Genomic DNA, 72,089 nt, shown 5'->3' with positions numbered 1-72,089 from the left:
AGATGCTGTTTCTCGGGCTAACAACGTCTTGGTCAGGAATGCCAGACCCAATGGGTCTGGGATGAGGGGGGCCATGCCACACACATCGCAATGGAGGCAGCTAAAGGGCTCGAAATAAGGTAATTCCTAGTTGGATCAGGGGGTGGCAGAGTGCACTGACCCTTTCTCTTTTTTCCCTGCAAACCAAATGCAGGAAATTCCACCTGGGCCCATGAACATCACATCTGGTTCCACTCTTGAACATGTGACTTCCGGTTCCATGCCTGAAGATGTCACTTCCTCCCTCCATCTTTAAACCTGCCATGCCTGTACCAAACCTCAGTTCTGTTTTGGACTCTTGTCTGTAAAGACATTTTTCTTGCAATCTTTTCGCTTTAGCAGCCATTTTTCAAATATATGGGAGGCTGCCCCAAACCTTATTTTGTGTCAAGGCCTAATTATTTTTCACAACAACACCTAAATCTCAATAGTAGCAATGTGCAGTAAATTAACAAACTAATTATTTTATACTTGTTTTAGTGCTGCAACATGCTGTATCAGTACATGCTCCTAACCTCTCTCTCTCCCCTCTATCCTTAGAATAGCATGACTAAGGATTGCTTACTCTTTACTTTTTGTCTTTACCCCTATCATGCCTTGCAAGTGAAGTTGAGGTTTAACTCCTCAGACTCCATCTGCTGTGATATGCACAACATATCCAAAATATGCAGATTTTCTTTGAGAACAGTAAACTAATAAGTTGCTGATATATCAATTATTATCATAAACACTCATGATAAAATAGATAAAGAAAATAAATGCAAAAGTGAACAATTTATTATCATTTGGAATTGAACTATAACACCCTTCAGTAATTACCATTAAACTTAATTCATCTTAAAATAGAAGAGAAGGCAGGAAACTGGGAGATATATTATAAAGGATTATTAAGTGCATTTTTTTTGTCAAATATGACACTGATGTTAAGTTTTTGAATAGTGAATGATTAATCCCATCTTTCTCTTATGTTTTGACAAAGGTAAAGAGTGAGATATGATTTGTTTCATTATTATATTTTGTGATCATTTTACTTTGTGTTTTAACCTCTCTACTGAACTGTTTTTGGACTGTTTTGCCTAGGAGTTGCCTATGTTTAGATCCTCCTTTTGTGTCTTTGTGCTCCTTGTAGATTTTTGATAAGAATGTTTCTGATTAATAAATCTTTTATTTATATGTCTATGCATGACAGTTTCCTCTGCCTCTAGTGGACATTTTGAGTGATTTTGGGACTCGACTTGCTTTCTTTGATGGCCTCATGACCTTTCGGTGCTGCAGGAGCAGAACTCTTATTTTTCTTTTCTTTGGCACAACATAAGATATTTTCTTTTTCTCCAAATTCTGACAATGAAAGCCATTGGAGAACATTTACAAGGTAAATAATGTGTTGTCTCTCAGTTTCATAGTTTTCCTTAATTATGTCTCCAAAGGTTTTAGTGAAGAACTATCACATGAATTTAACAAGATTTTCACATTCAATCCTTTCAGATATTTAGTACTGAAGAATTTTAATTGTTTTCTACAACAGTCATCCTTTCATCTGTCTCCATTGCCATCTACTCCATCTTTTTAATGAAGCATGCTAATGTGTATTTCATGGCATCACATAGCAATCATGCTTATTTCACTCTCTATTTTAGATTCCATTTTTCCCAGTGTTGCTCATAATGTTTACCTCAGAATTTTATGTTGTCCTTTATTTCCTGTTTAGTATCATTCATACCTTTTTTTTTTCTTTCTCAATCCTTTTCTTCTAAAAACAGCATGATCTGTTCTGTATAATCTTTTGAGAATTGCCCTGGCCAGGCAACCTGTTTCTGTGTTCACTTCATAAATGTGGCCACCCTGTGTCCAGATGTATCTTGTCACTCTTTTTTTTTTTGGTTTTGGCAACTTTTTAGGAGGTTCTTATTTGAGGAACATAACATTCTCTTTGCCATAGACTATTCGAATGTAGCAATATCTATTGCAGGATGTGATGAGTGTAGTGTTGCAGTCAGTGTAGCAGCTTACATGGAAAACTTCACATTTGCCAGTAGCCAAGCTCCTTGTAGTCACCACTTAGAACAAAAGCAAGAAGAAATTTACATCAAGCTGGTATCCATGATAAATGTAAAAGAACCCACTAGGACATTAGGAAAGCTGCATTTTTGTTATACGTTTGCTCTCTGATTCTCAGCATTTGTATTTGTGTGACATAATTACATCTTTATTAAGTGCTTTTATTGTAATTTACATAATGTTTTTAACCTCCTTGGTGTTAACCTCAGCCCTCTTTCAGGCTTAGAATTCTATATAAATACGGTTAATCTGGAATGCCTCTCAGGATATACTGTAGCAGTTATAATACAATGTACAGCGTTAATTCATGTACTGAATAAAACAAGATTATGTTGCAAAACAATCATAAATATTTATATGTATTTACTATTAGTTGAATTAAGCAATAGTGATGGCAATGTGAATTGTTCATCAGATGTCGACTGGGATTGTGAAACTGATGCATACGGCACTGTAGAACCAAACTGCATTGATTTGCCTGATGAATTTGGTTGTCTGAAGGCTTACCATGGTGCAAGTATATGTGTGACACAAAGAGAAAAGGGTTGTAATCAAGTAGAAAGGCAAGAAAGACATCTGACTCAGAGGCACTGTTCACAATGCAACAACATATATATGTGTCGAGAGAAATGTGAAAGTCACTAAGCCTTATGCTGTGGTAGCCTATAACACAAGGGACTCGTCAATTGTGTGGATCAGGCACTGACATTCCACCCTTTCATTTTCAAACAACAGAAAAAATATTATAAAAAAGTGTGCAAAGAAACATGCTTCTGATGTTCCAAATGCAAAATCGGGTTGTATCAATAAAACAGCGGACACTAGATTTGCCTTTCCTACTGTTGACGTTTTGGTATTTACATGTTTCTGTTACATGTAATACAAAATATTTTTTTTCTAGGGGGTAAACATAATGCTAAGCAGGCTACAGATCAGTTTATTTAAAGTATATTTGAGCAGTAGTAGTTATACCCTCAAGAAAGTAATGATTAAATAAGCTTTGCACCATTTATATTACCTGTAATTATTCATTTTATGCAAGATATAAAATAATGCTTTTTAATATAAAAATTATTATATAAAGTACATTATCTATATTTTGTTGATTCTCAGGTAAGTTATAAAAGCATACCATGTAGTATAACTTAAGGGATAAAGAAAAGAATTGTTTGAAACCATATACTGTGTATTGAAGTCCATAAATCAATTTAATGAAACAGTCAAGTCAACATTACTACTCATTACTATCTAAATTACAATGAATCTAGTTAACAATCAAACACTAAGTGTGGACTATATTGTTTTTTATTTTTCCCAAACAATATATTAAAGACGAACAGCACCCTAATGCTTAGATTCTAGCTTCTTATGAAACTGTGTTCAAATTGTTTTTCTCCTGTATCTTAAAGACATGAAGTTTTGCCTGATTGGCCTTTGAAATGGCTGAATCTGAGTGTAACCTGTGACTATCTGGACCCATCGCTAAGACTAGTTGCAACTTTGTTCTTGCTGTTGGTAAGATGGGCTCCAGTTCCCCAAGGAATTGGGAGCTCATTAATTGTATTGCAATGCCACTAGACATGTTACATTATCCAGGGATGAGTCACCAAATGTATGAGCTGGCATTAGATCACCAGTGACAGGGGCACCTATAAAAATGATGAGAGGATGACCTGAAAAACATAAATCATCTTTAAAAAAAAACAGTGTAAAAATATGGACAATACAGATGCATACACCTTTTCTTTTTCTGCTTTTAGTACAGTATAAGAAGTAGGCCAATGACTTTAAATTGTTTTAAATATATTAAGTGCAATCAAAAATATAGGAAAATGAAAGAAATAGAAAATATACATCAAATAATATGTAATTTTCTTGGTTTTGACATGAAATAGTATGAGAGCTATTTCTTTAGTAAGGTCTCCTGAAGGACTTTTAGAAAAGAAAATATTGGACCTGGAGGGCACAACAGAGCAAAAGATGATTTGTCAATTTATTATTGTCCTTTCTGTGATAGCACCATACTACAGTATATTGAAAATTGATAAGAATATGTGCAAGTGAAAAAATAAACTATTAGTAATGAAACAGTCCAACATATAATCTATATAGAATTTCAATCATTCCTTTAATTTCACTTCTGTTAAATGTAACTGCTTTGCTTGGGTGTACTTCACTACTGAAAAGCAAAAAAAAAAAAATTGAAAATAATAGGAGACTCATTTATATATCTCTTTTTATTGCTTCGGTATTTGTCACATCTTTTATTAATTTTTTTAAATGTTTTTTATTCTTTGGCAATGAAGTGTTTCAAAGTATACATTGAATTATGCTGTATCTACTGAGTGTCATCTACTAGTTATGATTTCTTCTTTTCCCAAATACTGTGTCTATTTTATTTATTAGTTGTTCATAACAATCTATTCATATAACAGCCTGCTGCTGGGTGCTTAGCTCTTCCATAATGCTGAATGTTTAGCCTCAAAGTCTTATACAGTATGAAGGACACTGAAAACTTGTACTTGGTCTCATTATTGCAATATTTTTCCTACCTTTTACAGTTGTCAATTTACGAGAAGATTTCATATCAGAATTTTCCCTCCAGCGAGCTTCTTGTCACTTCAATAAAAACATCATACTGATCTCACCATGCCTGCAGGAATGCACAGATTTTAATCTGCATCAACTGCCAACAAACACAATTAAAATGAAGCATAATAAAATGGCCCTATTTTAATAACAATATTTCAAAAGATGTTAACATGTTCATCACCAGATTTAGCAGAGAAATATTTTAATTATTGCATATAATCTGCTATATTTCCTTAATCATTTTCAACTGGGAATTCAAAGTAATTGTTTATTCATCAACATAAAATAGATTTTGCAGTATTTTACTAGGTGAAAGTAACAGGCAAGCATAGTACTATAAGAATTTCAGTGCTAGCAGAAGAAGTAATAACAGCCCTGATCATTAGTTAGAAAGGCTCAAAGAGGGGGTAATTAAAAAAACAATACCATTAGGCTTAATGTCAATGCAAATTACCAATATTAAACATATTGTAACCCTAGCGGGTTCTACACAGTTGGATATAACTGTGTAAATGGGTTAACTGCAGGGTGAATGCTGGGTGCCAAAGTAGGGGGTGCACTAGCTGTCATTATAATGCTATCTTATGTGCATGAAAATTTGGTCTGAATTAGATCTAGCACCTTATGAAAGCTCAACAGCTGACACATTGTTTTTAGAATTATACTGTTAAAAGACTCGAAAACTGCCTAAAAAATAACCATGGCATTTGCTTGACAGAATTGGCAACAAACTAAGAACAGTATATTTGGGAATGGCATGACAACCAGTTTGTGCTGTAAGCAAATAAAGCAAACAAAGCACAGCTTTTCCATTTAAGCCATTGACAGGAGCACTGATACTGACAGTCTTAGGAGACTGGTAGGAAATTTTTACTGGAACATGAAAATGGATGTATTATTATTAAAGTATAAATTTTTGAATTTCAAAAGGAAAAAGTATTTATTTTTAAACTTTATTAAAAATCTAAATTTTTATTTTGTACCAGAACATTGGCTAATGTCAGACACTGTACTGTCAAGATGTTAGGAGCAAGTCTGTTCCACAATACAGGGGCAAATTAAAGATACAGTAAATCTCTTCTGAATTAAAGGAAGTGTCTGGAGAAAAATTAATTAGATGTCATGTAAATGCAGATGAAGGGTTGTTTGGGGAACAGCAGTAAAATGAGCTGAAAGCAAAGCTTAAGCCACATAAGACATGTTGTGTCTAGGTAAAAATGACTGCAGTACAGAAACAAAATAATCGATTATTACTCTATTTAGTGAGAGAAAAGAACTAAAAATGACTTTTAGCTGACAAGATGGTTAGTCTACATAAAAATATGTCCTGATGGTATGCACTGTCTTTAGTTTTTAAAACTGCTGTCTCATATGTTGGTATCTCTATGTTGTCCTTGGTATGCGTCTGTGTGAAGCTGTGCTTGTACACACAATTTTTCATAACAAGGAGAAAACATAAACTTAAAATTCACAATCTAATCATTATGGGGTGGAGATTATCCCTGCAACATTGGGTAAAGATAAGAACAAACTGCATAGGAGGATGTCTTGCAGACCCAGGGTTCTTGGTTTGAGTCTCAGGTCCTATTGTTGTCTGTGAGGAGTCAGAACATTCTCCCCATGTCTGCATAATAATGTAGTTTCATAAATTTAGAGATGTGTTCAGATATATTTGCTCATTTTTAGCAAGCAATATGTTTAATAATGTATGCATGAAAAGTTCTTCAGACACTTCTTTTATAAATTACAAAAGTATGCTGGCATGCTGGTAAAATCTGAATGTGCCTCAGTGTACATTTGCCACTTTTTATGGTTACTTTGTGCACTGGGTGAAACGTTTCTCACATGTTTAAAACATTATCTTTGCTAGAGCAAAATTTAAAGAATAGTAAATAAAAAGTCTATGCTTGATTAAGTTATTACTGTTGACTTTTTTGTGTTAACCATTAGTGTTACAACATTTAATAAATGTATTAGCATATATCATTTGGAAGACATATTTATAATCGACTTACCAAAGGCCTTGTGCTTCTTGTGCTAATATTTATAAATTTATACCTGGGCCTAAATTAAAGGAAATGTTCAGAACATGGATGGCAGTAGTATATACAGTAACTGTCGGTTTGCTACACAGTCCAAAAGTTATTAATGCAAAAAAAAAAAGTAGTGACTAGAACCTGCCTGCATGCCTACTTATTGTCCCAGCATTATAAAGAGTTTCTAAATTGTTAACACTAGAGGAATAATAACATGCTAAAACATTGCACAACTACTATGTCAGCCTGAAATGACAGTGTAACTTGGAGATAGCCAAAAGTAATAGTATGAGGCAAGCTGAGGTTTGTTTGCCAAAAGAACAGACAAGAAAATAACTAGCAAAAGTTCATCATGTAAAAAAATAGTCAAGTACTGTAGGACAGACTGGCATTACCCACTTTGCTTTATTTTGACACACAAGTCTTTTGCTTAAGAGGAAGCTGCCAGACCCTCTTAATTTCAACTTAAGTGTAGATCTTTATTTATGTACCAATGACAAGCAAATGTAGGCAGTATTAATACATAAACATGCTTTCAGACACAAACTAAACACCTCTCTAATTGTGTCAATGGCACAAATTTCAATAGAACTCAAACACAATTTCACAAATGTATTTTGTAAAACAAAACAGTTTCACTGGGTAATTTGTTATGATCCTCACTGTTTACTGTGTGTGTAAAGGTGGTCTGGTCACTCAATGGTTTCAATTTGTGCAAACAAATTATGGGAATGGTTTTGGTTGCAAATTCTCCCAGCCTCTCTGAAAAGTATACTTGAAAATCTTGCTGAATTAATTAACTATCATTTTGACGTCCGAAATGGAATGATCTGCCTGTTTATATTACAGATGTCCCTTTGGTCTCAGCTTTTAAATCCAGGCTGAAGTCTCACAGTATTAATCTAATATACCCTGACTAGAGATGCTAATTAGCTGCGCACATTGTATTTTTGTTTTTTAGTCATTTATATAAAAATATAAGCAATACAATAAATATGAACCCTTACTAATCTTCCTGTATGTTGTTTCAATTCTTTGTGACATCTGAGATACTGGGAGCCCTGGAATCAACATATGAAAAGATTCTGTTGTCATATTAGACAGATCAACACAGATACAGGTCTCTTGCAGAATGCCCAGGAGGAAATGGATGTTATTGAGAAATAAGCTAAGCATACATTTGACTATATACTTTTAAGATGAGCACTGATTTAAAGTAATGATTAAGACTGCAAAATGACATTGGAGATCCTGTATGTGAAACTTAATTTCCTGAATATACATACTTAAATGTATTGTTTTATTTGTTATATATATTTTCATACATGTATAATTTTATACTTCACATTTGATGCACCTATTTAACACTTAATTTTCCACTCTTGAGCACTTGTTATAGTTTAAACAAAAGAACCTACTGTGTTTAGCCACCAATATAGTAAAGCCTTTAGAAAGTGGTGGCACTAGAAATAATATCCTAAAATATTATCCCAGAGGACTGGTTTAATGATTACCAATAAGGAAACACAAGTTGAAAAGGGTAGGAGACAAAGGTGGTAAAATGCCAAAAGGTGTTGGCTATTATCATAATGAATAATGAGTATAGATAATCTATTGTAAAGTGGGCTTGACTGGAAGGTGACCAGACAATAGTGGTGAAATGCCATTAGGTGTTGTCCATTACAATAAGCAGGAGTGTCTAAGTATCTTATCTATGGCAAGTTTTGGTTAAAGATGTCTCTGTGCCTAGAAATAGCATCTTTCTCCACGGACTGAGCATGTGTTTTTTATCTTTTAAAAAAGTCTGACTAGAAGCAAAAGACTTTGGACTCTGCATGAATTCCTGGCTTAGGATAATATTCTGTGACAGTGGCCAGTTATCTGTAGTCTCCAGGGGCCCCATGTATAACGCCGTGCGTAGAACTCGCACTATAACATGGCGTAAGCACAAAAGCCGAAATGTGTTTACGCACAGAAAAATCCAGATGCAGGAATCTGTGCGTACTCCAACTTCCACGTTCTTCCGTTACATAAATCCCGATCAGAGTGAAAACTAACGCTTGTGCACGCGCATTATGTAACGCCCCAAATCCTCCCAGAATTACGCCTATTTGAATATGCAAATCAATATAAATCGCCCTTAAGCACAGCCTTCTGTGAAAAGACAATGGGAAAAGCGCGGGGAAAATATAAGAATTTCAGCGAATACCAAGTGGAGGCAAAGGAAAAACATACTATTTGTTCAAATAAACCGTGGTATAATCAACAAAATGAAGTTGATTTAGTGACATAGCGTGTTGGAGAAACTTGAAAGCTCACATTCACAAAATCGCACAGTGCCGGAAATAAAAAAGAAGTCACATATCAAAGTTGCCGTGAAAAGAAGAGTTGTAAGCCCACTGTCTGAGTGTCATATGAAAGTTTATTAGGGTACAGAGAAAAAAGGCACATGGTGGGGAAAAAGCACGAAATGTCAACTTCAATCTCGACATTTCCACTTTAATCACGTAGTTTATTTTGTCATTTAGTAGAACATTATAAACTTAATCTTAAAATCGTTTAATCAACCAGTTTCTCAAATCACATCGTAATTAAAGTATAGCACGTTAATGCTTTGTTTTGTATTTGATCTTCTACTCGTATGTGATCTATGTGTGTGAATCACTACTTGCTTCTTAAACCGGCTCTCTTCCTCCAACTGGACACAGAATCAATTACATTTGTGATATTACAGCTCTCTGAATAACTAAAATACTGAGATGTATACGTGATGTCATTTTCATGATGATAGGAGCTAAAGCACATTATTAAACATGTGTTTCATGAGCCTCGTGCTCACGACAAGCATTTATCTTTTGTCGAAATTTGTCGCTGCGTTTTTAGCTGTGTTGTTATTTTCTCTTTCTGTTTTATATTCAATATATATTGGCGTGGCCGCCCCAAGAGTCCTTGCTTTTCTTTCCCCAAGTAACCTATCGCCATACAATCAGCTCTGTAATAGACGTTAAGCCATCTGTAAGCTTGACGCCGATTCTTCAAAACGTTTAAAGAACATTGAAATATCTTCCGTAGTACATGTTTAATTATTCTATCCTTCACGACACTCCCAGTGAAGAATATAGATTATTTAAATGAAGTTAAAGTTTTATGTGTATAATTTAACAAACATATTTTGCTGCATTTCACCTTAAAAATGATATTGTCATCTTATGTAAATACGCGCTTTATAAAGTGGCTCAGGTTGTGAGATATTATAACTGTAGTGCAAGTTTACAGTGGGGTGATGGTACTTATAAGTACAAACAGTTCTACAAAGTGCAATTGATTGAATGCATTTAAAGTTCTTGGGATTAAACTGTTTCTGAACCGCGAGGTCTGTACAGGAAAGGCTTTAAAACGTTTTGCAGTGGCTGAGACAGCGTGTCCTTAAAGCTGTATACCGATAATTCTCTTTCCGGTCAGCTGCTGCTGTGATTCACACTCAGATACAGTGATATAAATACTCTGAGTCGTGCAGTGAGAGTAATATGGAAAAAGATGATCCGCTGTGGCAACTCCTAATGGGAGGAGCTGAAAGAAGAAGAAGAAGAAGAAGAAGAAGAAGTGAGAGTAACAACACTAAAACAGTTATGGTATTTGGAATACTATGGCTATTCCCTGGACCATTATATTGTTACAAGTTAATTACAATCAGATGCATTAATCCAATAAACAATATGCGGTTAGTTTCTGTGTATTTATAAAGCCGCGTCATGAAAATAATGAGTAATCACACAAGAACAGTACCATTGCTTTGACGCTGGGTGCCGCCAGTTTGCAAAACCGAGCGGAGAACTTGCATACGACAAGCTATGAGGTACCGTGGAAAAGTGCGTGGCTTTACGCCAAGTGTAGGTTTTATACATCGCGATTTGAATGTGGAAAAGTTCTTACGCAACATTTCTGTGCGTACGCACCGTTTATACATGAGGCCCAAGGACTGTGACCATGTCTCACTTTGTGTGTTATAACTGCTTGTGGATCCCCCAGGTGTTAGTTTTCTCCAGGAACACTGCTGACCTGAATTTTTGTTTTGCTTTCCTTCATTGTTGACCCTAGATATTCCATTTATGTTAATCACCCTGGAACTGCTTTGTTTGACAATGTTTATTGGGGTGGCCAACTCTGACCTTGGAGAGCCACAGTGGCTGAAGGTTTTCATTCTAACCATTTTCTTAATTTATGACTAGTTTTTGCTACTAATTAACTTTATTTAATGTATTTGCTATTTAAGATTCAGACCCTTTAAATCAGGGCTGAGCAACGTTGGTATTGGTGGGCCGAAGTGGCTTCAGGTTTTTGTTCCAACCCAATTGCTTCATGAGAAATTATTAATTGCTGATGAAGCACTTACTGCTCAAATTACAATTTTCTGGTTCATTTTTGTGGTCTTGCTTGTTAATATTTTAAACCCTTAATTGGTTATTTTATTCTTAAACAGATGTATTCATTGTTTTAACATTTTATTAGCAATACGATGCAAATGACAAAGAAACCAGCAGTTCTACCTCTAGCTTGTGTATTCATCATTCATTCTTTGGTTTAATTACGTACTCAGAAGGAAACTAAAGAGAAAGTGAATAACTGAAAATGACTCCAAATCACTTGGATGATACATGTATCATTAGAAAGGGAAAAAAATCTATGATTTAAGAATGAACTGACATGGTAGAGTCTGTTATTGGTAATAATTGCCTGTTAATTAAGCAACTGTTTTAGAACAAAAACCTGCAGACACTGCAGCCCTCCAAGATCAGAGCTGGCCACCCCTGGTCTATATCTTTATGTATATGCATTATTCAATTAGTAATTTGTAAATTTATAATTTAACTTTACCTGTAAACTTGTTACAGCACTCTGAGCCTGCACTCTGAGAAATTAGTAACTGGGAAATGCCCATAAGAACTTGGAGCCTATTGCTGGTCTGACCCACTTATTCTATTACTTGATGAGATGAGACATTATCACTTGTGTAAAGCTTAGCCTAATGGCTGTTAGTGCCCTGATAGGTTTATTCCAACTAGGATAGGGTAGTAACAGGAACTGGATTGGTTGAAGTAAAAATGAGTAACAAGAGAGGGGAGAAAAAAAGTTTGGAGAGCACAGTTGGAAAGAAGGGGAGAGGAAGAAAACCTGATGTAGGAAGAAAGGAAAGGGACAGAAGGAGAAAGGGAGAGAGACCCAAAAAGAGATGGAAGAGATGAAATGGGAGACAGACAGGCTGATTGGTACAAAATGAAAACCCTAACTAGTTCAGGCTGACAGACACTATGGGCTGGTCAGTGAAATTGTATTTTTGCAGAAAGACAGAGTGGCTAGAAGGGGTGAGAAACAGTAGTTTGGCAGTCTACTTAACCGATAAAAGAAAAAACATTTTCTGCTGAGGACGTGAACAGCACTGTAAAGATGAAGAGACCCAGTACAAGTTAGCGAAAAGCATAACTAAACATGTTGAGTCAAAAGTCTACTGTCAGACAGAGTGAAGGATAGACTTAAAGGCTTACCGGTTTAAGAAATGGCTGTTACGTGGGTTGAAGCCAATAGAGTTGCACAGTCAATTGCTAGAGAAAGTGCTTTTCCGATGACATGAATGTAGCATACAGTGTATGAAGGAGCTACATGTGGTGGAGGCCAAATGGGTAAACTGGGTTGGAAACACTGAATGAGGGAAAAGCCATTCGAGAATTTCTGTTCATGTGTTTGTTTTTATTTCTTTCTTTTCTGATACCTGGCTTGATGACAACTAAGTGAAGGGGCCAGTTTAGCTTTTCTTTAAAGGCAATGACAATTCCCAACTTCAACTGGAGCTGCGATCTGAAACTTTGCGAGACTGACGTTCGTGATAAATGTAGGTGAGGAAATGAGGAAATAAAAGAAGCTGTGAATATATTTTTTTCATCATTTTATTTTTTAAAATGTCAGTTTCTAATGTAATTATCTTTATAATGTGAGTAAATATTAATAGGAAAAATAAATATGATTCGTTTCATTTCTTTGTAATTGTGTTTGTTATAAGGGTCAAAAATATATAATTTAAGAAATTAGTGGAAAGTTAATTTTTAGTATACGGTATATTTGAATAATTGAATAATTTAGACAGAAACACCACCTTAAAGAACACATGGTTCTACTCATTGTGGGTCTAAATGGGGGCAGGGGTTATATATGTACTAAAAGATGTTTAAAATTTTCAAAGATGCCTCAGAGTAAAGTTAAAAATGTTGCTATTTCATTAAATATTGCAAAAATATAAAAAATGTGCTTCAAAGTTTTCAGCAAATGGATGAATAAATGATATTTATGTACCATATAGGCTATAATAAAGGGATGTTTATTTGTTTGTACCATTCAGAGTTGAAGAGAAAGTACACACACTTTTATCTTACCTTTAGAATAGATGAAATGTGCATGTCACAGAAGATGGACATATGGAAGTCCTGTTCACCCTGCAAGTATCTGAAAAAGTGAAGAATGCCCTGCTATCAGTTTGACAGCCTGGAAATGTCACAGCTTGGCATTAGGGACTGAATGAAATATTCTAAAGCTAGAAACACAAAGAAGAAAGAAAATGTGGAATGAACTGGACTTAGTGAGATAAACCAGGATCGAGTCATAGGTAATGCGTTTCAGAACTGGGTTGCAAACGCAAGCTGATATGTCTCATTCTTATAAAGTGCTTTTCCTTGTTTCATAATGCCAATAATAAGAGCCAGTCCCCATAGGTTGAAGCATTTACATCCTATTGCCACTTTTCAACAGAAAAAATCCAAAATATTTTGCATCCTGACTTAAAAGTAAGTATTTTCTGCATTTTTTTTTCTAATAAGTTTTAATGGTAACAGCATACCAGGTCTTTGTACTATATCAATATTGATTGACACACAGTTTTAGGACTTGGGCTTTGCAGTTTTTTTTGTACTGCTAGTAACATTTATTTTTTTTTCCTCAGAGAAAAGAGAGTTTGAAAGGGTCCTTGATGTCTCAGCTGTTAATTCTCAGTTGAAAAGAATATGTCACACTTCAATGACTTTGGTACTATCCCCAAGTCTTTTCGCTGTGAATGGTTCTGTAATACCCTGCTAATGCACTGCATGAAGCAAAAAGTTTTATTTTTTAAGATAAAAAAGAATCGCAGTGTTATTAATGGATTTGCCAGTGACTGCAAAGTTGCAACAAAAAAGAACTGAAAACACCTGCTATATTCTTGACCTGACAGGTTGTTGTTTTTTTTTTTATTATTTTATTGAAGTGTACTTCTATTGGCATTGGCTGAGATTATGGTATATGTGCTGTAATATTTTATTTGTTCTTCATGTGAATGCAAAATTATTCAGTTTAACTGTACCTATCCTAGGAAATAAAAATAATTTTATGGGCACGTTTATTAGACTTCCTAAGCAATTAAAAAAAAAAAAAGAGTGGGGACATTTGGCAATGTCCAGATAGAGACCTGTGCATATAATACTCAAGGCTGGAATGGCAGCCAAAGGTACACCTACTAAATGCTGACCAATTATATTTTGTGTTTTATATTTGTAATTAAGCTAGATCACTTTGCAGACACTAAAATGCCTTTTACTGTTGATCAATGTTAAAAAGGCTAACTTAAATCCATCGTGATTCAATGTTGTATAACAATAAAAGCTTCCAGGGGTAAATACTTTTTGTGGGCACTATAAAACATACAGACCTACAATATATTAACATCCTTAGCATTAGACCTGAGCGTTACTTGTTGTAGCTTCAGGTAAGTAAGGAAGGATCAAGCACAGGTCAAACACGTACCAAAAGAAATCTCTCAGTCCAAAAGTTTGTTTTATAAGATTTAGTGAAAATTCAAAGCAAACAGTCCACACAAGAATAAAGAATAAAGGTTGTTACACACCTTGAATAAAAGGCAAAAAAAAAAAAAAATTGGAATAAAAGTCTTTTTTCTAATCTTAGCTTTTCTTGTCAAACTTCAGCTGTTTCTATACTTAAAGATGCTTTACTTTGTTGTCAGTACACTCTAAACGTATAACACTGCATGTTCAATAGAGCTTGTTGCGTTGCAAACTATTGGGAACGTTAAGGCATGGTTTAAAACCATGTGCCCTTTATGCCTTACTCACGGCAAGGCAGGTCATTAACTGAGACTAATCTGTAGTCAAAGAGACAAGAAATAGTTAGAATATACCAATTCAATTCAGCTTGTGGGGGTTATAAGAACCTCCCATAGACTATGCACTAATATACAGGCAAAGTTTTAACATAACTTAAATAACTAGCACATGGCTCTCACACTCGGGCTGCGAAAACCGTGCTAAAAGCTTTGTGTCTTGCATAAGTGTTAGAACCAAGAATCATTCGGGCTGTAAAAGTGCTGTCAGCATAAGTCCTGAGCATTACTTGGGCAATGATATAGGGATGTCTTGCGTAAGTGTTACGTTTTGTCACACACGTGTGAATAGGAGGCAGCAGAAGGGCTTGGAGAATAATGGTAACACATTTGCCCAGGGGGTGGCGGGGTTCACTAATGCTCTTTCAAAGTTCCCTGCAGACCATTCCTGGGAAATCCCACCAGGAGCCACTGCCTCAACTCAGGACACGCCACTTCTAGTTCCAGGCCCGAGGACGACATCACTTCCGATCCCGGCCCAGAGGACGACATCACTTCCCCAAGACTTCCTATAAAGCCTCACTCCCTTCCTCTGGAATTCAGTTCTGTTTTGAACTCTGTCGTGTAAACTTTACTTGCTACCAGCCTTTTTACTTTTTGCAGCCTGGAACACGTTATATGGGTGGCTGACCCAAACCTTTACAATGTCTCGGGTCTCTTCTTGTCACAGTGGCGTAGTCCGAAAGAAACCGGGACAGGACCCTAAAACAACCCAGGTAGGAAAGTACCAGGGCTGAGTTTCTGGGTGGGGAGTGTGTCGAGAGGTCAGGAAAGACCCGGTGCAGGCTCCGCTCCACAAGAGCAAATCCTGGCTGAAGCTCTGTCTGGTGGAGAGTGTAGAAGGGACCCACAGGCATGGGCTGGTTTCTGGGAAGAACGCAAAAGGGGCTCATTATGCTCTCCTGGGTGGGAGAGCTGAGCTGTCCATTGGGACAAAGGTCCCTGATAAGGATGGGCCTTCCCCGGGCCAGCAGGTGAAGGAACTACAATACTGGGAGTTTAATCCAAAGAGGTCACTCCCCAAGCAAGCTATCGCTCTCTGGGAGCAGGTGGGTCTGTGGCTACGGCCCTTTAGTGGAATCCATGGGAGCTACGTCTCACTTAAGAAGTCCCTCCCACACAATCTGGAGCCTGTTCCGAAGTCCCCGGACCACCTAGCATACAACCTGTCTGGGAACAAGGTGTGCAGGGAGACACGGGGAGGTTGTTTGTGTGCCCTTAGCGATTCTCTGGCGGATACCCATACGGGGGAGGTACTCATTAATGTGTATAAAGTGACCACCTTGTTTGACTCCGACAGTAACGTGTCCGTCGTTGCTCGCCGTTATGTTTTACCGTGACAGTGGATTAAAAGAAAAACCACTCTTAGGTGTATACACTAAGACATCCGCATGTATAAATCTGCCCGGTGTTATATTTGTCTGGGAGGAACCCTTGAAAGACTCACCATGGTGGTTCTTCCCGATCCACCTTTTCCAGCAGTCCTAGGGAGGGACTGGTCTAAAAGTAACTGCGTTAGACTATTGAGTATTCCTGGACAAGCTTTGGGCATAGTGTTAGATGAGAAAGACTCGTCTAAAGCTGCCTCCACACTGTGTAAACAGCAGGCAGAGAGTGAGACAGAGGGCCAAGAGGGTGACGTAGAAACTCCTGGACTGTCGAGGGCTGCTACGTCATCTACCAGAGTCCCGTCAGCTCGGGAGAAATCTCCACCCCTTGAGGTCTACTCAGACCCTCTCTCTGAGTTGCACTTTTAGTTTAAAGCAATGTCGGCTTCTTTCAAGAGAGAACAATGGAATGACGACTCTCTGAAACACACAAAGAATGCAATGCTTCTCATCAACGGCCAGCGCACGCATCTGCACATGCCACAGGGACCTCGTTTCATTATTGAAAATGACATATTATATCAGGTTTGCGGAGCATGAAGGGAAGGACTGGACGATGCTGCTAATCTTGCGAACCTACCGGCGGTAGGTCAGTGTTAGCACACTTCCACCTTTTTGGAGGCCATCTCGGCTCTGACAAAACACTAGAGCGGGTCAAACACCAGTTTTTCTGGCCGGAGATTAATGAGGAGGTTCGCCGTTTTTGCACTTCCTGTCTGGAGTGTCAACTGCAGTAAATTCCCAGGAGGGACCACGCTCCTCTTGTCCCCCTTCCCCTGACTGATGTTCCTTTTGACCTTTTTGGGGTCGATATAGTAGGACCCTTGGGACACTCAGCCCGAGGACATAAATATATACTAGTCCTCATGGATTATGTGACCCGATACCCAGAGGCCATTCACTTGCACTTGGCTACTTCTAAAGCAATCGCATGGGAACTAGTAGGGGTCTTTGCGCGAGTTGGCTCCCTAGAGAAGTCCTAACGGGCCAAGGGACGCCTTTTACCTCAGAAATGTTCAAGGAGACTGGCAAGTAACTGAAGATAAAGCACTTAAAATCCGAGGTGTATCATCCTCAAACCGATGGGTTAGTTGAGAGATTCAAATAGACTCTCAAGCAGATGCTTCGTAAGATGGTCAGCGAGGATGGGAGGAATTTGGATCAACTCCTCCCCCTCATTCTCTTTGCCTACCGGGAAGTCCCCCAAGCCTCTACGGCCTTCTCACCTTTTGAGTTGTTATACGGACGACAGTCCCGGGGTATATTGGATATCTTAAAGGAGGGCTGGGAAGGAGAGGCTCTTACTTGGACAAATATTCTAGAAGCCGATCCAGGCAGCATTTAGCACAAAGCAGAAAACAACCCAGGGATGGCACAAATCCACTGAATGGTATGACTAATTTAGAGTCACTAGTTAATGCACATGCACATGTATGGGATATGGCAGGATAAACGTATGTAGAGGGACCCTGGAACAATTAAAAACCTGCATATTTCATGCTCCACACAAACAGAACCTGAGCTGTGAAAGAGAAGGTAAAGGAACTTTGGAAAAATAAAATTTTAGCTGTACTTATCCTTCACACCTGTGAGTACATGTTTGTCAAGAGAGAAATGCAATTTTAAGTGAATGGATTTTTAAAGCTTTCTATAATTTTAACCCCAAATTAAGTGAATTTGTGGGACATAGTCAAAGAAAACATTTTTTAGTATTATTTGACTTGCACTAGTAATTATAGAAAATAATAATTTGTTTATTATTAAATTCACCTTGAGCCACATAATTATCTAATGTTGCACATGTGAAAGTGATTTGTAGCCACTGCACATACAGTATTATTAATCACATACCTGTAAACACAGAAATATTTTGAACTGAGTTTCTGCTAACATTCATATTTATAATAAAGGACAGCAATGGGTCTGGTGTGGGCTCCTTTTAAAGAAGTTAATGGTGGACCAGATTGTTACATAAGAATTCCATTCAGTGTAGTAATCCAAAAGTGTCTGATGTATTTCACCACAACATGAATAAGGTCAGATTTTAAAATAGAGCCAAGTGCTTTGGTAGATATGAAGAACTGCCATTATTACATTCAGGTACTGAAAAAACCAAGATGCATCCTTAACTTCCAAATGAACAGAAACCAAATAAAGATGATGGAGTTTTCAGAAAAGTTGTGTCTATCGGCACTTACCAGCCTCAGTGATTTTTTTCCCAGTGATTAAAAGACATCATAGAGTATATCCTTCAAACAGAAAATGTGTTTCTGGCCTGTTTTTGGAAAGAAACCAATTGAATACTACAAATTTCTGGAAGTCGTTTTTCTAGTCTTATTCTAGAGAGACTCCAGACAAAATGTAGCACAGCGAGCTTCCTTTACATATCCTGACAAGCCTGTACTGGTAGTTCTATTTCTTTTAGTGTTTTTTATGTTTATGTCTACTGCCTTGAATAGTTTGATTGTCCTGTTTTTGTGTTCTAAATAATTTCTGAGGATATTGGAAATGTGTCAAAACTACCTGTGGAGATACTGTACATCCTTAAAATAAGACACTTATTTTCTAAACTCATCAAGCCTACAGCTAAATGGCTGTTTAATCTTCTTCCGGTTAGATCAATAAGCAATTGAATAGGATTTTTTTTACTTTTGTTAAAAACTTTATAGTTTTTTTTTTTAATCTTCTAAGAGTTTTACCAGTACACACAGTAGACTCAGTTACCATCATACTAAAACAATAATAATTAAATGGCAAAGAGAATTATGTGGATAAATCTATACTAATAAAAGTCAAAGCCCTCACTGACTGACTGACTCACTCACTGACTCACCACTAATTCTCCAACTTCCCGTGTAGGTAGAAGGCTGAAATTTGGCAGGCTCATTCCTTACAGCTTACTTACAAAAGTAGGGCAGGTTTCATTTCGAAATTCTACGCGTAATGGTCATAACTGGAACCTATTTTTTCGTCCATATACTATAATAGACTTCTGCTCGATGCCTGTGGGAGGCGGAGTTACGCCTCCCACGTAATTTAGTGCCTGCCCATATAAGGCTGTCCGTCAGTGGCAATCCAATAGAAACACTGCCGCTAAATATTCACGGGTGAAGGACTGTGCTTATGCAGAAGAAGATGAGATGGTCAGGGTGGTGTTTGGCACAAACTCAGTGAAACTATGAGAGAAACTTTTAAGTGCGGGTCTTAGCTAACATTAAATATAGCCGTGGACGCCATGCGAGATGGCACCAGCACAGCTGGGAACCCGATGAATGTACACGAGCGGCTCACGTGAACTGGCGCAGTGCACAGACAAAAGCAACAGTTCCAAAGAGTGCTGAACAAAAACCGAATTACACAATTGAGAAGGCAGCAAAAAAATATGAAGCGTGTGATACATAGAATCATATTCATAAGTGCAGCTACTGCGGAAACAAAGCACACGGTGGAAAAAGTGAATGTCCCGCTAAAGGAAGACAGTGTAAAAAAAAACCCGTGCATGCAGTTTGTCCGTCTCAGATAAAGAGGAAGGCGAGCTGTTTATTGATGTAGTAAGAAACGAATCGATGAATGAAACCTGTTATCTTTACAACAATTGACAAACACGGAATGTAACTTGAACACAACACATCCTACAAATACGAACCTGATTGAAAGAAATAATGATAATCAAATCCTTGATGACAGCAACAATCATAACACTCACAAAACAATTACTATATACAATCATGTTACGTCCGCTGCAAACGGGTATATATATAAATAACATATATATATATATATATATATATATATATATATATATATATATATATATATATATATACCCAAATATACATACGCTCAAATAGACAAACCACACGCCGTGGCCAATGGTAGAGGCTTTGCCTCTAGTGCTGACATCTGAGGTTTGATTCCCGAGAGGGGGTGCACTGAGTATTTACGCGCGCTTCCCAATTCATTTTACCCTCGCATCCCCTTGGTTTGATGTATGTAAGGCGAATTTAAGGCGAATTTACTCCATTCACCATTTGTATGGTGAAGAAAAATTTATGCAATGATGCCTACATTTAACTTACATTTCAACCAAAGATATTTCTGTCGACTATATATATGTGTGTGTGTTTGTGTATATATATATATATATATATATATATATATATATATATATATATATGTATTTGTGTGTATATATGTGTGTGTATGTATGTATGTATGTGTGTATGTATATGTATTAAATATACATATACATATACTTCATGTTAAAGAAGTTATGAAAAAGAAAAGGGAACATTTTAAAAATAAAACAACATGATTGTCAATATACAGTAATTGTTTTGTGAATGTTATGAGTGTTGCTGTCATCAAGGATTTGATTATCATTATTACTTTCAATCAGGTTCGTATTTGTAGGATGTGTTGTGTTCAAGTTACATTCCGTGTTTGTCAATCGTTGTAAAGATAACAGGTTTCATTCATCGATTAGTTTCTTACTGCATCAATAAACAGCTCGTCTTCCTCTTTATCTGAGACGTGACACACTGCATGCACAGGTTTTTTTTTTACACTGTCTTACGCTTCATATTTTTTTGCTGCCTTCTCAATTGTGTAATTCGGTTTTTTTTTCAGCACTATTTGGAACTGTTGCTTCTTGTCTGTGCACTGCGTCAGTTCACGTGAGCCGCTCGGTGCATCGAAGGTTCCCAGCTAGTACACTAGTATAGATGACAGCAACACTCATCACTCACAACAGTGACAAAACAATTACATTGACAATCATGTTACGTTATTTTCAAAATGTTTCCTTTTCTTTTTCATTACTTCTTTAACACACTACTTCTCCGCTGGGAAGTGCGGGTATTTTGCTAGTATGTAAATATGAGTCACCTATGTTTAATGTAAATAGTGTACAAGTGATAGTTTTTCTAAAGTGGTTGCATGTTGTGACAGATAGGGGGTGCTATCGCTCCCTTGAACCCTTGTTTAAGACGCCAGACACCAGATAAAAAACCAAAAGTAGACCTCTCCTCCACAATACTCATTAAACCAATCAATAACAATATAATAAACAATCCTCCACTCCCAGACATGTTGCCACCCTTCCATCTAGCTCAGCTCACCATCTGGGAGCTCCCACAATCCTTTTATACTCCCTGACATGGAAGTGTTCCACTCCCCAGTCCATGTGATCTCCTATCATTTCGGGACAGATCAAAAGTCGTTTCTTAACCCCAGAAGCACGTAATTCCCCTTGTTCATGTGACTCGGACGTACTTCTGTAAATAAACGTCAGGTAAATAAACACTGTTCCTCCCTGCAGCACCTTCTAGTGGCCCCTGTGGTATCCAGCAGGGCTGTAAAGGAAAACTCCAATGTCCATAATTCCCTGCTGGCATTCGGGGCACCTCCATGCTGCAGGGAGGGCTCCACCTGTTGGCCTGGGGGTATTAGCCGGGATGAATGGCCGGCCATATTCCACAATGTAAAGGAAAACACTTGGTCCCTATCTGTTTTTACATAAAGAGATGTTTTCACTCCTTAAAAGTTGAGTAGTTTGTTGGCTAGCAAATCATCAAATCATTAGCTAGGAGTTATTTCACCAATTAATGTATATCTTTGGATTTATAATTAGATTTTTTTCATGTTTTGTACAAACTTTTAGCACTACATACAATAGGTTATAGTCTCATAACCTTTACTTTAAAACTGAGCTGGTCTTGAAAAAAACAATGTTTTAAGATCTTAAATATCTAATACAATATAGAAAGCTGTTTACCGGGCAGTGGTTACCAAAGTGGTTAATGCTCTTGCCTCATGGATGCAGTAGGGTTAAAATACTTTCCCTGGTTTTTGTCCAGGAGGAGTTTGCATGTGTTTTCCACGTTTGCGTAGATTTTCTCCCACATACCCAACAACTTGTGCGTTTGGTAAATTGTCAGTTCAAAACTGGCCTTGTGTGTATGTGTGAGTGAGTGAGTGAAGTGATGTGAAGGACTGGTGCCTGTCTTGTGTTGCTGGGATAGACCTGTCACCACCAGCACTCAATGTTATGCTACACAATGACATTTTGTTTTCTGCTTAAAATTAAAATCATCTTGATTAGTGTTTATTCAATGAACATGATTATAAAGAATATATACAGTACTGTCAGTTCCTTTTTCAATTAATGTAGTTTTATAGTTTACAATAGGTTTATCAGTGCCAGTATAAGTCAATAGTGCTTTATGTGAACACAAAAACATGCCATGAATGATAAATGAAAAAGTCAGAGCAATGTCAAGCATCTCAATAAACAGAATTTCTTCTTAAACAGAAAGAATCTGCTATCCAGCATGCACAGATTTACAATGACTGTGGAACAGACACATAGGAAAATATGAAACAGATGAATCATTGCTTCATATTTCTGTACTTGTTATCAATTTCTTTCTGAAAAACAATGAAACATTAGTAGTATGTGTGGCAATTTCTATCACAAAACTATTTGTACATAGATGACCCTATATTAAATCAAGTTCAAATATTGTAGCTATGCTGGACTCATTACTTATTCAGAATAATGTAAATAGAGTAATGTGTATAAATTACTCAGTAAAATTAAGCATGAATGAATCAAACATTTCATGTGTTTGAATAACACCAAAAAAGTAGCTGCTTAATGCATGCATAGAAACATACATATCCAGTATATGTATTCCTTGTGTCTAAATCACAAAAAAAACAGATGACTTGTATTTATTGTTAATTTTCACCAAATCTGCTCCATATCAAACAGTACAAAGGTAAATTAACAAAGATTGGATTTCTCTTACAATGGAGAAAGAGTAGACAGGTGACACACAGAATAAGACAGCAGGCAATATGCCCCATGCAGTGCCAACAAAAACACTCTTCTACAGACTCTGCTGGTGCAGCTTACAAAAGAATTAGTACTGCTGAGCTGCTAATAAGAGAATTTGTTTAACCAGGCATTAAAAGGTCAAGACATTGAATGGATCTTAACGTTCATTCTTTGCTGAAATTAAAAAACAGGCCTTTGTATCTTCATAATGCACTTTGTACTGTAAGTGTTGCAAGATGAGAATGACATATTATTGTAAAAAAAATGTTTATAGAGCAACCAATAGGACCAGCAGAAACCAAAATTAAAATAATATTCAAATCAAATATGTGAATTCTAGTAAATTAGCAGAGATGTCATGTCATGTCATATTTTTGCTGCTTAAAAAGTAATTGAAGCTTTTTCCATAAAAGAAAGGCACAAATGTATGCATAATGTAATAGGCCCGGTAATGATAATAGACAGGAGATGGTGGCATGCAGGTTTTACTTTTTTTTATAAAAGGAAGGAATTAAGAATATTTTTTACAGATGTCTAACAGAAAAGATTTATTTTATATTACCTGTTATAGAGAAATATTCATATAAATATTTTAGGAATTTTCTATATCTGTCTTTTCACCATACAGAATATAAACGTTGCATGTAGTTATTATCCCAATTTGGTTATTTTTTTATCCACTAAGGGAAAAAATAAGACTAATCTATTGTAAACAAAACACATTTCAAACTAATGAAGTACAATCTAAAAATGTGTTTAATCTATAACTATATGTGACATTTCAATATAAGAATCTGTAAAGTAATGTAATCATGAAAACATCTATTATTAAAGTTTTGCTCAACCTGTTCTCACAACCTCAGAAAAAATACATAAATAAAAATGAAAGCTGGATGGGAAACTAACATCTGCATATGAATATAAAAGGAGTTCTTGACTGAAGAGGAACACATTTAAATTATTCTTCTGATCCGCACACAGATGCATCCACACCGTTTGTCAAGGGCACTGATTTTATGAGGTTGTTCAGGATAAATTAGGTAATATTTTCTTAATAATAACATTCTGTGATTGGTAGCAAAGTGGGCATTACCCCTGTTGCAAAGTGAGAGTTTGAAGGAATGTCAACGAAAATTACATAAAGAAGATATAAACTTATTTAATTATAAGTGTACGAAATGTCAGATTGATGTCACGCTACTCTTGCTTTAGAGACTTGGAATGACATTTCATATGATACACTGCATTAACATCTATTTTAAGGGAGGGAAATATTATGTTAGAGCAGTGATGCTCACAGTTCAAATATTTTGGGTTGGAATCAAAGCCTAGACCTGGTCTCTGTAGAATCTGCACATTCTTCCTACGTCTGCATTGATTTTTTTCATGGGGTGTTTCAGTTTTCTTTCATATTTCAAGCACATGGGGTTTAGACTTTTTAGAGATTTTAAACTGACCTGGTATGAGTAAGTGTGCATTACTGTGCTCTTTGTACTGCCCTACCATTCATGGTTGGTTTTTGCCTTAAACCTAATCCTGTAACGGAACAGGGGTTTTCTGAAAATGTATGGTGTGAATGTTGCGACCAAATTGCACACAAGATTGTTACTATTGGGCCATGATGTTGGATAAAATTTAGCTCTCCAATTGAATACAATCCAAGTCTGAGTGAAAATTTCACTGTTAAAAGGTTGATTGTTCTAAAAAGTTGTATCAAATCAGACAGTTGATGTGTGGTATGAGCAGGCAAAATCTCTCAGCTGCTAGACAAATTTTTTTTAATTGAAGAGTAAATAGAAAATATGTGACAATTTACAATACAAAGTAAATCCATAGTTTATCTGGTGTTCTATTGTGAATTAATTTATTGATTTGTAACTGCTAATCAGTTTGTATAATACTTTGTCACATACAAACTGACTGATATTGGTAATTTTTGTTTCTGCAAATAATGAGTTTGCAAGTGGAATCATAGCACATCCACTGTACTTTTGCATATTTTCTTGTGCATGATGACAGACATACAATTTGCCACTTAGCTTCTCTGATGTATATACATTTTTGTTTTGATTTTCCACACTGGTTTCTCACGTAATCATTAAAACAATAATCAATAGGGGCTTTGGTCTCGTCCGATGCGAGAGATGGACGTCTGAAGTGGAGCTCCGCTAGCAGTGGTGCTATTTTTCATATTATTTGCTTATTATTCTGAGATATCCTGTATTTATTCAACCCGAGAGGGACCGCTACAGTATATGTAAACACATATAAACATGGCCAACAAGAAGGGGGGTCCGAAAGAATCGAAGACTAAAGCTACATCCAAGCTGCGATCAGCAAGCCCTAGTTCGAGATACGGCCTCTCAGAGACAGACCTGGATCAGATGGGCGAAAGTACAGACTCCTCGGGACCACGGTCCGCTACATCGCGCCTGCTGAGAGCGAAAAGGGGAGCGAAGGTGCGATCGTGAGTGCAGATGTGGATAGCTCGCCGATTGGAGAGGATTACCTGAAACTGGAAAAGGCCGGGAGGTCCGCGGCTTCAGTTACGCAATCACGCGGGACTGGAGCAGCGGGGACACCGGCTTCAGCAGAGTCTGCTGCTTCATCTACGGTACAAGAAGGCACATTTGAGCTATCTGAACTGAAAGTGTTGCTCGCTGAGCTCAGGCAAGATATAAAGAAAAGCGAGAAGGCTAATGAGAAAGCAACGGCAAAGGCACATGAGAGACTGAAACAGGAATGGAAACAGGAGATGAAACAGGCCAATGAATGTCTGCGACAGGAAATCCAACAGGCAAATGAAAGGCTGCGTCAAGAGGTACAACTTGAACTTCGACAGGTGCTGGGTAAAATTGAAGAGCGCATTGAGAAAAACTCGGCTAAACTGAGCACGCTTGCTGATCGATTGGAGCATCTTAGTGAGACATTCACGAATCGGATCGAAATAGCCGAACATCTAGCTGCCAGTGCCGAGGAAAGAGCAGTAAATGTCAGTTCGGAATGTAAAAAACTCGGAGAAAAACTTGGAGACAGACTGGCTGCTTTAGAAGATGGGAATAGAAGGTATAATGTCAGAATTGAAGGCCTGCCGGAGAATCGAGAAAGTTTAAACCCGTGAAATTCGCAACTGAACTTTTTCTAAAATAATCGGGGCGACTTTAAAGCAGAATCTGAGATAGCAGCGGCTTACAGCGCTGATCAAACACCGTCAGACCCGACCAAGATCTTTTATAGTTCGTTTTGAGCGATTATCATTTAAGTTAGAGGTGATGGAACTCCTCAGGAAAAAAGGAAGATATTATATATGAAGATTGCCACATTCGTCTTCCCTGACTTCTCTCCAGCAACAGCTATCAAGCGCCGCCTTCTATAATATTAAACAGCTGCTACGGCAAGCCAATGTCAAATCGGCCTCCTGTATCCGGCAAAACTGAAAGTGGAATGGCAGGGTCATTTCTATGTTTTCGCTAGCAAGGAGGAGGCAGAAAATGAGTTAAGAAAGCTGATCCCGGGACTATTCTGATACATAATTGTGAGTCATGGCGGTAAATGATAAAGCTAGGATTAATAATCTACTGTCTGATCTATTTGTTTTAAAATACGGGTTTTTATCAGCATATATTCTCATATTCTTATATTATTATTACTTACTTATTACTTATCATTACTTAGTATTACTAGGGCTAAATGTTTATGTTTTATTGTGCTTAATTACGTTTTCCTCCTCTTTTTTCTTTTCTAATTATTTCATGTGTACCCTAAATGAGACTGTTCAATATCATACCCTTGGTTTGCTGTTATTGCTATTACTGCATTAAGACTTGTTATGCTTGTTTTGGACACATCTTTAACACCATCACCTGGGTTTATTATCTGGGGATATCATCTTAATGCACTAAAATTGATGAAGATTATATGTATATATGTGTATATGTATGTATGTATGTATATATATATGTATATATATATATATATATATATATATATATATATATATATATATATATATATATATATATATATATATATATATATTAAGTGCAAAATTCTTTTTTTTTTTTCTTTTTCCTCTTTTAAAGACTATATTGGTAACAGATATCTCTATCTTTTAACCTTAAAGCGCCACTGCATGGGGGCTTGATGTGCTTTGGACGTGCTCTGTCTCTGGGTATGTCAGAGGACTGGGACTGCATGAAGTGGGTTTTAGCCTCACCTGGGGAGGCAAAAAGGGAGGGTGGGGGTTAAGGGGGTAAGAGAAAGAGAGCAGGCTTGATCTATATCTAATCTATCATCTCAATCTTTATAATTATAACTATCAACGTAATAATAAGCTGCATGGCAACAACTCTTGGGGGAATAGGAAATTAAGACCTAAACTATTTCACTTCCAGTTAAGACTATAATATGACACCAAAAACTCAGAATCAGTGTCTCCATGATGGGACAGTTAACTTCGTAAGCTGGAATGTTAAAGGCCTGAATCACGAATTAAAGAGAAAGAAAGTACTTTCTCACCTAACAGGTCTAAATGCTAAAATAGTATTTTTACAGGAAACCCACTTACTAAGTAAGGATCAGTTCCGGCTGCAAAAGACTGGACTGGCCAAATGTTCCATTCTAGTTTTACAAAGAAAACTAGAGGGGTGGGAATTCTCATACATAGAACAGTACCATTTGTAGCATCAGATGTAGTATTGGATCCTGAAGGGAGATATGTGATGGTCATGGGAGACTTATCTAACTGTAAAATGATTTTGATAAATGTTTATGCACCTAATGTTGATGATAAGGAATTTATACAAAATTTATTTGCATCCATTCCCAATCTGAACACTCATAAACTTATAATGGCTGGGGACTTTAATTGTGTTCTAAATCCACTTTTAGATAAGACTTCCTCCACAGGGGGAACGGCAACTAACACCGCAAAGATAATTACAAAGTTTATAACTGATCACAACTTATCAGATCCCTGGAGGTTTTTAAACCCAAATTCAAGAACATATTCTTTCTACTCACCAGTACATCATTGCTACTCAAGGATTGATTACTTCTTTATAGATAATAACTTCTTGCCTAAGATTAAATCTTGTAAATACGATGCTATTGTTATTTCAGACCATGCTCCGATGATCTTGGAGCTGAAATTACTAAGCCCCATACACTCACCCGCAGATGGCGTCTCAATCCGCTTCTATTAGCTGACGAGAATTGTACTGAATTTATATCCAAACAAATTGAATTCTTTCTAGAGACAAATACATCCCCTGAGATCTCTGCAGGAATACTCTGGGAAACTCTTAAGGCCTTCTTAAGAGGACAGATTATCTCATATCTTTCCCACAGAAATAAATCCGAAGCGAAGAAAGTAGCAGAGATAAAAAGCGAAATTACTAAAATAGATGAAGAACATGCCAGACTACCAAGCGAGACTCTACATAAGAGGAGGCAGGCTCTACATTCAGAATTAAACCTCTTGACAACTAAAGAAACCGAACAACTAATTTACAAATCCAGACATCATTATTATGAACATGAGAGAAAGCTAATAAGCTTTTAGCGCAACAAATTCACAAGCAAGAAGCAACGCAATCTCGTAATTACTAACACGAATGGAGATAAAATCATGAACACAAAAATATAATGTACACTTTTAGAGACTACTATAAATCCCTATATACTACTGAGTTTAAAGAAGACAATATACAATCTAATGCATTTCTGGATAAATTACAGATACCACAAATTGACGCTATTAGTGTGGAGGAGCTCGATAAACCTCTGTCATTATCAGAATTACTGGATGCTATAAAGTCACTCCAAGGTGGAAAAGCAGCAGGCCCTGATGGCTACCCTGCAGAGTTTTACAAGAAATTCTCCGCTCAGCTAGCTCCCTCCTATTAGCAACATTTACAGAAGCCAGAGATAACCAATCTCTTCCACAAACCTTTCGCCAAGCACTAATCACTGTCTTTCCAAAACAAAATAAGGACTTATTACAATGTGCATCATACAGACCAATTTCACTTCTGAATAACGACGTTAAAATACTCTCTAAAATCATAGCTAGAAGGATGGAGAAAGTGCTCCCTCAGTAATATCACAAGACCAAACTGGATTTATTAGGGGCCGACACTTATCTTCAAATCTTCGACGCCTGTTTAATGTAATATACTCACCAACTAAATCAAACACCCCAGAAATATTATTATCATTGGATGCAGAAAAAGCATTCGACATGATTGAATGGAAATACCTTTTTACTATTTTGGAGAAGTTTGGGTTTGGCCCGAACATTTGTGCATGGATTAAATTACTGTATACTAACCCAGAAGCTTCAGTTTGCATCAATAACATTTGCTCAGACTACTTTAAACTAGAACGTGGCACAAGACAAGGATGCCCTTTGTCACCACTGCTGTTTGCAATTGCCATTGAACCACTGGCAATACATTGTCGAAATACTGATCAGATAAAGGGGATTAGCAGAGAAGGACTGGAACAGAAAATCTCATTATATGCAGATGACATGGTACTGTATATATCGGACCCAGAAAATTCTGTGCCTGCAGTCTTAGCAGCACTCACAGAATTTCAAAAGCTCTCTGGTCTCAGAATTAATCTGAATAAAAGTGTACTCTTTCGGTGAATTCGCAAGCATATAATATTAGATTAGACACCCTTCCTTTTATCATTGCAGAACAGTTTAAATACCTCGGGGTAAACATCACAAGTAAACATAAAGCTCTTTATCAACAAAATTTCGTCTCTGTATGGAAAAAATTAAACAAGACTTGCATAGATGGTCAACCCTTCATCTCACACTAGCTGGAAGAATTAACACTGTTAAGATGAATATTCTTCCTAAGCTCCTTTTTTTATTTCAAAACATACCAATATACATTAATAAATCGTTCTTTAAGCAATTAGATTCAACAATAACCTCATTTATTTGGAATTCTAAACATCCACGCATCAAAAGAGCGACCCTACAAAGACAAAAGGCAGAAGGCGGCATGGCTCTACCTAACTTCCAGTTTTATTACTGGGCAAATATACAGTCGATAAGAACCTGGACACAAATAGAAGAACATACACAGGCATGGACCGCAATAGAAGTAAAATCCTGCAGTACTTCTTTGTATTCCTTGCTTTGTGCTCCAATAAACACACGTTATCGGCAATACACTAATAACCCAATTGTGCTCCACTCACTTAGAATCTGGAACCAATGTAGAAAGCATTTTAAGACGGAGAAGCTTCTTTCTGTGGCACCCTGCAAAAGAACCACCTCTTTCAACCCTCACAAACATATGCAGTTTTAATATCTGGAAAAATTTGGAATTAACTTGCTTAGAGATCTTTATATAGACAACGTCTTTGCATCCTATGAACAATTACATTCCAAATTTAACATTCCAGCTACAAATTTCTTTCACTATCTTCAAATCAGGAACTTTGTTAAACAGAACCTTCCAGATTTTCCTCATCTTGCACCCTCATCCACGCTGGAAAAATTATTGCTCAATTTCAAGGAGTTAGACTCCATCTCTACAATATATAAAATCCTTTTACAATCCCTTCCTTTCAAAGATCCAAGAGGACACTGGGAAAATGACCTCTCAATTAATATATCAGAAAAGGAGTGGAAAGTAGCAATGCAGAGAATTCACTCAAGCTCCATAGGCGCAAAGCATACAATTATACAACTCAAAATTATATATCGAGCACATCTGTCTCGACTAAAACTCTCCAAAATGTTTCCAGGGCATGATCCAACCTGCGAACGTTGCAACCAAGCCCCAGCCTCACTAGGTCACATGTTCTGGGCCTGCTCCAAATTAACATTATTCTGGACAAAAATTTTTAATTACCTCTCAGACAGTCTTGGACTCACAATCCCTCCTAACCCATTAACAGCTGTGTTTGGGGTTCTTCCAGAGGGTCTTAAAGTGGAGAAAGACAAACAAATTGTGATTGCATTCACTACACTGTTGGCACGCAGACTTATTCTGATAAACTGGAAGAACCCAAACTCTCCTCTTTTAAGTCAGTGGGAAACTGATGTGTTATATTATTTAAAATTGGAAAAAATCAAATACTCAGTTAGAGGATCTGTGCAGACTTTTTCAAAACATGGCAGGATCTAATCAGTAATATTTTGAAATGATTTTATAAAGCACAGAGAATTTGTTGATTTAGGTATTTTTAAAAGCCTTAAATTTTACACGTTTGGCTTGCTCTCTCTCTCAAGGGTGGGGATCGATCTGTTCTTAGCATAATTCTTTTTTTTTTTGAAAAACTTGATTGCTATGTATTGATTGTAATAAAATTAATAAATAAATAAATAAATAAAAAAAAAAAAAACAATAATCAATAAAAGTAATAGATTGAAATTTTTAAAATTCAACATGACAACATACCTTATTTTTATAGTCAATATTGTTGCTAAGCAGTTTACTAAAAAAAAAAAAAACTACAGAACAGTTGTTTACATATGTGGGCAATGGGCAGTTCCTGGTTAAGTTAAATTCAATTTTTGCCAATGCATTCTTCACAGAGTGCCAGCTTACAGCACTTACATGAGAGCGTTGACCAAAATGTTTTCATTTTAAACTTGCAAGTGGTATTCTAAGGTGCTGATTTGGTAGGAGGCCAAAGATTAGCTATTAAGTACTAAAATAAGTAAATTCCAAATTTCAAGCTATTTTAGGGTACAGGTGTTTTTGAGTGGGTGGTCTGTGAAATTGTTGTGCACGAAGCACAGAATACTTCCTTCACCTTTCATCTTCCATCCAATGATCATTTGCTTGCTTGAATGTACACTTGCCAGATGGTTCATTGTGAGGCCACTTTAAATCCCTGGTAAGCTTACGGAATGAAATGTACTGTACAGGTATATGAGATTAAGGTGAAGAGTGGGAGGTTTATTGTAATTGAGATGCATTTTGAAGAATAAAACAGTTTCTAGTTTTGGAGGTTTATCTTTATTCATTTATTTAAAGTCTCAAACTACTTGTTGGAGCAGTGTACCTTAAATGCAATATTTTGAATAAATGTTCCTTGTGATATGTGAATAGTTTATAAGATATGAGCAATAGCATGCTCGTGGGCTTTTATTAGTGCAAGAAAACTTATTAATGCAAAGGAAACAACTGCATTTATCCTGCTGTCAAACCAAATGTAGAGAAGTGCATGATTTCCATTTTACTAAACTCGGAAGAACATTACCAGTGAAAGTCAGACTAAACACACTAGTGCACATCTGTATGAAACAGAGTGAATATCATTTGCCTCTTAGAACCCTAGGTTCGTTTTCCATCTGAGCTGATATACAGAACTCCAAAATTAGTTAAATCCTCTTCCTGTGGCCACATCTGCTCAAACCCTGGAATTACTCCTGCCATTAAAGGACCAGGTCTTCAAGACAGCCTCTCAGGCGTATCTGAGACAGTACATGGTCCTGCATGTTTCCCCACAGGATTGCATGCCTTTCAGCAGCCAGGAGATGTTTCCATCTCTGGAATTCCAGCATTAGCTTTGTACTGTTTCTTTATAGAGGGTCAGACAGCCTTGGCAACTGCTGGGTCATCTTCCCTGTTGTGTCTTGCAGGAACATTACATGCTTCCATTCAGGCTGCTTCACTCCCTCACATATGACAGCTCCCCCTAAATGGAGAGTATTTGTCAGAACTGAAACAAGAAAGCGAGGAGTAAAAGCTATGAAACAGGGCCATGAATACCAAAATCAGGCTCACAAAAATAACAGGTACACAGTGATAAAAATAATGACAGGTAGCCTGGTGAATGGGAATGTAAGTATTTAATGAAAGTAATGCTCAATTCCAAGAGATGTTATGCAGTATTTTATAACTGTACTTCAAGTGGTTCTAAAATCTATATATATATAACAGTCAATGTGTGTATGTATGTTCCAGCATTATGTCTGAACGGCTGGAGCGATTTTCATGAAACTTGGTACACATGTTCCTCATTGGTTGACTAAAAATACTGTAGGATGAAATCAGCCGTAACCCACCCCTTTCTGAGTAGGGTGAAGGTGATCTTGCAGTCTTTTATGTTTTCATCAGGTTGACACTCGGAACGACCACCAGAGGGAGAACTGGAGGCGACTCCCAGCATTCTTTATGTTTGAGCGTCACCGTGCCCCTGTTGCTTTTGAAATTAAATAGAGTTCTATGTGTGGAAGTGTGTGTGTCTGTTTGGCCCGGAAGTGAGACGTAGAGTAGGGGTGAGGGCTCCAGCTCCGAGTATACACAAGCGAGGCTAGTACACTGGCAAAAGGAAACCTCCTAAGAAAGACAGTTGCTTAGCTGCTAATGTACAAACGATGCGAGCATTTCGGCAACATGAATCCTTCTAGCAGAGAGATGCCAAGAGTAGTTCTGAGGATATAAATACTTTCTAGGATCACGTGCTTTAAACAGCATGGGCTTACACAGTTAGTATATACCACGTGACTGTCAGCATTCTTTATTTTTGAGCAGCACCACGCCCCTGTTGCTTTTCAAATTAAATAGAGTTGGCCAGTTCCAAGCGTCAACTAGATAACATACGTAAAAGACCGCAAGACAAGGACATTAGTGAGTCTTTATTCATCCAATCATTATTCAACCCTCTATATCCTAACTACAAGGTAATGGGGTCTGCTTGAGCTAATCCCAGACAACACAGGGCACAAGGCATGAATCAAACCCCGGGCAGGGCGCCAGCCCACCGCAGAAAACCCACACAGACACGGGGAGAACATGCAAACCACGCAGTGAGGACCCGGAAAGCGAACCCAGGTTTATTGTTTGTTAAGTTATTTTTATTTTTAAAGTTGTGTTTTTTTTTTAATTATGCTTTTCTCAAACCTAAAAAAAAATAATTTTCCTCTCGGGCAATGCTGGATATTTCAGCTAGTCTATATACAGTATATATAAAACAAAAGACAATGTATGTGTGTGCATATTATTGTATGTTCCGAATGGCTTCAGCGATTTTCATGAAACTTGGTACACATGTTTCTCATTGGTCGACTAAAAATACTACAGGTTGAAATTAACCCTAACCCACCCCCTTCTGGGCAGGCTGGGGGATGATCTTCCGGTCTTGTATGTATGTTATCATCCAGTTGGCACTCTGAATGACCACCAGAGAGCGAGCTGGATGTGACTGCCAGCGTTCTTTATGTCTGAGTACCACTGCGCCTGCCTGTTTCTTTTGAAATTAAATATACTGTAGTTTACTGGTTCTGAGCATCAACTGAGCGGCCAACACCCCCAAACCGCCAGATGGAGCCCTCCTTGCAGCATGGAGATACCCCGAAAGCCAGCAGGGAATTATGGACAGTGGACTTTTAATGCACAGCCCTGCTGTATACCATGGGGGCCGCCAGGAGTCGCTGCAGGGAGGCCCAGGGACTATTTTCCCAAAACCCCGGAAGTACGTCCCAGTCACATGGACAGAAGAAATGACGTGCTTCCAGGATGAAGAAAAGGAGTTTTTACCTGACCCGGAAGTGAAAGAAAGTCACAGGGACTGAGGGACAAACACTTCTGGATCATGGACTATAAAGGACTCTGGGAAATCCTAGATGGACGAACTGATTTGGGGGGCAGGGTGGCTAAATGTCTGGGAGTGGAGGATTATGATCATTGGTTATTGTTATTGGAGAATTGTGGAGAGGAGCGTGCTTTGTGCACTTATTTATAATAATAAATATTATTATTGGACTTTTACCTGGTGTCTGACGAGTTGTCTGAGGGTTCAAGGGGTCGGGAGTGACCAGAATCTGTCACAATGATAACATACATACAAGACTGCAAGACATGCACATTAGTGAGTCTTCATTGTTTGTTAATTTATTTTTTATGTGTAAAGGTGTGTTTTTTTTCAATAATATTTGTCTCAAACAAAAAAAAAACACTTCTGGGCAACGTCAGGTATTTCAGCTAGTTGGCTTATAAAATGAAAAAAAGAATTTATTTCATTCAGAAATTTAGCCTGAGCTGTGGATTTTTAGTGTTTGTAATAGTTAAGACACTCCTGCCTTTAAGCAAGTGGTAAGGCGTACCTTGAGACATTGCAGACCTGACACTTACTTTTTCATTGATGGACAAACCTTGAATGAAAAATATAATTGGGGCACTTAGGAGACTTTGTTGTTGCACATAATTATACAGCAGTCCAAACTGTGGCAAGCTTTCATTCATTCTGATCAATAAGCTTTATGTGACATTAAATGTTGACTTTACATTTTATGCATTCTCAACTTAGTGGGAAATTAGAAAAAAGTTCTTCTGTCCACATTTTATTTGTTAAATACTGTGAAATTAAACAGCTACAGTGTTTAACAAGATGAAAATGAAATGATGACACAAGCAACATTAAAAAAGAATAAAAGTAAGTCTTCAAGTGTTTTTACAATTAACCTTTAGAGGTCAATGTTAATTGGCGGATTAATTGAAAGACAAAATGGAAAGAACACTATAGAATGCATTTTGACCCTTTAATGAACTGGCCTTATTGGAAATAAACAAAAGAGCTGGCAGGTCAGAGTTGTTTGACTTGTATTTTCCATTTTTAAATTGTTTTAGTATTGAGAGTACAGCTGCATTAACAACTCTTATTAGTGATGAAGAAGTAATCTTGATAAATAGTGCTGCCAACATGGTAAGCTTACAGAATGAAATTATATGACATTTGTGTGAAGGGTGGGAGGTTTATTGTGATTGATGTGCATTTTGGAGAAAGAATCAGTTTCTAGTTTAGGAGGTTTATCTTTATTAATGGATTTAAAGTGCACCTTAAATGCAACATTTTGAATAAATGTTCCTTGTGATATTTGAATAGTTTATAAGACATATGCAGTAGCAAGCTTGTGGGCTGATATTAGTACAATAATACTTATCATGCAAAACAAACAACTGCATTTATCCTTCTGTCAAATCATATGTAGAGAAGTGTATGATTTCCATTTTACTAAAATTATATTGTACTCAGAAGGACATTACCAGTGAAAGTCAGACTAAACACACTAGTGCACATCTGCGTTACTCCTGAGACAGAGCGGATATCATTTTCCACCTAGAACCTTAAATTGTTTTTCCATCTGAGCTGGCATTTAGAACTCCATAGTTACATCTGTCTGCATTATCAGTTTCCTTTGTGCTAGCTACAGTGTGCTCAGCTTCTCAAAATGTGAGCATTGTTACATTTAGCAGCTGTTAACACATCAGTGAAGCATTCACTTGTGCTACTGAAAGCACATCTCAGTGTTTTCTTAATAGATCTTGCTGTTCACCTAGCAATTGTAAGCTTAAGAAAAAAAAATTGTAGTTTCTATTACTTGATGAACCTTCCAGAGATGGGGTGAAAGATTGGTAGTGCACATGTGGTAATTTAATCTGCAGTCCAATTTTAGCATTGTGTCAAATTTGGTTGCTTCTCTTCTGTACATTTCTAGTTATTGTGTATTGAAGGTGACCAATGTGAGTTAAACTGATTATACTTTCACAATGATTATAAAATGCCGAAATGACAACATTTAATTTCCATCATGGATATATTTTTACTTCTGCAGCAATTGGAACTCTGGAGGGTTCAGGGTAACATTCTTTCCAATGAATTAAAGTAATATGAGGACTGAACTTGGTGTCTTTGTTTTCTTAAGACAGCTAAACTCGGCCAGTCACTACAAAAATGCTATGGAATACATAGTTCCCTGAATGAAATGGGAAAGAAGGATTTTTTTTTTATTTGCAGATCTGCACCAAAGGTATCTTGCAGCAAAGCTAAAATTCATTTAATGCTTCACCTTTTATAACAAACCACACAAAGTTTTTGAGAAATCTAGGATATAATTATACTCCTATCATTGACTATAAACACACTGTACCCAGAGGTGGTTCTAAGTGTCATAAACATTGGAAAGCAATTGCACACATACATAGGGAGTACTGAATGTGTACAGTATCCAGTCCGTTATCCAACACTGGATATTTTTCTAGGTTAGAATATTTTTGAATACATTATTCATTTGGAAAAATATCTGCACAAATTATTCTGTTTTGAAAAAATGTGTTTAAAAATTTCTTTCTTTTTTTCTTGCATATGAGTAGTGAGTAGGTGGAACTGTGTATTATTATTATGTGCATGTGCTTCTATCTTCTTTTTTTTTTGTTTTTTGTAATTTTCTGAACTATAAACGTATAATGCCGTAAGGTTGGCCAGGATGGTCTTCTCAGAAAATGCCTCGGTGCCATGGGGTAAAAATTCTGAAGATTCTTTTCTCACTAGGGGAATCTGTTTTGGTGGTAAAGGTGGTAGATTGTGATTACATTTGCCTTAGCTTCACAGATGAGTTGTGTAGTTATTATATTCTAGCCAATCTACTTTTAGAACAAGGACCAGTCATTAAAGATGCCCATATTTCAGTATTGCCATTATCTACTCCAGCTACAATTGTCACACACTTGAATGTCAATTTTTATTTAATAATGTCTTAGAAAGGGAGCTCACTCAATATGAACAAGTGATGTGAAAAATAAGACATTGGCCACTAGATTACAAAGCTTCTAAAGCTCAGGCAAGTATTTATGATATTGAGCAATGTAATGAAAAACTAAATATTGCCTAGAGCTTCTAACTTGACAATTCTGATTACCATTATTATTGTTGATACCTCAGAACCATGCCTTAGGTGGAGACACAGTGTCAGTACTCTCCTTATAAGTATGACATTTTAATAGGTTGGGTGGGGGTACCCTTTCAAGTATCAAACACACACACACACACACACACACACATATATACAGTGGAATGCAAAAGTTTGGGCAACCTTGTTAATAGTCATTATTTTCCTGTATAAATCGTTGGTTGTTACGATAAAAAATGTCACACACAGACACACACAGTGATAATTGAGAAGTGAAATGAAGTTTATTGGATTTACAGAAAGTATGCAATAATTGTTCAAAAAAGTAACAATTCAAGTGTTGCCCAATGTAGCGGAGTAAGACTTGCGTTTCTTCTTCACAAATGTACTCAAGTAAAAGTAAAAAGGATAGTGCAGTAAATCTACTCTTAGAAGTATGATTTTTTTTTTAAAAGTTACTCAAGTAAATGTAATTGAGTAAATGTAACTCATTACTACCCAGCTCTGGAGGTTACTTAAAGTTCTACTGTGGAAGCACAGGGTGCTGCACAAGCTAGAAGGAATCTTGAGTAACTGTGGTTTAAAAATATGACACACAAGTCCTCTGAATCTAGTGTATGAGATGAAGTAGATTAGGCACTGGTAGAACAAAAAGATGAGTTTAAATTTCCCATTAAGCAGAAAAAAAAAATAAAAAGAATCTTAATAATCGTCAAATGGTGGCTAAGGGGAATACTGTATTAGATGATTCTGATGAATCTTAATGTTATTTATCAACATGGATTTATGTCTCATTATTATTATTTTTGTCATTTTTTAATTATTATTTTTCATATTTGTATGTAGTACTAGAGTGTTGTACCATGTTAGCCATTATGAATGTTGAGAAAAGCCAAGCAAAATGACACCTTTTATTGGCTAACTAAAAAGATTACAATATGCAAGCTTTCAAGGCAACTCAGGCCCCTTCTTCAGGCAAGATGTAATACAGAAACAGGACAGATACAACATTGGAAAATGAAAACAAATCACATTAGACAAGAACTATATATTTTTTTTAAAATATGTTTGCTCCCATGGTGAAAACAAAATGTAGCTGGATTATTAATTTTACAAAATGATTTTTGGATGCATTTGCAAATAGGTGGTAAATTGTTGAAGCAATCTGAACAATTAATAGAGGGAAACTTGTGTTTGGAATTGAGTTATGTTTCTCTGGTGTTGTTTAACAGATTCTAAACATACAGTACATTCTTTCCTAATGCATCACAAATATGTGCATGTTGGGTTAATTGGTGACTCTAAATTGACCCTATTTGAGTGAAAAGGGTGTGTGCCCTGTAATGACTTGGCAAACAAAACATTTCATTTATTTTTGTAGTTATTAATTATGAAATAAATTGTTATGAATTATAAGATTGCTGTTGCTCTGAAATTAGCATTGAGTGACTCTCAAAGATACAATGGTACATCGGTATGTGGCATTTCCATCTTTTAGGTTGTTGATAGATTATCAGGACCAAAGCAGCCTGAAAAAAAGAAACCATTTTCATAAGCAAGACGAAAAGAGCCACAAAAAGGTTTGGGGAAGCCACTCATATATTGTTCCTGGATGCAAAATTGGATACTAAAAATGTACAGATGTGTACAAACTGGAGTCCACAACAGAACCGACTTGATAGCATAAAGATGGCGGCTTTAAAGGAGAGCAGAGGAAGTGGCATCATCAGTGTGGCCAAAACCGGAAGTAGCGCCATTGATGCCAGAACAGAAGTGACATCATAAAAGCCTGTCAGGATTTATCGTAATTGGTCTGGACAGATGAAAGATTAAGAGTTAATGTATTCTGCCACCCCCTGGTCTGGCTTGGAATTACACTCATTCAGGCCCTTTATCCGTCTCCCATGCGCATGTGTGTGACACCATGCATATGAATACCAAAACCTAAACGACATAGCCATGAGGTGCAAAAGCCATAATGGGCAAGAAAAGTCAGCAGGAGTCAAAATGGATGCACTCATGAAAGTAGCACCTAAGGCCTCACAAAGTTCATTTAAAGCTTTTTTTCTGAGCCATCCAGTATAGGTAGAATATATGCAATATTCTTTTTGGTGGTAAAGCCTGTGATACACAGTAGATTCACAACACCATTTCATGTTCAGACAACACCTAGGAGAGATAATGGTTCTATAGTTGTGTAGGCCCTTCAAATAACACCGCTCCTGCTCAACTCAAAAGCTAAAAAACAAACCCAAAAAATAGTTAGAAAACTAAGCTATAGCTAATCACACAAGCTTTTAAAACATCTTATGTTGCTATTTTCATAACTTACTGCACAGCTGAATCTAGGCTACATCTTGAAATTACTCAGACCCCATGTAATAAAAACAAAGAATCAATCCTGCTCAGTCTTCTCACTACCTTAGATGACTGTAAACATTATTGTATTGTATCCATATTTATTTGCTACACATTATTAAGATTGCACAATTAATATATCACTTGTTTTTTAAGCACCAGTGTTTTTTATTTCTTTTTCAAGGGTGCCTCCATCTTGAGATGTTTTGGCCACTGTCATGCTGCATATTACTAGTCATGTAGTGCACATGTTACATAATGTATGATATCATGTTAGACATATTTTAAAAGGTCACCTTGTAGTTTAAATAGCATCCAAAATCCATTTTTGTATAAAAATAGAGACATTTGTTTCCATTTTCACCCTTCATCCACACTAGCCTGGTATTTTCAACTCCTGAAAATGCTTTCCATAGCTGGATACAGTGAAACCTCGGTTCAAGAATGTCTCTGAACACGTACAAATCGGGTTACGACCAAAAAAGTTTGTCAAACTTTTGCATCTGTTCACGACCACACACTCGGTTGAAGAAAAAGCCAGTCTTCCTTACGGTTCTTACGCACTGATGATTTCTGCATGTGTTCAGTCTCTCCCTGTGCATTCACTGTGAACTCTTTGTGCTCTGTTTTGTTTCCCTTCCAGTTCATACGCGCCGATGATTTTTGCACGTGTTCAGTCTCTGCTTGTATGTGAATTTCCCCTTGGGTTTAATAAAGTATCTATCTATCTATCTATCTATCTATCTATCTATCTATCTATCTATCTATCTATCTATCTATCTATCTATCTATCTATCTATCTACATTGTTCTCGGTGCATCACGCAGAGGGACTCTCCCTCAAAACTGTAACCTCCTCTCAACCCATCTTCCTCCTGTGGTATAGCAGGTCCACAGCTCCCATCAAAAAGGCCAGTTTTAATAAATAATCACCACACTCGCGGCCTAGCGAGGGGGTGTGGTGGTGTGTGGCCGAAGCAGTTCCTGAGGAGTTCGTGATGTGGGCGTTTCTCACCTAAGTGCACAGGTGAGAAGCGGTCCGCATCCGTAATTGTTTCCAGGAGCTGTTGATTGCCACAACTACCACACTTCTTCATAAATAGAAACGCAAGTCGGCTAAAGGGAAAAAGAAGAGAAGAGGAAAGAACGGGAGGTTGCAGGAGAAGGCAGGAAGCAGGAGGAGAAAGCCGGTGCAGGAGAGAGAGCGAGCGAGCGAGCGCAGTCTCGCATGCGGCTGAGCAGGGAGCCTGGGTGTTTGTTTTAGTGTTATTCAATGTTTTTACATTTAGTTTGTTATTACATTGTGCATACTATGGTATAATTAACTATTTTTGTGCTTAAAAATCTTTAAAGAAAATATATTTACATACAGTTCGTATGGTCTAGAATGGATTAATTGTATTTACAGTTCTATGGGGTAAATTACTTCGGGTCAGGTTTCACTGTACTTTAGTAAAAGCAGCAGGGTGTGGATGTTTGAAAATGAAGTTTTCTAAAAAAACTATACTCGCGGTCTGGTTGGTTCATACTTATTTCATAGCTGTTTCCTGTTTGGATTTTGCTCATTACAACTTCTCATTCATTGATTGGTAACCTTTCAAGGAAGAAAAACATATTACAACATAACAGGCATAGAAGAGTTGCTTTCCATACATGCCCTACAGTCCATTACTTACTAAACAATACAATTTTACAATAAATCCTGTTAACATTGTCGTGAAAAATTCAGAGCACTATGAAAATCAGATTGTAAACAACTCAGTTGAAAGCTTGTCATCAATGTTTATTATCTAATCTTGATTTGTTCAGTAAGGAGGAGCGCTTTCTGCATCAAAATTAATAACAACGTGCTTTACGAAGTGGACAGGTGTAGAATATAGCCATGATCACAATATTACAATAAGGAGACGTGCAAGCACTAGGCAGTAAAGTAATGGTATAGATAGACACACTCATCACATGCATTTATTTATTTTCTCTGTTTAGTTAGTGTTGCATATGTTATTTGGTATAAGACTTACTCTGATTACTGTGGAATGCTTATAATCAATTCACTTGTGAAAGAACATAGAGCTGATCACTTTTTTTTAAGCGTCCAAGTTTTTAAGGTATTTTTATGTAATGACAAGAAGACCATCACCAGTTCTGAAGACTGTTCTTTTGAACATATTGCTGTGACACTAGGGCAATTTGTTTTGGGCTTCTTAAATAATTTCTGTCTGTTTCTGTGACTGCACTATCTGAGTCCTTCACATGCTGATAGTTTTGAACGTGCATATAACACAAGGGAATCCAATTTTCGGTGGATTCTAAATTTTTCACTACACTGCCCCATCAAGGATTTTCTATCTTATACACAAAAACCAAAGTAGGCGAACATCTTTGCCATATGTGTTTTCACTTGTTTTAGTGTGAGCAGCAATACCTTTTTAAACAATGCAAAAACACTAGTATGGATGGAAGCTGTTTTCATTTTAGCACAAGATTTTAAAATGAAAATATAGCAGTGTGGACATCATTTTAGTCTAATATTAAAGGAAAACATCACAAAAGACTTAGTATTGATAATTATTCAAATTCTGTTTCTAATTTTAAGTATAATTGATTTTCTACTTTCAGGCTGCCCTGTGAATCTTTGGTGCTGATCTGTTTTCCTTGTGTACTAAACTCTGCTTTGACAGTCCTCTTTATATATCCTTAAGTTATAATTAAAGAAGGGTTTATAATTAAAGAAGGGTCTTGATGGTCACACCATAAGATCCAGTGGCACAACACAAAATGAAAATTCAAGCTATTGGTGTCTAGTTCAGTGGTTCTGGAAAACACAGACACAGCAAACATTTCTTTTCATATTATTAACTCCTCATCTATAAATGTCATTTTGGGTTTACTATGGATGAGATTCCGCACTCTCAAAATTAAGCAGAAACTTAATTTTAAGTAAACAAAAGTCTTTAGAATTAACACCACATTGACATTAAGATTGCATTATTGATATTTTGCTAAGGGTTTCCTTTATCTAAATGAAGGTTCTTTGATTGTGTGTTTAAAGCCATGAAAAACTAAATTAAAGAGAATTTTTCTCATTAATGTATTAGACCACCCAATAGTCCATTTGGAGCTGCCTTTTTTTTTTTGAGAAAAAAAATAATAAGTCTGTGAGACCTTGGATTGATTATAGAAAATTAAATACAATCATGACCTAGAATAATTATCCTTTTCCCCTCACCTCATCTCTTCAGAATTAAATAATAATTCCAAATATGATTTGCATAATGCCTATAATTTAATAAGAATTAGAAAAATGGAATAAATAGAAGATAGTTTTTAACACTTATTGTGGACAATATGAGTACATAATCCTTCTGGTATCATACCAGTTAATTTTCTATCAAGATGGTCCTTTTAATGTGGTTATTATTTCTAGTCCACACTGAGGTGGCTAAAGAAGTGGAGTGGTATTGTTTAGAGGCTCTAATTACAATGCTCAATAATGGCAGTTCCCTTGATATTTTTTAATTTGTTTTTTTTTTACTTTATTTGAGTCCACTGTCAGCCTTACTAACCATACCCTATGAAAGTACTGTATATGCCAGTCTTGTGTGTCACACATCCTAAATTTTACTCTTCTTGAAGAACTTTCCTCAGACCCTTGTGTCCTGCAGTACCTTGGTTAAGGTGTTTGTCCACTTTACTAGCTAAGTATTACAGCTCTTAAAACACCTTACACAAAAACAAAAAAAGCTTCCAAAATACCGCAATTAGTCTGTTGACTATTTAAAGGTGCCATCTAAACCCAAAGTTTCAGGCATTTGTAAAACAAAAGCGTAGTCCCTGATGTCAAGAACAAGCAAGTAAGCCTTGTACTTTTTAAACTTTCAAGTATGTGTTGTGAAGGACAGCTGAGTCCCATGCCCGGCAGGGACGCCCCAGCTGCTTATGTTCCGGGGGAGCCACCATGGGCAGTCCAGGACCTCCCCCGGGACACTTGTTGGCAGCTTCCATGGCTGATGGTGATTCCCCAACCACCCGCAGGGCTCCATGGGAGATAGAGTCCTCCACAGCCTGGTTGGGGGCTCGGATGGCCGCTAGGGGGAGCTGCATGGACTCGGCAGCCTGGCTGGACGAATCTTCAGCCCCACCCAGAGGTACAATTAGGACCAGGTGGTCAAGCACCTGGAACACTTCCGGGTGGGTTATAAAAAGGGCCAGCCAGCACCATTAAAGGAGCCAGGTTCGGGAGGAGGAGGACTATGCTTGTGAAGGAGTGGTGGTAGAGGAAGAAAAGTGTGTTGTGCTATAGTGTTTGTGCTTTGGGACTGTGTTTGGGCTGTGGCACGGGGAAGACGTGTCCCACAGTTGAAGAGAAAAATAAAGTCTTTGTGTTTTTATACGTGCCTCCGTGTCTTTCTGTGTCGGGTCAGGTGCCTATATAGCGCCTTTGTTACAGTGTGTATAAAAGTGATCAGTTAGTTTCTGTACTGATATCTCTCTGTACCTTAGTGTTCCATATTTTAAAACCAACCCACTGACCATCTTCATTTAATTTAAAGACCCATGATGTCCTTGTAAATTATACCACACCATAGTAATAGTTGAACCAGGAATCATTTGAGGTCTGTATTTTTTTCCTGAATTGAGAGAAGAAAACAGAGGTCATAGACAAAATGTTTGAGAAAATTAGCAGACTATTTCACCAAAATGATATATAAACTTTGGATAAAACACATCTTGTTACTCTTCTATGTGTAGAATATGAAAATGGTAAATCAATAATCATATTTTTATCAGTGCTGTCATCATTTGTTATATTCAGGTTCTTACATATCTTGAGAGAGGGCAAATGCACATAATGTAATATGATGTCATGCATGTGTGTCTGAGGACTACCTTGCCAGCTCTGATCAAGCATGCAGTACCACTACGATGTGAGAGCATCACTGTTGCTAACTGTTCTGTCACTTTCCTCCACAGTTCAGAGAAGACCACCCAGGAGGCTAACTGACAATAATAATAATAATAATAAGCGTCTAACCCTAATCTGCTGAAGGCCAACATCTCTGCTCTTTCTCCACTTATCACTAGGATTATAAATCATTCTAATTTGACTGGTCATATTCCTTCTGTATTAAAAACTGCTGTCATCAGACCTCTATTGAAAAAATCCACCCTTGATCCTGAAATTCTCCCTAACTATAGGCCCATCTCCAATCTTCCATTTCTTTCTAAAGTTCTGGAGAAAATAGTTGCAGCTCAACTTCATGATCACCTCAAACTGAATAACTTGTTTAAGAAGTTTCAGTCTGGTTTTCGCCCTGGCCATAGTACTGAAACAGCCCTGGTCAGGGTTACTAATGACCTTCTAATGACAACAGATACTGGTTCTCCTTCTCTACTTATCCTTCTTGATCTGACAGCTGCTTTTGACACAATAGACCATAACATTCTCCTTCATCGCCTGCAATACATTATTGGACTTTCTGGAAATGTTCTTAACTGGTTTACATCGTACCTGACTGGTAGAACTGAGTATGTTGCCTTGGGTAGCGCAAAATCTTCTACCCACAATGTTACCTGTGGTGTCCCACAGGGCTCTGTTTTGGGCCCTATTTTCTTCAACATCTATATGCTTTCCCTTGGAACTGTCATTGGCAGACATGGTTTATCCTTCCATTGTTATGCTGATAACACTTAGATTTACCTCAGGACTACTCCCACCTCCATTAATGCTCCTCTGCCAACATCTACTTTGACTACCTGTTTGGAGGAGATAGATGCATGGATGAGGCTTAACGTTCTTCAGTTGAACAGATCCAAAACAGAAGCCATCTTAGTTGGCACACCACATCATCTTCATTCTTCTATCATTACTGGTATTACATTCTCTGGTCAAAACATTCCTCTTTCTATATCTGTCACTAATTTGGGTGTTAAAATGGATTCTCAACTTACTTTTGACACCTATATTAAATATCTTTGTAAATCTTCTTTTTATCATCTCAAGAACATTGCTAAACTCCACCCTATACTTACCCTGGCAGATGCCTTTTTCTCCTCCAGGTTGGACTATTGTAATGCGCTTTTTGTTGGGATTCCTGGTAAGAAACTGCAGTATATTCAGAACTGTGCTGCCAGAATTCTGATGAGGGTGCGAAAGTATGACCACATCACTCCTATTTTGAAAACCCTTCATTGGCTCCTTAGAATAGAGTCTAAGGTTTCCCTCCTTACTCATCAGTGTATTTATGGGCATGCCCCCCATTATTTACAGGAACTCCTTACCCGTCATACTTCTTCACGTACCCTCCGCTCTGTACACATTAACACTCTTCAAGTTCCCAGAACTAAGCTCAGCAGCATGGGTGACAGGGCCTTTTCTTCTGTGGCGCCGAGACTGTGGAACACCCTCCCGGATTACCTGAGAGCCCCACAGTCGATTGATGTTTTTAAACGAGATTTAAAAACTTATCTTTTTAGAAAGATATTTTATTATTGAAGTATTTTTTTTTTTAGGTCTTTTTGTTTTATTACTTTATTTTACTCTGTAGTATAAAGTGCAGTATAAATAAAATTTACTATTATTATTATTATTAACAGCTACTTGAGTTCTAGGGCCCCCATGCGCTTATTTATTGTTATTGTCTTTTCTGCTGCCTCACAATTAAATAGGGTGGCTGGGCTACCAACCCAACTATTTTTGGGACTCTGCAAGTCACTTTGTTCAACAATGAACATTTTAACAAGTGGGTTAATGTGACATAAGGGCATTAACTTCATATAATGGCTTTCATCCATCCTTTTATGCTTTATCTTCCCCAGCTTAGGCAATTTATAGTACAAATAACAACTTACTCCTATGGTGGATGGAATATGAGTCCATTTCAGAGATCCCTAACAGATACACCCATTCTCACTTGAACCTATTGGACTTAGAAAGGCCATTTAACTTAACAGGTACATCGTTGGAATGAGAAAAAAAAAAACATTCAGAGAAAACAGCCACAGAAAAAGCATGAATATAGTCTGCAAGCATTAGGAGTCTAGCTAAATCCCATGATGATGGTAAACCAGAATTTTGTTTAACTCCTTGTTAATATATCTATACTAATAAAAGGCAAAGCTCTCACTGACTGACTGACTCACTCATCACTAATTCTCCAACTTCCCGTGTAGGTAGAAGGGTGAAATTTGGCAGGCTCATTCCTTACATCTTCCTTACAAAAGTTAGGCAGGTTTCATTTCATCGAAATTCTATGTGTAACGGTCATAAATGGAACATACTTACGCACATATATACAGCCATAGCCTGCAGCTCGGTCGCCATGTGAGGCGGAGTTGCATCCTCCATCAGCACACCTCCCATGTAATTGACTGCCTGCCCATATAAGGCCGTCCGTCAGTGGCAATCCAATAGACACGCTGCCGCTAAATATTCGCGGGTGATGGACTGTGCGTATGCAAACGAAGATGAGATGGTCAGGGATAGACTAGTGTTTGGCACAAACTCAGCGAAAGTGCGAGAGAAACTTTTAAGTGCCGGGTCTTAGCTAACATTAAATAAAGCCGTGGACATTGCAAGATCGCATGAGATAGCACAAGCACAGCTAAGAACCTTTGATGCATGTACTCCGAGTGGCTCACGTGAACTGACTGTGATCGCAGTATGCAGAGAACAAGCAAGAGCGCTAAACAAAAAATGCATTACACAATTGAGAAGGCAGCAAAAGAATATGAAGCAAGTGATGCATACAAGCATATTCATAAGTGCAGCTACTGCGGAAACAAAGCACGGTGTAAACCTTAAGTTTAAATTAAGCTCATAGACACGCTACCGCTGCCGTTTGTCATGCCTACAACGAATACGATATTCGCGAGATACAAGTTTAATGAGAAAACGCAGGGTATAAATGAGACTTTTGATCACTTTGTAACAGAGTTAAAATTGCTAGTGAAGGACTGTGCTTATGCAAACGAATAGGAAAGCAAGGTGTAAAGCTTAACTTTAAATTAAGTTCATAGACACGCTGCCGCTGGTGTTTGTCATGCCTAAGATGAATACGATATTCATGAGATACAAGTTTAATGATAGGACGCAGGGTATAAACGAGACTTTTGATCATTTTGTAATGGAGTTAAAATTGCTGGTGAAGGACTGTGCTTATGCAAATAAAAATGAGATGGTCAGGGATAGAATAGTGTTTGGCAGAAACTCAGCAAAAGTGTGAGAGTAACTTTTAAGTCCCGGGTCTGAGCTAACATTAAATAAAGCCGTGGACATCGCAAGATCGCACGAGATAGCACAAGCACAGCTGAGAACCTTCGATGCATGTACTCCGAGCAGCTCATGTGAACTGACTGTGAACGCAGTATGCACACAAAAAGCAAGAGCTCCAAAGAGCGCTGAACAAAAAACGCATTACACAATTGAGACGGCAGCAATAGAATATGAAGCGACTGACGCATACATGCATATTCACAAGTTCACCTACTGCAGAAACAAACCACACAGTGAAAAAAGTCAATATCCAGCTAAAGGAAGACAGTGTAAAAAGTGTGGTAATTCGAAGCACTTCGCTAAAGTTTGCAGGACTGGGAAAGGTAAACCCGTGCATGCAGTGTGTGATGTCTCAGATAAAGAGGAAGACTAGCTGTTTATTGATGCAGTAGGACAGGAACAACCCTCTGACGCTGAACAAGCCTTTGTAGACATATCAATAGGAAAGCAGGGTGTAACGCTTACGTTTAAATTGCATTCATAGACACGCTGCCACTAAATATTCGCAGGCAAATCCACAACTTAATACCGGGAAAGCCTGTTAAACATCTTTGATTCATGAGTACCGATTTGGGTGGTGATCACTTCGATGAATGAAATGGTTGACAATGAAGATGAGATGGTCAGGGATAGACTAGACAAACACAGAATGTAACTTGAACACAACACGTCCTCCAAATACAGACCTGATTGAAAGAAATAATGATAATCAAATCCTTGATGACAGCAACACTCATAACACAAAAGAGTTACTTTGAAAATCATGTTACATTATTTTTAAAATGTTTCCTTTTCTTTTTCATAACTTCTTTAACACACTACTTCTCTGCTGTGAAGCGCTGGTATTTTGCTAGTATAACATAAGGGCCACTTTTGTTTTGACTACAGCTTCTTTGGGTTAAAGATTTAACCCTCAAACACATTCAGTATATGCACTCATAATATTAAAGGTCTTTTGATTTTTGACTCACAGTAATTCCGCTCTTGACTCCATTAACAATTGTACTGTAAATCAGGCTTTAGTGACAGCACACCTTTTGATCTTTGACTTGTGGCAGCTCAAATGTCAACTTCATTCTCAAATTTCTGTTCAGGTTATGTGATGGTACATCGTTTGGTTTCCAACTTTTGGCTGTTCACCTTTTGGCTCCATCCACAGTTTATTGTTTGGGTTCTGCCAGTAGTCAATATTTTGACTTTCAATATTAACTCTCAGTACAGTTACCCAAACAGGTGCTTATCTCCTGGTCAAGCTACCCTGCCACTGTGTGTGCCAGCTGAGGTACTAAAAAAGCAGGTGGAATTGCCCAGTCATGCAACAGTCCAGCAGGCTACACTAGATAAAGCACCTGCCATAACAGATTCAAGCTTTAAATGTGCAAGTAAGGAAGTGAATAATGCCTTTAAATAGAGAAAAATAATCTTCTCAATGAATTATCAGATCTGCAATAAGTTACAGGCATTAAGTTAAAAAATAACATCAGCTATTCAGTCATTTTCTGACCTGCTTTGTCCTGAACAGGGCCATAGGGGTCTGCTGGAGCCTATCCCAGCTAGCATGGGGTGCAAGACAGGAAAAAATAAGGTAATTTAAAATAAATGTTAAGGAGCTAAAGAACAGATCTCATTTGAAAAGAAGGGCTTCTGGTTCTCATTGTAAAAAACTCTGAATATTTCATTAAATACCATCAAAAACAATCCAGTCCAAAATATTCCTTATAAAAGAGCATGTATATATATATGCTCATTTATAAGGAATAAAGTTTAAACACAGGTGTATTTCAAATCTGCTCTAGACATGTAAGAAAAGTGTCACTTTAAAAATGCAAATAAATCTAAGTCTATTATCCAGGACACTTTTATTTAAGCTCCTTATAGTGAAAAAATACACCTAAACTACAAGGCTGCTCACAGATAACTAATCTTTCACTCCAAGCTAATCACATTTTAAAGGTGATCAAACATGTGAGCAACCCAGGTCCTTTAAAAAGAACAAGTCTAAAGCCTGAGAAACAAATCTTGTTATGTGTATCCAACTTATCACTTTAAAATGTGCTCTCTGGGTGATGGCATTTATTTCTGTTTAAATTTTTTTGTCCAGTTAAATGCAATTGGATAATAAGATAAAACAGACACCTTGACTGACATAAGGGAATTAACAATGTTGTGTAAAAAATAATTTTGACTACTGAGCTTTTTGGGGTCAGTTGTCATGCTTACAGAACTAAATACAATTAAGCACATAGCTTCAAAAAATCTATTTTAACAGCCCGGATCTTTCACAAACATTTTTTCTTTTTGCTTTAAGGTAGCTTGTTTTTAAGTAAACACTTGCTACCTTCAGGCTGTAGGCCATTTTATTAATATAACTGGTTTTTTTTTGTGCCATGCAGACTGATATTTTTGGCTGACATAATGACTGATAGTTATATATTTTAGCACTTATCCCTCAAAGTGGATTTTTAAAGGTTACCTGTGTACAGATACCCAGTAACTACAGTGACATGATGCAACATAATCAGACAGCACTTGCCCTCTGTGATAATGTGCCTCAGTATTTCTTTGCATTCCTTGTCAATACATTTATTATGAAAAAACACCTTTTATTTTAGTGTTTCAACTATCATGATGAACTTGATTATTGTTAAAATGATAAAGTGAAATAAAAATGCATTGCCGATTAACAATTCAGCATCAGGATTTTAACATATTTATTCCACTCCTCCTTTGCTTTACTTTTTTATGAATTGATTCTATCTTCAGTACCAGCCATTAAATTTCCATTTAATTAACATATAGTTAAAAGCACATGTGCACATACATTTCTAATGTAGCAAGCCTCTTATTTTGCAATTGTAGAGCAACTGAAATTTTAAAAATTAACAGTAATTCAGAATGCTTAATAATATGCACCTACCATTTCAGATTGATTTTCACATTATGATCCTTCCATAAGTCTTCTGTATTATGAAGAAAGCATAAAAATAAAACAAGTATGTATGTAATGTGTGAACAGAAATTTGCATTGCATATAATTCTCAAAATGCATAATACTAATTCTAACAGTACTAGCACAGGTATATTGTTTTATTTACTCAACGTGACCAGGTCAATATTTAAATGTGTCCAATATAGCAGCCAAGCATGTTGCTTTTTTGAATCAAGGTAAAGTTCAATTAATTCTTTTGAGAAAACTCACAATTATTATGTAAGTGATTATCCCCGTTAGCTTGGTATTGTTTTGCCGTGTTTTGCACCGTGGTGGTGCTTAGGAATAGGGGATCAGGAAATGAACTGCAATCTAGACACAAGACAAAAACTATAACTATAAAGTGAGAACTATAGGTGCTTAAACCAAAAAATGCTAAACCAATTTGTAGAGAAAAGAAACCAAATTCTAAATAGCTAGAACTTCAAAAATCACAAAGAAAGAATGCAAGAAGCTTTGGTTGTAACCACAAACTTGAACAACCAGCAAATACACGACTAACCGCAATGATGATGTCATGCATCTCATACTTCTGGTTTTCCTCTCATAGCAAGATGGTAGCAACAGCAAACAATATAAAATAAAAATAATGACACTCATAAAGAACAAAATGGCATTTTGGGAAGACACAAATAATATTAACAAATCCAACAGAAAATAAATGCTAAAAATAGGTGTTTACCAGCATAGAAAATACAAAATACCCCAAAGGGAGCAAAGGAAGACACAATAAAAATAATCCAAAACAAACCAGATCATAAGAGGATGGCATGGTTTACCAGTTCTGCTAATTAATGCAGATGAGGAAATGAAGATTATAAAAAATATTAGCAGGGGAAAGGAGGAGATAAGTGAAGGTGATTACTGTGACAAAGACAGCATGGACTGGGGCATTAAGAACATACTGGCAATGTTAATTACAGCAGTTGAGACAATAAAGTGATGCAGATAGATAGTACTATCTATCTATCTGTTTATCTATCCATCCATCCATCCATTATCCAAACAGCTATATCCTAACTATGGGGTCATGGGGGTTTGCTGGAGCCAATCCCAGCCAACACAGGGCACAAGGCAGGAAACAAACCCTGGGCAGGGCGCTAGCCCACCGCTTCTATCTATCTATCTATCTATCTATCTATCTATCTATCTATCTATCTATCTATCTATCTATCTATCTATCTATCTATCTAAAGTATTTCCAACAGCAACTGATTTTGTGTACTTAACATGAACAATAGAACCATTAAAAATGGTCAAAATAAGACCAATAATAAGAAGACTGCTGGGAGACATATGTTTCTGTAGGCTACTTTTGCGAAGTGCTTGCTTGTGTCTATTCTAAAGTGCATCACAGCACATTTTATAATTTCAATGGTAGTTACTGAAAAGCACCTCAATTCACATAACTTATAAATGCAAGTAATTTAACATTAGTTCTTTGACTTGAGATAATAAATTTAAATTGGGAGCAAATATTGGTTTAATGCTTTAATTTCTGATTTTCTGGTAATAACTCATGGTTTTCCACATCTAAGTTCGATTCTCAGTCTTAGTGGTTGAATATTTGCACCTTTGTTAACGACAACTGGTTATTCTTGTTTGACTACAGTAACAGTTATGCCATCTGGTTTTTAATAATAACTCCCAGCCTGTTTGTTCTAGTTTCTGACTCAAAAAAATTGCATCTCCTAAACTGATGCAGATACCAGTTACTATTTGCCATTTTCTCAGCAGGCTATTAGAAAGGGCAGCTGGAAATTAAACATCAGGCAGACAGTGTTTTTGCTGTGGTACAGCCGAGCTGCTCTGAGTACTCGAGAACTGGCATAACACTTGACATACACTGTAGATTATTTAACTGGAATGCAAATATATTAGTGCAATGGACCTGGGGTTTCCCTATAAAGTCCTTGCATTGCTCCCAGGTCCAATGCATATTCAAACCTTGGTCTACATAGCCAGACATTCATAACTGCATTTCCTCTGCCTGCACATTGAACTTTTTGTATTATTCAGTCTATGCTATCTCTGTGTTATGCTCTTTCCGGGAAACTCATACAATAATGAGTCTGGGATAACTATCTTCATAGATAAACATGACCAAGGAAAATACTTTTAAACATACCAAAATATTACTCTTCTGTAAAAACTGAAACAGAAACATATTTCAATGGTAACATCAAATTATTGTTTTCTTTCATTTGCCATAAACTGTCAATACTGATCACTGTAGGAGATCCATCTTTTTATTTCTGACTTCTGTTCTCACAATATAGTTCACGTGGCAATTTCATAGGTTTCCATATAACTTAAGAATTAGACCAATTAGACCAATAACACATTTAACTGAATAATTTTTATTTTGCATAAACTTTGTATAAACTTCAGACCTTTAAACATTAGGAACATAAAGGTCATCTGAAAATATTCACAGTGAAGCCTCAGTAGCTCTGACAACAAGGTTTTCAAATTTGTTACTTATTGTCATTTGTAGATTTGCAGAGGAAAACGTTTGTTAAACTTTACTTGTGAGAAAATATCAATAGTTCTTAATTTTTGAGCTTACTTTTAAGTGCTTGCTGCCATTATATATGTTAGATACTGATTATGCAAATTTAACATTATCCATCTATTTTAATTGATTCATTTACAATTGCACCTTGAATAATTTGTTTCCATAGATAAATATACCTCTTATCTTAATATGTACTTGTTGAGAAAATGCCACATGAAGCACATATGTTTTTTCATATGTTACATATAAAATATATATTTTTATTTAATTAGTCTTTTCACCAACCAGACCATGAGTTTTCCTCAAAATGAGGCTTGAATTTATAAGCACATTCTCAACTTGAAGACAAGGAGATAAAATTAATAAAACTATAGATTACTTTCAGAGTTTCTGTCTTAGATTATAATATATGTAGCATCCAATTATTCAATTCAAACTTTTGAGAGAGTTTCAATGACTCCACATTTGGGAGTAGTTCTGAATTACATTCCACTAGTTGAAAAATGGTGGTACATAATAATATAAATTAAACGCTGTAAAGGATGTTGTGGCTAGCTAGCACAGCAGAACAATACCTTAACCCTAAGTAAACCACTCACTAGTACTCCAAATGTGAAATTATGTACTGTACAACAGTACATAATTTTTAACAATGAGTTTTGTTAGTTAGGGATGTGAAGGATAACAAAAGAAATAATTAATAAATGGCTTAATGCCAAATTATTAAAATATTGCAAGCAAATACACTTTAGTTTCTGAATCAAATTCAGCATTTGGGAATGAATGTATTTAGCATTAATTTAGTCTCAAGGAATAGTGTGAAATTATTTATATTATAGGCTTCGTTACAAATACTCATATTTACATGGGCAATGTAAATATAGAATTTGAAATATAAATTTCACTACCAATTAGCTTTTCAATGTTTTTAATAAGCTTATATAATGTATATACACCACAAGCATAACTACAAACAACCTAATAACTTACATGCACTTCAATTTTAAAATCCTTATGCATTTAAAGTTAAGAGTTGAGACCCACAAAGTATAAAACTGATAGCTTCAGATTTCTGTTGAGCTACCAGCAAAGGGTACCTGATTGACAAGTTAGTTATTTTTTCTTTTATTCATATTTAAATATACAAAGCCATGTAGTTAAATGGTCCTCGATGAGATGTCAGGTTAAACTGATGAACAAACTGCTCCCAGACCAGGAGTCTCATTTATAAAGCTCACAAAATATCAGGATTGGTAAAAGAAAAGTTGATGAGGAAACATACGTATATTTAAGGCAACTCTGACCCATGTGTAAGTGACATTTCGGACAAACTGGGAAATGATCAAGCAGGGAAATGCAGCCAAACTGACTATATGATGACTCATGTGTATAGTTCATATCTCGAGCCATTATTGTAATGTTATTGTAATGCGTGTTGATGTAACAGACCTACAGTACATCAAAAACAATGAATAAGATGAATAGACTCTACTTTAGTTCGCTTTTAAGAAGTTCCCTTAATTTGCACTGAAGAACACTTTTAGTTTTTCATCAGTTTGTATTGGTTACCTGTTATCAGTTCTCAAGGAATTGGCGACAGGTTAGGGATATCTCAAAAAAACTTTACTTCATTATGCCCTCTGTGCTGGAAGACATTAAACAGCTGGCGAGGCACTACATCTTGTTTTCATATGGTGTGAATGTACATACATATAACATGTTTTTGCCAACATAAAAAGCATGAGTGCATCGTTCTCCAAATATATTTTAGTGAAATAAGGGCACCTAGCGAGAATGAAGCTGCCTTGGTTAACCATAAGCAGTTATGTTTTCTTTCTTTTCACTAAAAGACTGGGAAGAGATTGAGATTGTTTTGGCCACAAGTCCACTTATTATTCATTTTACCAGATAAGACTGCATTTGTGAACACCAGACAACTAAACAGTTTGATTAGACTTTTAAGCCAACACCCAGTTAGAATGGCTGTTTTCCTCCCTCAGAGTTCCTCTGGTTGCTGAGAGACCTCTTTTCCATGAAAGAACAAATTGATATGGCATGTAGTCGTTCATCTCAATAACTGGAAATGTATGTAGCCATATCCAGTTCATGCACCACGAGGAACTCTTGACCTACGGTAGAAAGTACATTTTGATATATGAGACCTAGAAAATATATCCATCCATCCATTCATTATCCAACCCGCTATATCCTAACTACAGGTTCACGGGGGTCTTCTGGAGCCAATTCCAGCCAACACAGGGCGCAAGGCAGGAAACAAACCCCAGGCAGGGTGCCAGCCCACAGCGAGACCTAGAAAATAGAGTGTATATAATTTGAAATCAACTTAAAAATGCATATTTTTATTTCAAATTAAGCCAGCTATCAGGAGAAAAGAAAATAAGCAGTGTAGATTGCTTTAACATAATCTGCTAGATTCAGTTGAGACCTGGTGGTATATAAAATAGTTGTCCACAAATAGTAGAGAACATGCAGACATTTTAGACACACCAGTCTGTTGTGATAATCACTTATTTGACTTATGATGAAATGATGAAGTATAATTATCGCAACTAACATAGAATTTTCTGCCTGTTAAGTTAGACCAATTTAAGACACTGCCAGAGAGGGCCACCCACTGACTAAGGTGATTTATAAGAATATTTTGATCAAGGGTAGCAAATGCTGCACTCAGATCTCAGAGGATGAGAACAGATAAATTGCCTCTGTCTGTGTTAACCTGCAAGTCATTTACTACTTTAATCAGGTTGTGTGCACATGGTTACTTTTTCATGTCACACCCTGTACTTTAAATATGAAATAACCTTTAGTTGAAACCAATAAAATAAATATGGACTACAGGAAATTCTTACAATTTATAAGATAAACGTAATATACAATAATTAAATCTATTATGAGTGTTAATTGATGAAGGAGTTGAGTCGAAGATAAAAGGGCAACAGGAATGCCCAGCTTAATTAACTCTTTCAAGGCTAATGTTGACTTTTGTAGAAATTCAGGGGTAGATGATGGCAATCGACTGTAAACTACAAAACTCACCCTTACTTTTTGGTTTGACTCTAATTGCTTGAATGAAAGTTCCGTAGATTTGTTGATTTGACCTTGATTCCCTGCATGTGCATAAGTAGCGAAGAGCAGACAGCCTCTAAAATGGCGTCAACATCTGGCAAAACTAAAGCAAATGTGCAAAGCAAAATACTCCATGGACATTTTACATATTATCGTTGAATCGGACTATGACTTTTCGGACTCTGAGTTTGATGCAAGTGATCTGGACATGGATATTGAAAATGAAAGTGAGGTATCAACATCAACCTATTGGTCCCCAGCTGATTATGGTGCTGAACACATTCTTGTAGATGATATGCTTACAGCAGCGTTCGCTGAGGCAGAACACCACTTACGATGACAAGAAGTACAAACCATATTGTGTCACAATGCAACTGCCACCGTCGCATACCTGCTGTGTGAAGACAGAGAGGTAGCCAGCCCGCCATGCATTCCTGCTGACCATTAAGCCGCCCCCGTGCAACCACTGCCACCAGAGATGCCGAACATGCGGCAACAGCAGCCACAGCACGTAGCAACAGACATTTTATGTTGATTTATATGTGAAACGAGTGCACCATGTGCTTTTCAGAAAACTGAGTTTTTTGAAAAAATATTCAGCCCTCAAAGAGTTAAAAAGCAAAGTTTATACAAATCTTTATATAAATAATTCTCACATATGTTATTTTTCACTTTCCAATACAGCCCTTCTAAGGCATTACAATTTTTCCCTTCAATTCTGTTTAAAGTGAGAAAGTCTCATGCAGAAAACAAGATTAGAAAGCAGTTACAAATTTGCAAAAATTAATTAGATTTTCTTTCTTTTTTCTGTTAATTACTGGTAATAAATTGTACAATTTCTTCCAACATTAAAGATTGAAGAGTAACAGTGAAAGACGCTGTCTATTATTTGCACTTAAGAAATATTAGGGATTGGAAAAGAGCAGGAAGTAAATGACCTAGAAGTGTGAGTTTAAGAATCACAATTTTACATCAGTGTTAACTGAAAGCACATTGTTATAGCATGACTTGCAGTTTAAACTATACCAAACACGAGGATACAAGATTGTCCCAATTTTTATTCTTTTAGAAAATCTCACTTTCACATTTACACAGAAATGACATGAACTGTGCTATATAAAGTGATACATATCTATTCATTCTTAAATCCATTTAATTGAATTCAGGGTTACAGAGGGCCAGAGCCTTGGCCAGCAACATGTGAGGAGCAGCAGGAACTGTCCAAGGTGAGGGTGCTAGTCCATCACAGGGCACACGCACACAAGGTCATACATTGCAAAAATTCAGGGCCAGTTCAGAGTTGTAAATTAGTCAAACATGCAAATACCTGGGGATATCAAAGGAAACTGACTTTTATTACAATAGCAGAAATAATGTCAGATTTGTTGATACATTTTGCTTATCATAAAAAAAGTTGTTGTGTAGCATTGTGCAGAAAATTCATGCATTATTAAAGAATGCAGCAAAAAGGCCTTAAGAGTGTATAAGTTAAAATAATTATTAAGATCAGTTAAACTATTTTGAAAACAGCTACAACGTAAGAGACAAGTTTTGCTTTATTACCTGTAAATAAGCTGCACAATGAAAAATGTTCATTGTAAATATATTAGTCTATGATATAAAAGTCTTTTGTGCAAAAATGTGTCTCATGTGGATTATTACTTCAATTTATACTTTTATTCCAATATAATATTTATTAAGGTCACTGTAACATTCCCAGTGGATAGAAAAATTACATATTGAAAAAAAAAAATCAGTGAATATATACTGTATAAATACTGACATTTTAATGGTTCTATTAGGGAAATGACTTTTACTTTCCAAATTGCATGCTGCTCACTGGTGTAGCACACAGATTATTTTTAATCAACATTTTTGTCATCTTTGGTGGTCTTTCCTCACCATTATTGTAATATAAAATGAGAGGCAGGTGGCACAAAATGTCTTTGTTTGTAAACACTTCTTTACCTGTACATTCAAAAGCAATTTGCAAATTCTTGTTTCAGTGTTAATCACATTCTGACATTAATCCTCATACAATAATATCATCCTATTCCATTTTACTCAGTTTGATGTGGGAACATCAACAAAGTCAACCTGCAGGTTTATCTAGTTTAATGCTGTATATTAATTCAAGTTTACTAGAGTGTAAGCAGCTTCTGAGAGGTGTAAGAAAACTCATTGTTCCCATCATTGATCTGTATACCTTTCTTTTTATATTTGATTTAAGTTCTAGAAATGAATATGCAATTGAAAACATTGACTAAACTGGAGAAAATAAATGACTGCTTATTGGCCATGCAGGACTAGAATGTTGAAAAGAAACAAAAAGAGAGAAAAAGTAATTATTCTCTGAAAATGGAATAAGAGGAGGAAGGGGGTGAACTGATACAGATGTGCAGGAAATCTTTATTATGTATAAAACAGGACTAGATTGTAATTTAATTAATAAATCCATGCCAAAAGGTTGTTAGTAAACATTTTGCTTACATACAAACAGGTAAAGTAATATATATTGTGTTGTAAGAACATTACAAAGCCATATATTATATAGTAGCAGGATGCAATTAAAAAAAAAAAAAACTCTCTGCTTGTAATTGGATAACAATAACTTGGGTGCCATCAGTAAGTCATTACGTCAGTCAGAATTCTGCTTCACTCCACTCAGCTATGTGGGGCAACGTGATTCTCCCACAAAAAAAGTGGTCAGACATACAGACCAACTTTAATTACAATGCTCATGAATATAAAACTCAGTGTAAGCCATGTAGAATGAAGCTCATAGGAAAGAACACCACAAACCTAAAGTTGCACCATCCTGAGGTTCATGTCAAGGTATGTAATATTATCTAGGTGGCAAATTGCCCAACACCAATACCGTTACCTCTGGATCTCATTCACCCTGCTAATACTAATGTGTCAAGTGTGATTGAGAAAAACATGATTATTAATACAAAAAGATAAAAGCCAGCAAACAGACACACACACAGTATTTTGTTATTTCTAGTTTTATCCCTTTACAAGTTGCTTAAGAAACACTCGTGCAGCTTTGAAAACACGATTGTTTAACTTGTGGTGTCATGCATTTGCTACATTTGTTAAGAAATGACAGAGGGATAAATCGCTTTTAATACAGTGTCTGCACAGCCCCTATAAAGGAAAGGAAGCTTTGCATTAGTTTCCTTAATTATAATGAGCACATCTACACATGTTCATCCGCAGAGCCATCCATTTTGTAACTGGTGGATACAGTTCACAGGTGTGAGTAACACCACCGAGCATGCATCCACTTACACATACGGGAACAGTGGCAGTGACGAAACAGTCGTAGCAATTAAAAATCAAGGCAAGTTTCAAACAAAATGGCTATTTGGCTAGCCTACATCACAGATGAAGTGAGCTGCTCCCATTTGTTAATACTAACATAAAATGTATGTAGGATTTCAGTGCTTGAAGTGCATCTCCCAATGAAAATGAGATGTACATGTACAGTACAGCAAAACAGCATTACTTCATTCCTGAATATGAATCTGCAAACACTAAATTTGTTATTTGTTTGGTTTTTGAGGGCAAACTAATATTTATGAGCATAAACACTAACATATAAATAATATAGTTAAAGCATTTAAGTCAAATAATAGAATGGCAAATTAGTCATTGTAATGCAGTCTCTTAGTAAGTGTTAACTGACAGCAGGTTATTTTGCACACAGGCTAAGCAGTAACAAATTCTGATCACTCATGTGACACACTTAGGAAACAGCACACAAAGCCTCTTTTATAAGTGGTCTGAAACATTGGAGAAAGGTAAAAAAAAAAAATGACTCGTCTGTTAAATATTACTCTTTAGTGTGTTTTTAAAAAGCTAATGATGTAAATATAAATCTCATAATAGCAAATGTTGCAAACCCAACAGAGGGAGTAGCATTTTCTTAAAAAAATATCTTTTAAGGGTTCGTTTAAATGTAAAATACCTTTGGAATTCTCTAATTCAACAGTACAGATATAACAATGTTTGAATTTTTATTTTAAGCATTATTTTAATTAGTATTTTTCAGCTGCTGGAGAAAAACTATCAGAGGATAAATGTCAAATGTGCCCAAGGTCAGATAAATCCAATAGTCCATGATGATCATATTCTTTGTAAACCCTATACTGAAATTAATAGTGTGTTGCTCAGTCCAGCCTTTTTGTTAAAATCTTACAGCAGCATAACTAAGGCATGTTCAAGACCAGAAAACTGTGATGACAGTTCAGAACTGCCATTATCTGACCAAGAACTTTTGGAGTAAATCCTTTCTACACATCCTCTTCATTTTATATTCGATAATCCCTAACATGTTGTTTGGCTCAATAGTGTACATGTACAGTATATTCTGTGCATATTCATATGTTAAACAAGATATCCATCTGATTTTGACTGTTTGACTAATTTACTTTTCTTGATTAAAATTAATTTATTTTTGCTGACTAAAACTAACCAGAATTAAATGACTAAAATGTGACTAAAACTAAAACGCAGTTTAGTCAAAAGAGTGAGACTAAAACTAATTCAAAATGTATTGTCAAAATTAACACCGAATTTACTTTGAATTACTGATTGATATATAGCTAGAGTGTATTCTTTGACTTCCACTCCTTTTCTAAGATACATTTCCCATCGGAAACTAGGATCATTAAAGGTAAAATTCTTATATATTTTTATATACTATTGAGATGCTCTGTGAATCTTCATGACTGATCTGTATTTACTCTGAAACAGAAATGGCTGGGAGGTGTGGAAAATTGAAATGAACTGAGGCATCTGGACTGGTATAAAGTAATTTCATCCATGCAGATATACTTGTAATAAATAAAAAATATTTTCATTCAACCCTGTCAAAGGCTTTTTTTGTGTCCAAAAATAAGCCCTGTGGTGTGTTAGATTTTGTGGCTGAGTATATTATATTAAATAGACATCAAAGGTTTAAAGTTGTGCCTGCCTTTAATGAATCAATTTTGGTCTTGTGATTCTACAGAAGAAAGCACTTCCTCAATCCTTTAAGGTAACATTTTGGAGATTATCTTAACATAACTATTCAGAAGTGACATTAGTCTGTATGATTGTAGTAAGTACTTATTTTTCTTTGAAAAAACTGTAATTAACACTCAGCGAAAAGTTTGAGGTAATCTCTATGAATGTTGCTAATAATAATGGAGCTAAGTTATGTATTTATTAAATATTCCACTTGGTAGTCATCATGGCCTGTTGCTTGCCCACTTTGGAGTATATTTATAGCATCCAGTAGTTCAGAAAGTGTCATAGGTTTGTCAAGTTCTTCTGCACGAAGTGTAGCAAGCAGTGGTATTTGTATTGTATTAAAAAGATTTAGTTGGTGTTTTATCTTCTTAAAACCTAGTGGAATCTAAGAACTTACAATACTCCTTGAATGTGTTATGTTTTTATATTTACATAAAAAATAGAGAGTTACTTAATTGGACTAATAGATAGTTGAGAGAAATTCAATTTAATTCTTACTCAAAGACTTAATAAAATTACTGTCCTTAAACATAAAATCAGCTAGCTTGGTGAATGTACTTTACTTCTTCAATTCATCTTAAATGGAAGTAATGCATGTAGAAGTGAACATGAACAGCAACATTTGGAGCTCATTATTTTACTTTTATTTAAAGACAACCAATCTGTTGCAATTAACATTTTCTTTCTATCATAATATTGTGTAACTAATTTCTTAAAGAACTAATTTCTTAAAGAAATAAATTTCTGATACTTTCACTTTTACAGCATAGAAAAGTTACTGCATAACTCTTTTGAAATAGCCTGCTAGTTCATGGCACTCAACTCCTCGCTACAGCTCTGGTAGCATTAGTACAGCGCTTTATCATATCTAAGTGTGATAAGAGGCCTGTGGTCTTTTTATTTTAAATAAATAATCGTGCAGGCAATGATTGAGTGTGGATGTGCATGTGTGAGAGCATGTGTTGCTCTAGGGTTGATTGGGGTGCTTGGCTGATTGTGCACTCACATGCAAATGCTAGTGGATTAGTCAGGCACCTCATTCACACCTCAGAGGAAGCAGAGTATCACACCTATTGTACACCCAATTAGCAAGGAATAAGAGGAACTTGCACATCAGAAAAGGGAGGACAAAGAAAAGAGGAAAAGAGAGAGATGGAGGTTAAAGAGAGATGTTACAAAGACAGTAGGATCTAGAGAAAGAGCTGGTGCAAGAAAGAATGGAGGCAGGTGGCCAGGAAGAGGCCCAGGAGAGGAGTATGAGACGCCGCTGAAGATGGAACTAAGAGTAGCTCCTGCTGAGAGATTTTGGGAGAGGATTGACTGACTGCTCCAGGAGGGATACCCTCGCAAGGCCAAAGGAATGGCAGCAGGAATTGGAGAAGCAAGGTTTGGTGCAGTTCCCTGCCAGGAGCCTGTGATGTCAGCAGGGGCACAAACCAGTTAAAAGGTTGTATGTGCCTGTCGGTAGGATGTTTCCTTTGGCTGCAGGATCTAATCAAAGTAAGTTAGTTTTAAGAAGGATGCACCAGGGCTTGTGAGGTTTTATAGAACTGCTTCCTGTCATGTGTTTTAACTTCATTTTAATGGAATTATTTATTGGATATTTTAACCTCCACTGGACACGTGATTTTATTATTGATTTATTGGATGATTTGTCATACGCACTGCAGTTTTGGACTATTTGTTTTTGTTTGACTTTAATTAAAGCACTTGACACTTTTACACCAACTCCTTGCTGAATGTACTGTATGTGTCTTCATTTGCCTGGTTCATCTCGGTTTACGACTCTCAACAGTTACGATTTGAATGTGGAACTACTAGTGAATGTAGACCCGATCCAGATAAACTAAGTCTAATTTTTTACTCTCATTTTATTTTTGTGTGTGTTGCTCTTTGTATATGAATTCCCAAGTATAACAAATCACCAGTCCAGGTTTTATATACTGCTTCAGTGGAATGATTTAAACCTCTTTTATGATTTAGTAACAGTAAGTTTTAGATCATTTAATTTAGTTTTATTTATTGTAATAGTGACTCTGTAGTTAATCAGATATTATGTTATTATTTTCAAGGTCAAATAGCTTTTGAAATGGTGTATGTAAGAGTTCATTGGGTTTGCCATAGTTTTGGTATGTCACAAACTCAAGACAGAGTCATATAAAGGTTTGGGGCAGCCACCCGTATAATCTGGTTTCCTGGCTGCAAAGTAGCTTTCAATAGATACAACACTGATGTGCACAAAACCGAGTCTAAAACAGAACTGAGGGAATAGGGAAAAGGTGGAGGCTTTTAAAGAGGAAGACAGGAAGCGAAGTCAAAGGGGTCAGGCTCATGTAGGTCTTCTGTCATTGGTGCGAGCTGTGACGATGCAGGTTCGGCTCCATGCTCCCATCGCTGTTCGGGAGCCCTTGAACCCAACACCGTCGATAATGTCACTGAGTGAGCTAGACAATAGAAGCAACAACATAGCAACATAGCAAGGGGATAGTATAAAAAGGTGCATAGTGCTTTTATTTAAAATCAGTCAACAAAACAATCAAAGTGTTCAATTAAAGTGCAGTGATTCCAAAGTCATATAAATAAATAATCCATAAAAACGTGGAGGTTAAAAATAGCAAAAAAAAAACAATCCTTTAAAAATGAGGTTAAAACGTTCAAACAGGAAGCAGTCTTTAAAAACAACAATCCCGGTGCCTTCTTTTATTCTGGTGCCTGACCTGCTTCTCCCATATGGGCCCTTCAACAGGCGAGACGCTCCCTGCAGCTGCACTCTTCTCACTCAAACACGAGACTGGAGACCTCCTGATCCCTGGCTTCGGTCTGGCACTCATCCCAGCCTCGAGACTTGGACTCCTTAGTCGAAATCAGGTAAGTCATTTCTGTGTTATGGGTGTCATGGGTGTCCCAGAGCCTATCCCGTGAGTATCCGTTTCAACGCAGAAATCTATTACAGGCAGTGGAATGACCTTCCCATGAGATCTAACCTTTTCCCAATAATATTAAGGCATCTTGAAAAAACACATTTTGGTACAGCTTGGGACTTAATTCTCTCTGCTGTTCTTCAGGATATCTGTCTTTGAACAGACTTAACAAAATTATTAAAAAATGTGATTATTTGAATTCTACCTCTTTATCTATGACAGTGAGTAAATATGGTATTGCACATCATGTGTTTAACTCTGAATTTTATTTTTTACTCCTTCTTAACTTTATACTTTATAATTACTTGTTGTAGGTGTTCCTTTTGTAAGACACCTTGTATGTAGATTCTACTAAATAAATACATACATTTATATAAGTATTTATCCACAGCACCAGTCCCTTATAGGATATGCACACATCCATATTTGCACATTCAAGGCTAGTCTCCTGTATTTGTCAGGCAGCATTGACTATTAGAGCACTGGTAGTTCACTATCATTTAGCTGTAAAACTATGCCTGTGTTAAGTTTCTCACCACACAAATGAATGCACATAAACAATATATTTTTGCTTTGAAAAAGATGGCACAAGAAAGGGCTGGATACTCTAGTAAGGAACATAATCTGGCATCATTGCAGCTTGTAAAGTCAAATGTTAGTTAACAGTCTTCTTTTGTTGACAAGTCTTGTAAATGTATTTGGAATTCTCTGGGAATGTTTACTTGAAGGGCATACAGAGTGGTGTTGGAAGGATTCAAAGAGCAAAGCACACAGATGTCAGAAAAGGAAACCCACATAAGACACTTTAACCTTGTGGTTTGCAAAAGATGACAGACAGCCTAAATTTACTGTCTGGCTAAACAGTAATTACTCTCACCTAAAGGATTATTAGGAACACCTGTTCAATTTCTCATTAATGCAATTATCTAATCAACCAATCACATGGCAGTTGCTTCAATGCATTTAGGGGTGTGTTCCTGGTCAAGACAATCTCCTGAACTCCAAACTGAATGTCAGAATGGGAAAGAAAGGCGATTTAAGCAATTTTGAGCGTGGCATGGTTGTTGGTGCCAGACGGGCCGGTCTGAGTATTTCACAATCTGCTCAGTTACTGGGATTTTCATGCACAACCATTTCTAGGGTTTACAAAGAATGGTGTGAAAAGGGAAAAACATCCAGTATGCGGCAGTCCTGTGGGCGAAAATGCCTTGTTGATGCTAGCGGTCAGAGGAGAATGGGCCGACTGATTCAAGCTGATAGAAGAGCAACTTTGACTGAAATAACCACTCGTTACAACCGAGGTATGCAGCAAAGCATTTGTGAAGCCACAACATGCATAACCTTGAGGCGGATGGGCTACAACAGCAGAAGACCCCACCGGGTACCACTCATCTCCACTACAAATAGGAAAAAGAGGCTACAATTTGCACGAGCTAACCAAAATTGGACAGTTGAAGACTGGAAAAATGTTGCCTGGTCTGATGAGTCTCGATTTCTGTTGAGACATTCAAATGGTAGTCAGAATTTGGCGTAAACAGAATGAGAACATGGATCCATCATGCCTTGTTACCACTGTGCAGGCTGGTGGTGGTGGTGTAATGGTGCGGGGGATGTTTTCTTGGCACACTTTAGGCCCCTTAGTGCCAATTGGGCATCGTTTAAATGCCACGGGCTACCTGAGCATTGTTTCTGATCATGTCCATCCCTTCATGACCACCATGTACCCATCCTCTTATGGCTACTTCCAGCAGGATAATGCACCATGTCACAAAGCTCGAATCATTTCAAATTGGTTTCTTGAACATGACAATGAGTTCACTGTACTAAAATGGCCCCCACAGTCACCAGATCTCAACCCAATAGAGCATCTTTGGGATGTGGTGGAACGGGAGCTTCGTGCCCTGGATGTGCATCCCACAAATCTCCATCAACTGCAAGATGCTATCCTATCAATATGGGCCAACATTTCTAAAGAATGCTTTCAGCACCTTGTTGAATCAATGCCACGTAGAATTAAGGCAGTTCTGAAGGCAAAAAGGGGTCAAACACCATGTTAGTATGGTGTTCCTAATAATCCTTTAGGTGAGTGTATGAATGCCATGGAACTAGATGCTGTCAGAAATGCAGAAGTGAAATAATGTAGATTATCATTTGACTTTAGACATTCTTATAGGGCTGCTTGGGAACTAATTCCTGTCTGGACTTTAAAAGGGTAGGATAGGGTTTGAAAAATAAATGAGGGAATGCACACTAGTAAGTAGGTATAACTCACAGAGAGTAGTAAGACTGCTAGGATAACTTTTTGTGTTGGCAAAGGGGATGAGCTACTCCATTGGATGGTCAAGGTGAAATAATTACAAATAAGGACTTGATTTTATCTCTTTTTATTTGTACATAATGTAACAGCTTATAATTTCCCTATCTTGCAGTATTTTAAAAGTTGTGTTGCATGTTTTGTATTGGTTAAATCAGTAAGTTATAAGTATGAATGGCAAAAGTCAAAAGCCACACAACTGTTTTGAAACTGGAAGACGGAACATGACAGATCAATATAGTGTTCAGTGCTTGACCTGAGTCATTTACTGCTATTGGAACAATAGGTCCATTTTGTGATAAAGGAGACTCTGATTCAAGACTTGCGGGTTACATTAGTGTAGATGATGACGGATGAACTTAAGGATGTAAGGAACTCACCTTTAGTAACCAGTAGAACGTTTTTTAGATTAGCTTCCAAGAGATATACTTTGGATGTAAGGACTAGCTTATATCTTTTGAAAAGTTAGAATGATGCATTTTTCCCTATAGATGGTAGCAGACAAGAACTATTGGGGCTAAATTTTTGATAGGGAGGGCAGATTTAGAATGAAGGTAGCCCAGCTGACTTATTCTTAACCCTGGAGTTAAACCTGAAAAAGTTCAAAAAGGCCACTTCTTTTAATTTCAGAAAGAAGACAAATAACTCCCTGAAATGACAGAAACATGCTATTATATTTCAGAAAGTACAAGCTTGGAGCTTTACTTTTTATGTACTTCAAGTGATCACTTTAGATTTACTGCATACTTTAAATCTGAGCAGCATAATTTCATTGATTTGTGTGTTGAGATCTATATATTATACTAACTTATTAAATGTTGCTTAAAGCAAATTTTTATGTCATTTCCTTTAAAGAATAATGTCTACACTGTTTGTGGTATAGAATGAAAATAATGTCAGTCTAAATCTGAATATGAGGGCAGCTTATCTCATAAGAGTGTCAGATGTGAAGTTCATGGTTATAAATCAAAATGGCTTAATTTTTTCACATCCCAAAAATACAGTTCTTAAAGTATATTTATATCTCAAGAAAGAGATTAGGGAAAGGTTCGGTACTAAAACTATTTCAATATACAGCATTTAGCTACTCTCGTAACACATATCACAAGAAATTACCTACATTTTTTCTGTTTCAACAAATTTTAAACTTACAGGCTTTAAACTGACACATTTTATGAACTAATTGTTATAAACGTGCACAATGTAAAAGTACTTGCACAGATGGCAACACATGAAAAATAATTTTCAGAAAAAATAAATTACAAGGAGTAGAGTGATTTACATAGGAAAATTACAAGTCTGTAGGAGATATGTAAGGTCAAAGTTTACAGGGTAACGTTTGAAATATTGTCAAACAGTATTGAAATGTTAGAACAGTTTACATCCAATTTTGCAAAGTCTTATTTAAGATCATGAATGTGCTTACAATTACTACAATAAGCCAGTGTCACACACAGTACAATTTTTTGTAAGATTTCCAATGGTAGCCTTCATTTACATAACCATAAATTTAGAAAGTTGTAGCATATGCATATTACCAGCGATTGTGTAATATGACATCCCCAGTCACAATGCTCTACAGCTCTCTACAACAAAATCAAACTTGTTTTTTTTCTCATAGTCACAAGTCATAGGAGTGAATTCATTCTGTCTAGGGAAATTAACAGCCAGTGAACACACAATATTGGAACAGTGACTGATACAAGGAAAGAAATAAAATTTGATTTTTTAAATCTTGTAGCCAGCAGTAATATCTATGTAATGGATTGTGTTTGTTATTTTAAAATAGTGTGTGAAACGAAAAACATTGTGCTAATTTCATAGTGCAATACTGGATTTGGAATTATGAAGAAAAGTCCTGAAGGAATTGAGAAATTACTTACCCTCTGCAATTCGTATCTATACATGTGCTCCATGATCACACTCGTGAATAATGATGCTCTCATAAATAAAAAACAAGTAACAGATTTGAAATCAATTATCATACAGAGATGCAGTATTAATTCTTAAATTGTGAAATCAGTTTAATTGACTTAAATAGACCATTGGAGGTTGCTGAATTAGCCATATAGTCACCACAAAGGAAAAAGCCCCAAAGAAACAATGGCTGTAAATATATAAGGCTTAGAGATCTGTGGGTCTGAATCGTAACCATACATTCTCCTTATAAGTTTTCACTATTCAGAGCCTCCACTATTAAGAAAGTTGATTTTTTTTATATTCAGTCCAATCATCACATGGCGCAGGGTTATTTCTGTTCTCTTATCTTTCATTCATCCCTCAGTTGTTATTTTCAGTTACAGATCACCTATAAGTTCAATTTGTTTTTGTGTTTCATACTGGTACCCCATTTTTTGCATAATGAATTTTTTTTGTCCTACTTTTAGGTCTTTTTCTCCAGTCAGAAATGTGTTCACCTGGTAATGCCTCTTTTCCACGAAGACAACGAACTGTGCATCACAATGACAACATAATCATGACATAGACATTTAAATAGTTGGAAAGCATGTCCTGATGTCAGATCTTTGCTTAGTGCAATACTCTACTAGTTACAAGGAAAATTTGAAATTAAAGCAAAAGAAAAACATCCAATTAAAAGAAAAAAAAGAAAACACTTGGGGCAATCCAATTAATTTAGAAATCACTCCCAACACCTATTTTGTACTATAGGTTAGGTGCAATTGATTTTGATTTTGACCTTGCTGCCTTTTTCTGTCTTGTCCTGGTGCTGGAGAGTAGAAACATGTTGCATGTTGGTCCATAGGAACTTTTGTGCTTTTTGTATGTAATCTTGCTGTTTTGTGGTGCATTTTTAGCTGTTAATAATTACATATTCTGAAACCTTTTATACATAAGGTCTGACATGCAGGATTCAGTTATCTTTATCCAGCACAGCTAACATGACATAACTGGGAATAACTAGATAAAGATAGATAGGAAACAGGCATTGGGGGTAGGGAGCGTGTAATGTCCAGGTGAGAATAAAATACTGCAAGAACAGACCTCCACTGGCAGCATTATTATAGCCAATATTCCAATGCTGCGTGACAAACTAAGTGTTTTTAGGGCAAGACTGGCTTCTTGAAAATCCATCTATCCATTTTCAAACCCGCTGAATCCAAATACAGGGTCACGGGGGTCTGGGCTTCTTGAAAATAAATCAGAAAATTATGTTTTCTGTTTCTTGAATATATAGCTAACCACTGAGACACCAGGTGCAGCAGTATAGTAAGACACTTTTTACTGTAAGGACTGGACTGAATCATCAGATAAAAGCAGAGTAGGTGATATGTCTTATGGTAAACAACATGTTGTGTTAAGAGGTTAAAATCATCTCAAGAAAAATACTGACTTGATTTTTGATGTTTAAGAATCTTGTCACTTAATTTTATCTTCTGTTAAAGCAGGGTTCTCAAAGTCACTCCTGGGGGCCTACTGTGGCTTCAGGTTTTTGCTTCTACCAGATTCATAATCAGTGAAAACTGCTAGCATTGATCTCAATTAATTAGCGGGTGCTTTTTTTTATTCTCTTCTCTTATTCTACATTAAGAAAGCACAGAGACATAATTTTACATTTATAAGACATTTAGAAATGTTTCTGGTTTTGCTATAGATTTAAATGCTTAATTCACTTTTGTTGCTTTCATTACATTTTGCCCTTTCTCTCTGCAGTTTGCTCCCTTCCTTATATCTTAATAATGACAATTAAAAACTAGCAGAGCAGACACCCAGGCAAATGACACTGAATCGTGAAAGGCTGCAACTACTTTAGTGTCAGACCCACTAATTAGAAAACAATGGATTAATTAAACAATGAGAACACTTGGAAAAACAGAATGAACATCAAGGTGAACATATTGTTAAAATGAAAAAAAAATACATTTTTCCCATATAACTGCTTAGTATATTTTAATATATATACTGTATATATATATATTTTAACCAAACCTAGCTTTCTAATTTTTATATTGTTCCCAAAGTTACAACTTGGGAAATAACTGTTCACTTAATTAGCCTTGGATTCCAATTAAAAACAGAAACTGGTTGGAACAAAAACCTGCAGCCAAAGACTTGAATTTTCTCATATAAAGTGTGATGTGTAAGATAAGACTTAGGGCTCATTTATACTTCACGCTCAGAACGCGTACGTGCCCGCATCATGGCTGCCACGCGTTCCCAGCGTTCATTTCATGCATCCTCTGAGCAGGTCCTCAGAAATTAGTGCGACGCGTGCGCGAGTTGCAGTACCAGCAAAAAGTCGGGGGGCGCAGTGTGCTAAAAGTCGGAACGTGATATCGGTGTCTCTGTTTACTATCTACATGTTACAACAGAAAGCCAACATACAGATGCATTTGTGGTGGCTTTTATATTCAAGCGTCCCGATCATAATGACACAATACATTTTAAAAGTCTCACATACCATCTTTTGTGCCGTCTTTTTTTTTTGCAACTTAACAACAGCAACATAATGTATAGCGCCGTATTTGAGCCACTGAGAAAAAAATAAAGGACACGGTGAAAACGTGTATTTTGTGATTAAAGTGGAAATTTCGGCTTTAAACTCGAAATGTCCACTTTAACCTCGTAGTTTACTTTATTATTAATGCAGACCATCATAAACGTCATTCCAGTTGTAATCGCTACGAGCTTCTTGGACCTGACAGCAGCGGCAAGTAGCAATAGATCACCACACAGAATACATGACATGTATGATATCCCAACTCTCTGCACATTAAGAATCTTTAGATTTGTACTTGATGCCACTTTCATGATGAAATGCATTAAAGTGTGTA

Source organism: Polypterus senegalus, chromosome 4 (assembly GCF_016835505.1).
Source record: "Polypterus senegalus isolate Bchr_013 chromosome 4, ASM1683550v1, whole genome shotgun sequence".
Taxonomy (NCBI): domain Eukaryota; kingdom Metazoa; phylum Chordata; class Cladistia; order Polypteriformes; family Polypteridae; genus Polypterus; species Polypterus senegalus.
Note: the sequence above shows the minus strand (reverse complement) of the source record.